Raw genomic sequence first — 72,089 nt, 5'->3', positions numbered from 1 at the left:
CCAAGGTCATCCCAAGGTCACGTGACCCCAAGGTCACGTGACCCCTCCCAAGGTCATCTCAAGGTCACGTGACCCCTCGAGGTCACGTGACCCCTTCCAAGGTCATCTCAAGGTCACGTGACCCCAAGATGACCCCACGTGACCCTTTGAAGGTCACGTGACCCCCAAGTCACGTGACCCCTCTGAGGTCACGTGACCCCCGAGGTCACGTGGTCGCCTCCCCAAGGTCACGTGACCCCTGAGGTCACGTGACCCCTAAGGTCACGTGACCCCTTCCAAGGTCATCTCAAGGTCACGTGACCCCACGTGACCCCCAGGTCACGTGACCCCTCTGAGGTCACGTGACCCCTCCAGGTCACGTGACCCCCAAGGTCACGTGGGGGTCACCTTTGGGGTCACGTGGCCTTGAGGTCACCCCCAGGTCACGCCTCCCCGAGGTCACGTGACCCCCTCCCCGAAGTCACGTGACACCCCCCCCCCCGGAGCATATTAAAGAATGAGGGGAGGAGGAGGAGAAGGGGGAGGGGTCTACCCTCCCCTCAGTACCCTTCACTCCTCCTCCTCAAGAGCTGCGCTCCAATTCGGCGTTACAGGGATTTGTAAACGGCTTTCACTTTTTAGAGGAATTTTTAAGAGTACTCTTGACGTCAATACCGTGCAATCAGTGACGGCGTGGACAAGTTTGTATAAAAATAAGATATCGGCAAGTTCTCTCCTACGAAGCAGGGTAGGTAGTGCCACGCTACGCTGAACAGGGACAGGGACATCAGTAGTGGTGGGCACAATGCGCGCTGAGCAACGATGTCTATAGATGGAAAGAAACTTGTTCTGAACCCGCTCTATTTTCGAGGAATTTGTGGCACAAATTCCATTCCATACAACAGAAGCGTATTCAAGCTGTGGTCGACACAATGCACTCTAGAGTATAAGAAATGTGCAGGGGTTAATAAACTCTTTAGTGATGCGGCACGGACTCCCGAGCGTGCGTAGAGCTGCGTTCACGATGTGATCCACATGACTGGAGAAGTGTAAGGTGCTGTCAAACACCACGCCAAGATCTTTGATTCTGTTCATACGCTCCAAAAGGTCTGTCTGAATAACATATGGGAATACAATGTTATGTGTCTTACGAGTGTACGACACGACTTTCGTTTTAGAGCTATTTATCTTCAGGTCATTCTCCTGGCACCATTCTTCAAAAGCATCAACATCTCTCTGTAGCAAAACACAGTCTTGGTCTTCTCGTACCTCCATGAACATCTTAATATCATCTGCGTACTGAAGAAATGAGGAGTGACGAATCACAGTCGAAACATCATTAACAAAAACTGAAAACAGAAGAGGTCCGAGAACGGAGCCCTGAGGCACACCCGTTGTCGCCTCATAAGTAGCAGAAAAATTATTATTCGAGCTAACAAAGCACTTCCGGTCACGCAAATAACTTTCGAGCAATGAAAGCAATGAGTTGTGAATATCTAGCTTTGACAGTTTATCCAGTAACATCTCATGATTAACAATGTCAAACGCTTTACTCAAGTCAAAGTAAATCACATCAAGCTGGCCTCTGTTAGCGACGGCGTGAGCAGCGGTTGACATAAAACAGGCGAGATTAGTTGTGGTCGAGCGACCCGCCATAAATCCATGTTGGTTAGGGATAAGATAACGCTTGAGATTGAATGACAATATTTTGTGTAGTGCCACTTCGAGGAGCTTCGACAATGTGCAAAGAAGAGATATATGTCTGTAGTTCGACACATTTGTTTTTGGACCGGACTTATGCACAGGTACAACAAGTGCCGTTTTCCACATGGCGGGAAAGACCTCATTCTTTATGCAGTTGTTAAAAATCTGTACTAGAACAGGAATAAATATGGCACTGTATGCCTTCAAGAGGACTGACGGAATACCATCATGGCCAGAAGACAATGATGGTTTCATTTTTTTTACACACTCATGCAGTAGCTCCTCGTCAAAGAGTGCAATACAGGATGCATTCCCAGAGACAGCTGGCGCGGCAGTAGTTGAAGGGGTCGGATGATGCTTAAAAACAGACTGGAAGTGGCGTGCAAAAATTTTACAAACATCTGTCGTCGAGTTTCCCTGTGAGTCCAGCAGGGTGATCTCTCCTCTACCTTTTGTCTGGGACCGAGAGCGAACATACTTCCAGAATTCTTTGGGATTTTTAGTTAGCTGCAACTCGACGGAATCAGTGTACGCCTGACGATCACGTTTAAAAAATTCCTTGCAGAGAGACCTAAAGCGCCCAAATTCTGATTTTAATTCGGGGGTATCGTTCTTTTTAAACTTTCGATGAGCGCGCAATTTCTTATTCATTAAAGTACGTAATTCGTGCGAGAACCAGAAGGGAAACTTTGAGCCTGATGTTTTACGCAACGGGATGAATTGATCCATTCCTTCTCGGACGATTCGAGTGAAATCGCGAGCCTGTTGATCAACGTCAGAGCACAGGATAATTGAGGACCAGTCGTAATTGGAGAAATGATCGTACAAACTAACATAATCTCCAGCGCAAAAATTATGTCTATTCCCTTCAGGATGTCTCCGTGAACAACGTCTCATGCCCTGTCGAACAGGTATACTAATCTCCAAAGGGGGGTGATATCCGTCGGGGGGAACCAAGCCTGACGCACCCTCAGTTACATCTATGCAGTCAAGATCCGAGAAGCAAAGATCAAGCATGTTGCCCTGGGTGTTCGGGATACAGTTATATTGTCTTAAGTTCGTAAATGATGCGAAATTAAGCAAGAGATGAGATTTTTGAATAATATAGTAATGTTTTGAGGACGCAGAGGCTGTTTCCCAACATATGTTGGGGACATTAAAATCGCCAAGAACCATAAATTTAAATTTTTCAAGGGCGTTGGTTGTGCGCTCAATGCCTAGTAGACATTGGCTAAAATCATCAGGAGAGGTGTCAGGGGGCAGGTAATAAGAGCCCAGAAGGATACGCTCGCCATTAGCACATTGTAGCTCTACCCACACTGACTCAAATGATGTCTCGAGATCTGGACGCCTAACGCATTGTAACGACGTATCAATTGCTATCAGCACCCCACCCCCTGTCTTTTTCAATGTAGAGAATGCGCGATCGCGTCGAAATACTGTGAAATTTGGTGGGAAGAGATCAGATGAAGAAATATTCGAACAGAGCCAGGTCTCGGTTAGTACAATAATAGATGCATGAGTTAGGGTTACGTTAGAAAAAAATGCATTAACTTTTGTGCGGAGACCTCGGACATTTTGATAATAAATGTCTAGTTTAGGTATTTGTTTCGGCATTATTGGAGAAAGGTGTTGGAGATACCGCTTGATAGGTACGGCTGTCAGTCAGCTGGCCTGTGAACTCCTTGAAGAGGCTTCCCTCTGGCCAGAAGAGGGGATCAAAAAGTTTCTCCATTTCGTCTTCCGCAGCCGTCACGTGGAAGGACGAGTAGCCCTCATACCGTGTCTTGAGCCGGGTGCATACGAGCTCACGAACAGGGCCCCGCCCTTGGATGTGAGCCTGAAGGCATGCAGCATCACAAGATGAGCCGAGACGCGTCACGAACACAGCGCGTTGGTGACGTGGACGAGGGGGGTGGCAGTGCCACAGGTATACAGCTGGCTGTCGCACCTCCCCTCAACAACGGACGCCTTGCCGTGGGGAACTTGTGTCCCGCCCCACGGAACCCAGCCCCGTTAAAGTTGGATGGGTCCCGACGGCGTGGGTGCCCCGAAGGCTGGACAGGTTCAGCGAGGTCGGTGCGCGACCCGTTCAAGGTCGCAGAGAGACCGTCGACCGGCGCGCTCGAAGAGGCCCCCCCTGCGAGAAGAGGGGTGCCTCCTCCCCCTCGCGCCGGAGATAGCGGATGATGGGGGCTCGTCACCGCGGCGTAGGAAAATGGCAGCTGTCTTCCGCCGGCCGGCCCCATTTGGCTCCGAGTCTCGCGCACAGCTCTGAGTTCCGTCCGCAAAGACTGTATGGCACTCGCCTGCAGCTGGGAAGACTGCCTGTACTCGCGGCGAAGCTGCGCGTTCTCGTCCCGAATAGCAGCAACCTCGTCCGTGAGGAAGGAGATCCCCTTGAGGGAGTCGAGGAGGAGGGCCCGTAAGGATTCCATGTCTGCGTTGGGACCGCCGGGGGAGGAGGAAGCTGGCCCCTCCGGACGGTTGGAAGCGGTCGGGGAGGGCGGTGAGGAGTGGTGGCTGAGCGATGCTTCGTCGAGGCCGGCCTGGCTATCGCCATTAGGCCTAGCATCCCCGCTGATCTTTTCGCAACTCTTGCAGATAAAGGAGCTCACCCCAGATTGAAGAAAGGCGGTCTCATTCTCCGGCCAGCAGATGCACTTGGTGTGGGCACGTAACTGGCACCCAGAACAGCGTAGAAACCTCTGTCTTCCGTAGAAGCAGCGGGAGCAGATAATACATGCGTCCGAGCTGGGCGCCATCTTAGTAATAATAATAATAATAATAATCAATCAATCAATCAATGTGTATTAGAGTGTCCAGGAAAAACCTCGCGGTTTTGGTGCAGGCACACTTATAACTACAAATTAACAAAAACACAAGAAACAATTTTATACAAGACCCAACAAATGCAGAAAGGTAACAAAGATAGGAATTCTGCTGTTTGAAGGAAAGTTAAAGCGGGAAACGTTAATACGAAGCAGCGAGACATCTGCAACACACACATATTGGAAAAACAATAAATTTCACACAGTCGGATATTCAGCACTTTACACTGCTGCTCAAGCATGAACACGATAACAATATATTGATTGAAGGCCGAATAGCGCGAGTCAAATATATCAAGTACTTCCGAGTGACGATTACAACATTCAGCCAACCTGAGGATTGGGACTAGCTGATTAACCCTTTGGAGTCATGTGTCGGGTGACCCCCGACAAAAAAATATTCAGGTTCTGGTCAAATGTCGGGGCTCCCCCGACAGGCCCATTTCTCCTTTGAGGTCAGGTGTCGGGCGCGCCCCGACAATGTCAACTTGCGCCATCTGTCATCGGGAATGTAAACTAGACTTCTTCGACCTTCGAAAGGTGCTGCAAGTGACGCTACACATTTTTTTTTTTTTTTTCTTTGCGATCTGCGCGGGCGGGAATGCTGCGCGCCCTTTTACGAGTTCATCATGGCAACCTTTACTCCGTCTGCATTTTACGGAAAGGCTTGTGACTCAAGTGACAGTGAATGTGATTTTAGTGGAGAAGACACCTATGATGTAAAGGAGGCCTCTGAGATAGTCTCTGATGAGTCCTCAGAGAGTGATGGTGACAGTACCGAGAGTGATGAGGAGACATGCGCCGCCGCCACCGCGCATGCCTATTTTTTTTGTTGCTGGAAGTGGGAGTAGTCAACAGCTACCATTCACTTCTGCCTCGAAAAACTCAGCGAAGGCGAGCAAGCACCGCAGCACCTCATGTTTTGGAAGGCATTGATAAAGGACCTTGTTGGAAATGTCCGCAACCAGCCAAGGAAACGGGGGCGCTCTTCTGATGGAGACTGTGAAGAGAGACTGAGTGGAAAGAACCACTTTATTTATAAACTCGATGGAAGCAAAAACAAGGACTGCGCCATCTGCAAGAACAGAAAAACCAAGGGGCAACGGCGCGAAACAGTGTTCTACTGCAAAACCTGCACTTGTCAACCTGGCCTGCACCTGGCGCTTGCTTTGAAAAGTACCACACGCTGCGCAAGTACCGCTAGCATTTCAAGAACTGAAAGCACCCAGGAAAATGCAGAGTTATTTTCAATTGAACATATTACTATATTAAAATAAAAACGTTAAATTTCAAGTCACTTGTTGCTTGCATCACTTTTGCATAAACTAATTCTGACCTGAGGGGCCGACAAGGGGAAAACTCACATGACCCCAAAAGGTTAAGAGCTCGAGAGGTATAAAAAGATGATTGAAGACGTGTAGGTACGCGTGGAACTCTAAGACTTACTTGAGACAAGAGGTATGGTGAATCAATTAGGCCGTGCGTAACCTTAAAGAGAAACAATATATCAGCTTTCTCCCGACACCGGTGCTTGCTAAAAAATTTAAAGCTTTAGCGCATCTTCATAATTCTTACCAGATACATCCTCTTTAAGATAGCAATGCTTCATGATGGAAATAAATTTCTTTTGAACTCGCTCAATACCCACAGAATTGGTTTGGAAAATTCCATTCCACACAACTGAGGCGTACTCCAACTGTGATCTTACTAATGAACAGTACAGTGTGAGAAATGCAGGCACCCAAAGTGCGGAGAGACGAGATGACCACCCTGGTTACATGGCCATCGAACCTCAAACTTGAGTCAAAGGTGACACCGATATCTTTCATTTCATCGACACGAGACAGAATTTCGCCCTGGATATTATATAAACAAGAGGTATTATGCGTCTTACGAGAAAAAGTCATGACCTTTGTTTTAGAACGGTTTAAACAAAGATCATTATATAAGCACCTATGGAAAAAGGAACATGCGTCCTCCTGAAGCTCAGTACAATCCTGTGGCGTCACTATTTCATTGTAGATTTTTATATCATCCGCGTATTGAAGAAACATAGAATTTGAAATAACACGGGAAATATTATTTACAAAAATTGAAAACAAAAAGGGGACCTAGGACCGATCCCTGAGGAACACCAGAGCATGTCTTGTACAACGAAAATGACGAATTGTTGACACGTACGTATGCGTTTCTGTTTGCACAAATAACTCTTCAGCCACTCAAATAATGAGCCACACACACCTTAGGTGGAAAGCTTGGACAATAGCGTCATATGATTAACAACATCAAAAGCCTTACTCAGGTCAAAGTAAATAACGTCTAGCTGACCCTGTTACAGACCACTCGAGCTGCGGTCGACATAAAAGTTGCAAGATTAGCGGTTGTTGATCTGCCAGAGATGGAGCCGTGTTGATCATGAATTATTACGTCGCGAAACTTAAAAGACAGCAATTTATGAACTAACATTTCAAAAAGCTTAGAAAATGAAGAAAGAATGGAAATAGGCCGGTAGTTAAGAACATCACCATTATTTCCCGACTTCAAGACCGGAACCACAACGGCGGTTTTCCACATTATGGGGAATATTCCAGACTTTAAAGGGTTATTAAATATTGTGGTTAGTATGGGTGTGAAGAGTTCACGAAATGATTTTACAATTGCTGTGGGTATTCCGTCATGACCTGAAGATAATGTGCCTTTCATTTTCTTAATACAAAGCTCGACACATTCTTCGTCTAAATGAATGCTATTCACCGTTTCGCTGAACTCAAACGGATCGAGCGACGCGGTGCATGTGGAGTCCGTACTATCCTTGTAAACTAAGCTAAAATAATCAGCAAACAACTCGGCCACGCCTCTCCTATCTCGCCCGATGTCCAAAGGAGTGTCGGACCTAATATTCTTTCCACATCGCGATCTAGCGTATCTCCAGACTTTCTTCGGATTTTTAGCCAAATCCGATTCTATTTGAGCATCGTAGGTTTTGCGATCGCGCTTTAAAATCTTCTTACACTGTTTTCAACAATTCTTGAATTCTGCTTCCCACTCAGGAAGACCGCTTTTTTTAAACTTTTTATGAAATAAGTTTTTCTTTTTCAGTAGCAGCCTTAATTCACGAGAAAACAAGCTAGGAAACGAAGATCTATTCTGAGCTCTCAGCGGGATGTAGGTATCCATAGCCTCCTGTACAATCCTCGTGAACAGAAAAACTTGCTCTTTGACATCAGCGGATTCAAAACATATGACCAGTCAACAGCCGAGAGGTGGTGGTACATCCCGACGTAGCCCCTACCAAGAAGTTATACGACGCTTGCGGCGGTTGGATAATTAAAAATAGAGATAACTACATCAAGCGCGGGGTGGTACATATCCTCAGGAACCATTGACATTTCACTCCGAGTCACACGTACACTGTCTGTACTTGAAAAACATAAATCTGAAGCATTACCTGGCTTATGAAGAACATTGTTGAGCTGCTTCAGATCCAAAAAAAGAAGAGAAGTCTAAAAGATGGTTGTATTTTCGCTTACAATAAAAGTTGTCAGTCAAAACGCTTAGATCAGTTCAGTTGATGCCTGGGGCGTTAAAGTCCCCCAAAATAATAAGATTCCACCCTTGTAACTCGTTGAGTTGTTCTAAGCCAACGAGACAACGCTGAAAATCATCAGGCGGCGTTTGTGGGGGGGGGGGGGGGGGGGGGATAGAACAGGCCAATAAGAATACGTTCTTTCTTAGCATACTCAATTTTGACGAACAAGCTCTCAGGAAAGTTTTCTAAATCTTGACGTCTCCTTCAGCTCTAACACCTGTCGACCGCGATCAACACACCGCCTCCCGCTCCAGCTCCTTGAGACAAGTCAACGTCGCGCCGGTACACAACAAAACCAGGCGGAAAGTAATCAGACGACCCGATGTTAGGATATAACCAAGTTTCCGTTAGACAAAAGATTGAGTAATTAAACACTGTAACGTTAGGAAAAAAAGTAATCGGCTTTTGTGCGTAAGCTGCGGACGTTTTGATAGAATAAATCTCCGTCAGGCATCACTTGTCACTGGTCGTGGAAGGCCCCTCTGAAGCGTGGAGCATGTCATTCCGAAGCGTGCCTCTGAAAGGTTTAAAAAGGCAGGATTTTGGCCACACAGCTGGATCAGAAAGTTTCTCAAAATCCTCCGCAGCCACGGCCGCATGAAAGGAGGCGTATGTGTCGGAACGGGTTTTTAGACGACGGCACTCCACTTTGTCGATTCCGACGGAGGTGAGGTGCGAAGAGACGTCCCCGCAGATGGTATCCGGCGCCAGCTTCGTGACGAACAGCACTCTCAGACCCGTTGACGGCGAAGCAACGCAGAGCTTCGTGGTCTCGGATGCCCCGGTTAATGCAGCGGTGCGAGCCTTCGGGCGCGGCAGCATCGGTTCCAGACGTGCCGCTCGCCCGTGACGTGCACAATCTTGGGAGGCAGTCAGGTTGATGCGGTGATCCCGCACAGAACCGAGAAATGCCGGAGGCCCATCTGACGATGATCCCGGCGATCCCCATTGGGGAAGATTTCCGGCTGGCGGCACTTCAGACAGGCCGGGTGGGAGAAGAACCCGCTCAGGCGGTGGGGTCAGCAGATGCGCAGACGGTTCGTCACCCCCGTTCCTCAGTCTCAGGGCAGGCACGTTGTAGGGGGCCGCGGCAGCGCCCCCGGCTGCTTTCCTCCAGCCCGCGATTTCGGCGCGGCACGCCCTCACCTCGTCCCGCAGGGAGCAGACGAGCGTCGCCTGTCGCTCGGACACCCTCGTTGTCTCAGCCCTGAGGCGCTTGTTTCCTTCCCCAAGGGAGCCCACTTGGTCCGTGAGAAAGGATATCCTCTTTAAGGCGTCGAGGAGGAGACCGTGCAGTAGCCGTCCCGGCGGCCCAAGGTAATCTTCCTGGGAAGCTGCATTCCGGGTGCGTGCGGCGAAGGACAGAAAGGGCGAGGGGTACTGTTCTTCCCGCGGTCGTTGCCCTCTTCCAGCTCACCGTTGTCAGCGCCGGTCTCCTCGCTAGGCCTAGCGTCCCTGTATGTAGGCCTAGCAGCTTCGGAGCCATTGCAGTGGTCGCAGATGAAGACGCACTCCCCACTCGTCAGCCGTGTCAGTTTTTCCGTCGCGAGATTGAGGCACCTCTAGTGGACACGGTTATTGCACGCTAAGCAGCGGAGTCGCGGCTGTCTGCCGTAGAAGACGCGGGAGCAGATGCAGCATGCGTCCTCACTCGGCGCCATCTTGAGCAACAATAATAATAATAATAATAATATTAATACATTTATTTTTCCAACTAAAACAATGTTGAAAAGGTGACAACTGAAAGAAAACTGTAGAAATAACTAGACGAGCACCCGAGCCACCTATATTACATAATACATGAAAGTCTCCTTCCCAAGCATATGGTTTCTACCCGAAAATCCTTGCTTGATCGGCCTCCGAAACGGGTGCACACCGAACCATTACTCATTAAAAAATAAACTTCCATAACTTCCAAGTTCCCAAGTTCCTTGTTTGATTCTCGATATGCAATAAGCCGCTTTGTAAGATGTCCCCTTTCCTCCTCTCGAAAGTTCTCGAGTGAGTAATTAGAGAAATCTACTGTGCTAAAAAGATTTCATCCGGTGAGCTCCTAGTAGAGATACACACTAACCAACAAAATTATTTACTTTTAAAGCTCAACTGCGTCACTGTTCACGGTGTTACTGTTTCACATTTTTTAACACTTTACAGATTTCAAGGGAAGATCTCTGAAGACAACTTGCTCGAGAGTACACAAGCCGAAGTAGTTGAGGGCTTATCTACAGATGCAGTAATTGCTACCTCGCGAATTACCCTTCGCCGCAAGAGTGTTGAACGCCAACGCCAGACTCATCATTTTACATTTGTGTCGACCTTCATTCCTGAAGCTGTAAAGGCAGAATATCTTCAATGCCGCGTCCGCCCATATGTTCCGAACCCCCAGCGGTGCTTTAAGTGCCAGCGGTTCGGCCATGGGTCACAAGACTGTCGGGGAAGTGACACTTGCGCAAAGTGTCACTTCCCCGACAAAAAGGGGCATGTTGCTGATGTTTGCGAGAATGATCCTCAGTATGCTAACTCAACTCACTAAGCATCCAGCATACTCCCGATTTTTCCAGTTATGGAAACAAGAAAAAAGAAATCCTCCGATCGAAGGTTACTGAAAACATTTCGTGCGGTAGTGCAAAGAAGCGCTTCGACTTCGTTTCCAAAAGTTCTTACGCTCAGGTCGTACGGAGGGGTGCGGTAGACAGACGTCTACGATGATCTGCGCTGCCCGTTGAGGTTACCTGCGTCGTCGGGAGCGGTGCCAGTGGCACCGCTTTCAAATCGCAAGGTGGATTCTGTCTCCTCAGCATCCACCTCGAAGCAGGGGCTCACACCCCCTGCTCCACCTGGCTATTTTCGGCCCCTAAGGGCCGAGTTTGACCCCCTCGCGCATCCGCTCCCCAGAGGAGGCTTGGGATCCGCCGAAAACGTTGACCTGCAAGGGTCAGCTGCCGGCGGCAATAGACGAATCCATGGACAAAAGTGGGCTGAGGTTATAGGAGGATACTCCCCTCTCAGGATCGGAATCCTCCCTTTCAACCGCCAGTGGCTTCACCCGGAGGCAGAAAGATTGGCCTAAAAACATAACACCAAAGGGTAAAGACGGATTTTCAACCGTAGCAAGTGTCAATTCATGTCCACCCTTTTAGCGTTTTTCTCCTTTTTTTTCTTCTAATTAGAAAAGAGCTATAGCATCACGCAGTGGAATTTCCATGATATTTTCCCTAATATTGATCACATAATTGTTTTCTTGCTGAGCTTTGACCTGTCGCTATGTGCCTACAAGGGAATCATATGAAAGATACATAAACAAATATTCTACTCCGTCATCTGATTATAAAGAGCACGGTACATCCCCTAGCAACTCCTTTGGTGGAGTAGCTGAGGTTGCACAGAGTGATAATGCCTGTGCTTCAGTTCCTTTCACAACTTCACTAGAAGTAGTGGCAGTTCTTATGCTTCTTGACTGTATATACAAACTTCTTTTACTTTATCCTCCCCCAAATATTTCTTTTCCTTTACATTACCTGCAGGGAGTTGTGGCACAGCTTCCTTACACTTCTTTTTTTTAATATTGGGGGATTTTAGCGCCACCACCGAGTTTGGTCTACAGTTCGCCAAGACTCCATGGTTAAACTTGAGGAAGAAAACAAGAGGGACGGGCAAACAGAAACTTCCAAATGGCAACATTTATTGACACCAAGAGTTTGCTGATAAACAAGAACGGAAGGGCTGAAAAAAGAGTGGAAAGGACGAGCACGATGCCGTCAAGGGTACGTCTCTGTCGGCAACGTGGGGGGGGGGGGGGGGGGGAGAGAGCCCCGAAATAAGAAGTCTTATTCCTTTCCCCGAAAGGGCAATAGAGGGGGAACCGATGTTGTCCTTGGATCGACACATGGCGAAGGCTTCTACTATTTCCCGACCATACCTCGAGGTGTGACCCCAGATTCTTGTAGTAGAGGGAACGACGGCCGAGCAGGGACTACTTTCCGATACGTGTTTGGCGATCGGGTGGTGAATAACCTCTGAACCGTTGGAGACCGATGTTTAACCTCGTTCACGTGCTCTCTCAGGCGGTCATTTAAGCAGCGCCCCGTTTGGCCGATGTTTCGGGCATCACAGTACATAGGAATTGAGTAAACACACTCTTTGCGGCAAGGAACATAACAGGTTTATTGGTTATTTTGGCAAGGGGCGCCGGTCCGGGGCTGTTGACTTCTTTGGCAAATAGATGCCAATTTAAACTAACACTTGAAAACCACGTTGGTCTTGAACCCTGCGCTATTGATTTCAGTCGATGCAAGATGTTGTGAATGTAGGGGATGCACGCGAAGCGGGACTTTAGAGGACGCTTTTTGGATTGAGGCCATGTGGCAAGTCTTTTGATGGTAAGCTCGATCAAGTCATTTGGGTAACCTGCCTTGAGAAGGTGGCCTATTTGATTGGAAAGACAAGTTGCGGAAAGGTGATGACGCGACATCGATTTGGCAGCAGTAATAAGGTTTTGGACAATACCAGTTTTTACTTTTTTCGAGTGCGAGCTGCTGAACGGCAGAACAGGTTGCGCAGACCTCTGCTGATTGGACCAGAAGATCTTGACACTGGTGGGGAAAAATCTCATATCAAGGAACTGTAATATCTCAGATGAGGGGGTCTCTTTTGCGAACGTGAGCGCGAAGGAGTTCTTCTGGAAAACGCTTTCAATCACTGCGGTATCTGAATTAGTGAAATGAAGAATAAGCTAATCATCAACTTAGCGATAAACCCTGGCTTCCTGAAATTCATGCTCAAGGTTTGATTGTACCTTGGTGTCAACGCGAAACATAAAGATTTCGCTTAGGATGGGCGCAAGGCACAACCCTAGTCACACACCGGGTTTCTGAAGCAACGTTTTGCCCTCGTGTTTGACTAGGGTGGACTGAAACTACAGGCAGATCAATTTAAGAAATGCTGAGAGTGAGATGCCACAGTAATTTCGAAAATCTAAAACGCCTCTTAAGTGCACAACTTCAGACGCTAACCCCAGAAGGGTTTTCACATTGAGACTATAATACAAATCTACTACACCAAGAGAGAACACTCCAACAGTTCATATACCGGCATGCAAATAATCTAACGTTGTGATAAGGTCCTCAGAATTCCTTAGTCGGAAAGGTTGAGGAGGGTCCAAGATTTTGAGATGTTTTTGTAAGAACATCGCCAAGGGCTTCTGCCAGCACCCTGTTTCCGAAATAATGCTCCGGAAAGGCACTCCAGGCTTAAGTGTCTTGGCAGAAAAGAAAATGAATAGGTACTGCTTAGCAGAAGCAAGAATGACACTTTTTAGAGAAGGGAGAGGGAGGTAGGACGAGTCGCAGAGCGCCTTCACCTTAGATCTGTGGGAACCAGACGGCCTCGACTTGAGAAAAAAAAAGTTCTTTTTCGGCGCTTCGCCGGTCTTCTCCTGCATTTATTCTTTGTTGAGGATGACGAACCTGCCCCTCTTGTCCGCTTGAAGAACTCTCCGTTCAGTGGACTGAAGTTCCTTGATAGCTGGGGTGGCAGCATTCTTGTTTTTTTTTGTCCCACCATGAAAGCACACAGCTCTTGACCCTGCCGCTACAATCGCCTGACGAGTGTCCTCCGGTATCTTGGCGGCGATCACGTACACCGCAGCCAGCTGGTCGACCCTGGTGTCGGCGACCGCAGGAGCGTACTTCGGCCCGTGGGCCAGAAGGCTTTCTGTAGATGGGGATAAGTCACTGACTTGAAGTTTGCTTCTGTTGAATTTCGTCAAGCTGCAATTTTTCTTTCAAGATGTCTATGCTGCGCTTACGTCTACGCATTCTCATATACTTCGTCCACAAGAAAGCTCCACACGGAGCCATCAAGCAAGTCACGTTGTTCCAGTCAAGCAACTGGAGAGCCAATCACAGATTCATGCAGATCACCAGGGATGAAATCTCCAGCGAGATCCGCGTTATGCAAGACCTTCTGCCCGCCGTGATGTCCAAAATAATCGGACCAAACTATAATCGTCAGCCGTCCTTCCAATTTCTACATTAATCAGCCCGAACACTTCTGTCAGACTCATGGGACCATTTTCTTTGTCATCAGAAAAAAAATACATCGAGGTGGCACCCAAAGTCAAACCAAAACCTCCCCTTAACTTGTCCAGAGTGCAGCTATCTCCGTCAAAAAAAATGCCTTCTGGCCCACGGGCCGACGTATGCTCCTGCGGTCGCCAACACCACAGTCGACCAGCTGGCCACGGTGTACGAGATCCTCGCCGAGATACCGGAGGACATTTGTCAGGACTTCGTCAGGACTGTTGGCAGAAGCCCTTGGCGATGTTCTTACAAAATGATCTCGAAACCTTGGACCTTCCTAAACCTTTCAGACTAAAGAATCCCGAGGACGCCATCCCAACGTTAAATACTCTGCATGCCGCTACGGGAACTGTTGGAGTGTTCTCTCTTGATGTAGCAGACTTGTGTTATAGTCTCAATGTGAAACCGTTCTGGGGGTTTGTGTCTGAAGCTGTGCACTTAAGAGGCGTTATAGTTTTTCAAAATTCCGGTGTCATCTCACTCTCAGCATTTGCGTTTATTAGGCTGTATCTAAGTACACACTATTCGAACACGAGGGCAAAGTGTTCCTTCAGAAATTCGGTGTGTGACTAGGGTCGTGCCTTGCGTCCATCCTAAGCGAAATCTTTATGTTTCACATTGACACCAAGGTTCAATCAAACCTTGAGCAGGAATTTCCCGAAGCCAGGGTTTATCACTACGTAGATGATTATCTTATCCTTCGTTCCAATAATTCGGATACCGCAGCGATTGAAAGCCTTTTCCAGAAGAACTCCTCGGTCTCTCGTTCACAAAAGAGATCCCCTCATCTGAGGGATTACAGTTTCTTGATCTGAGATTGGTCAGCACCAGTGTCGTGATCTGCTGGTCCAATCAGCAGAGGTCTGCGCAGCCTGTTCTGCCGTTCAGGAGCTCGCACTCGAAAAAAGTAAAAACTGGTATTGTCCAAAACCTTATTACTGCTGCCAAATCGATGTCGCGTCATCACCTTTCCGCAACTAGTCTGTCCAATCAGATAGGCCGCCCTCTCAAGGCAGGTTACCCAAACGACTTGATCCAGCTTACCATCAAAAGACTTGTCACAGGTCCTCAATCCAAAAAGCCGCCTCCAAAGCCCCGCTTCGAGTGCATCCCCTACATTCACAACATTTTGCATCGACTGAAATCAATAGCCAAGGGTATCAACACCAACGTGGTTTTCTCGTGTAAGTTTAAATTGGCATTTATTTGCCAAGGAAGTCAACAGCCCCGGACCGGCGCCCCCTTGCCAAAAGAACCACGACACCTGTTATGTTCCTAGCCGCTAAGAGCGTGTTCACTCAGTTCCTATGTCCTGTGGTGGCCGATACATCGGCCAAACAAAGCGCTGCTTAAATGACCGCCTGAGAGAGCACGCGAACGAGGTTAAAAGAGCTGTCTCCAACGGTTCGAAGGTTATTCACCACCCGATCGCCAAACACGCATCGGACTGTACTTCCTGCTTGGCCGTCTTTCCCTCTACTATAAGAATCGGGGGTCACACCTTGAGGTATATTCGGGAGATACCAGAAGCCTTCGCCATGTGTAAGGACAACATCGGTTCCCCCTCCATTGCCCTTTCGGGGAAAAAGTTTAGATTTCCTTAGTTCAGAGCTTCCCCCCCCCCCCCCGCCGTTCACGACAGCAACGTACCCTTGACGACATATGCTCCTCCTTTCCACCCTTCTTTGATACCCTTCTTTTTCCTGTATATAAGCAAACTCGTGGTGCGAATAAATGTTGTTGCCAGTTGGAAGTTTGTGTTTGTCCGTCCCTTCTGGTTTTCTTCCTCAAGTTTAATTACCTCTACCAATACTCTCGTTCTGTCCTCACTCCTATGATTGTCTCATTGAAAACATTTAACGTCATCCGTCGTTTTACTTGTACTTGGGCAAGAGCCTACATTTTTACTGAACCTCATAATACTCTTACTTCCGTTTATTTGCCTCTTTTATCTCCAACTTTACTTCCCTGTTTTTCATGGAAGGTTTTAGACAAACTTTTTGGGAGCGAGCATTTTAGTGTTATATTAGAATTTGCTGTATCACCTTCTTCAATTCGAATACGCACCCTCAGTTGTAAATTATACAGTGCTGACTGGGCTATTTTTGCATTAATGCGTGACGCGGCTCTACTGATAGCTATGACTCCTGATAATGCCTCCCTGTACTTTTCTGGCCGTATCATAAATTCTGCACCTGACTTTATTTCACAAAAATCTGGAAATCTTCCCAAAAGGTGCAAGCTTTGGTGGACCTAAGACTACTATTACGCTTAGATCTCAGAACGGAGCCTGGGTCGCGTTTTGTCTTTACCCAACGATCTGTAGAAACAGAGTTAAATAATGAAAGACGTTTACAATCACCTGTAAAGCCGAATTGGAGCGGAGCTCTTGAGGTGAAGGAAGCGAAGGTACTGAGAGGAGGATATGCCCCTGATCCTCGACCGTACCCTTCCCTACTCCTGTCATGCTCCCCTCCCATTTAGTGCAATTTTGTTTGCTAAATTTACCGCTAAATTTAGCGGAAAAATTCCCCGCTGAATTTAGCGGGAATATTTTTCCTCGAAATATAACGAGGCGATTTTCCTGCTAATTAGAGTAGGAAAAAATTTCCGTTAAATTTATCTACCAAAAAATATTTTCGCTAAATTTAGCGGGGAATTTTTCCCGCTAAATTAGCAGGGAAACTTTTTCTCTCTAGTTAGCGAGGAATTTTTCCGCAAAACTTAGATGGCAATTTTCTCCGCTACATCTTAAGGGGAATAGTTTCCGACAGATTTAGCGCAGAATGTTTTCCCGCTAAAATTATGGGGAAATTGTTCTGCTAAATTTAGCAAGAACTTTTTTTTCAGCTATATTTATTGAGGAAATATTTTTAGTAAAATATGTGGGAAAACATTTCGACAAATTTAACGGGAAAATTCACCCATAATGCAAAGCGTGGTGAGGTCGCTCATGCCGTCACTGCGCTTCACGTCTGACGCCATTATGAGAAACGTCTCATTATGCAACGCGGGGCTACACTGACGGCGCTCAACCCGGAATCGGGCTCTTAAGAGCTGCGCTATAAGAGTGTAAAGTAAAGGCTGGTTGGCAAAGGAATCAAACAAAGAAGAGGGATGGGATACCTTTTAGTAGGATTGTTTAGGTAGGTCTAGATCCTTCCAAAATAGACGCAGAAACTTTGCATTAAACAAACTTAGTAACAAACACATCGCGGTATCCTTGTGCCGTGCTTCGGTTGCAGTCGATAACATGCCATCTCCCGTTTGGGGTGGAGACGGCGGCCGATCCAAAATTCACGAGAGAACCACTCACGCAACGCGCACATACAGTAAAAAGTCATTCATGACTTGCAAACAACTTAGACATTTAATACGGGTGTAATATTTGAGTTAGTAGTCACAGTTCATTCATTTTCCTGAACGGACTAAATTGAGTGACTCTTGAAATCAAATGAATGGCGTTGGAATAATATTGTCGACGACTTGGAGTAGATTCATTGATACTTGGATTTCATTGGTGTGCAGCTAGAATAAATTCAGGAACACTCGGATTATAAAAGCTGGCACATGGCTTTATATGAATGGAAAAACCTGTAGATCACGGTGTCACACTCGCCTGTGATTCGACCATACGAACGTCTCGGCCACACGCTCCTTGGACACTAGGTTGCGTCTTCTTTCACTGCCCTCTCTTCGGCGGTTTCGTATGACAGCAACGAAGAAACTCAACACAAATGTACTCACAAGCGTTGATTGTTTCTCGCACTGGCCAGAGTTTTTTTTTCCGAGGAAAAACATGACAACATGAGCGACAGCCAGAACTCTTCTTTTTATCTGGATAAGCCGTGTCGGCGTTTCTTCTGTCATGACGACAGATCGAGAAGAGCAGTTTGAGTATGCGGTATTTCTACAGGGGACGTCTCCCCTCGGGTGCTTCAGAACTAGTAGTTTTGGCTACAATACTGCAGAAAACGGGTTAGTGTAAAGTTTCCACCCTCGACTCAAGTCCGCAATTTGAGCGCTAATATCGCCTGACGCCTGGGTGGATAACCTGCCTATCATGCTTCTTGCATTACGGTCAGCCTTGAAATATGATTTTGGATGCACAGCGGCAGAACTTGTCGACAGCTCCCACTTCGTTATCTGACAGAAAGCATCGAGCCCATAATCCGGGGGAAAAGTGTACCCCGCATCATTTTTCAATAAATTAAACGAAATTGTCAACACTTAGCCCGGTCCAGTCACGCCAACAGGCGGCACAGAACATTTTTTAGCACCTCGCTTTTGCTGGCGCTTCTCAGAATTTTATTAAAAAGACGCCCTTCGGAAGCCCCTGCCGAGCTTATACGACTGGTGATTACTTGTCGTTGATTTATCAACTTTATTATACACTGCTCTGCTCCAAGGGAAGCTTGAGACTGTTGCAATCAACAGAATCAAAGCAGCCGCTTTCTCCTCCTTCGACTCGGCAACGTAAAAACTTTCAGTGAAAGCTTCACGCGCCATCAAGACATTTCATCTGTGCAAGACACTATAGACATTTTCCGAATTTGGTATGCGAAACGAAAAAATAAGAAATCATTTAAACCTGGAATACGCTTAAGTGTATAGTTGAGGCAAAGCAAGAATTTGTTACACTTACACATTTTTCGTTAAGAACTTACAGCGGCGTGGCGAGATCAAAACTGTTGTTTATGCATACCAGAAGTGTCCCGATACGAAATGGCTACTCCCTTGTGGAAAAAAAAAAGTCGTGTAACAACTTATTCATGGAAGCGGCGAGGCGGCAAGGGAGCGCCTGCAGCGTCCCCGCTACAGCACGCTCTACATCAAGAAGTGTGGTGCGCTCTGCGTCGCAAAGAAGGATCCCAGAGCAGCGCGAAACAACATATTGGGCTGTGGGGTAAAAGGCAGGCAGAACCGGCCGGCTCCGTTTACAAAAGTGTAATTGCTAAAAATATTACATAACGATGTGATTTGCAATTCAACTTGCATTTACAGTATGAAGGCCATTAAACAAGGTCGCTACGCAAAATGGGTTTATAAAAGATATTCTTATAAAAAAGTAAAGACTCAAAATTCTTCTCTAAATCTATAATTGAGGAAGATCAAAATTAGGTGGAGTCATTGAAACGTTGGCGGGACGGAAATTGTCAGACAAAATAAATGGCGCTTATTGATTCGTAATGCATTCAACGGCGTCAATTAGAGTACCTATGGCGGGTTCCATATTGGTGATGCGCATTCTACATTTGTGAGAATAAGTAATTCATATAAAAAAAGCAGGTTGAGAGACGAACAGCTTTTGAAAAATTGCAATGTGACAAACTGAAGAGCAGGTCAGCGTTGCTTTTAGGACATTACGCTGGTGACTACGGCATGTCATAATAAATTATCAGACGCATGAACTCCGCGATATTCGTACAAGGTGACATGCTCTAGTAGAATACCTTAAATGATATTCCGTTAAAGCTCGTCGCAATCAAAAATAAAACTGTTTTGATTTATTTATAACAGAATCCTTATTATAGTAGTGGTAACTAAACGTTCGCCGAAGTTTGGCGCGGAAAACAATGCTGCCCCCATGGCTTTACTGTTTATGGTGTGAATTTTTGTTCGCATATTCAAGTCTTAGTGAGGTACTTCGAAGCTGCGAGCTTCACTAAACTGACATTTTCTTGGGTCTAAAAATTAACAGTGGTTAGAATCACCGGTCATTTTTTTTTTATTATTATCTAATGACAGAACTGCAACTACAATTTTCGCTTGTGTTTTTTAACAAATAAGTTTGATCGCAAGCAAAGAAGAGGAAAGCACTAGGCCATACGGGTTTGCCATGCGTCTTCTTGATGGCATTTTTACGGCGCTATATTTCTATGGTGAGGAGATTGTTGAAAAGTAACTTTTCGAAAATAAGATGTCACAAATTTATTTTTAGTTTGGAGAGTTTCGTTAATAAGAATGTTTGAATCTGATTGAGTTCGCGCGGCCAAAGGCTTTGGAAAGAAACGCTATCAGTGCGATTATTGGTTGCCGCGATCTACGGGTGCCTCATTGAGAAGGGGTTAAGAATTCCGATATAATTCCTTAGTGCCAGAGTTCCAGATGTCCTGGATAGAATGTCAGCACTCAGCGCGCTCGTCGAACTCAACGTCGCTGGCCGGTCGCCTATCATACTCTCACAGAACTATGGGCGAATTGTTTTGAGACCAGTAACTCCTTCCAGGACTATGATCATAAATTACCTCTATATTAATTTCAATTGACCTCTACAGTTTACACAGGCTCTAATTTTGTTTCAGTGCGCCAAGCCAGAAGATTGCGATAACCCTTTTTGCAATTCGTGTTGGACGGACTACACTTGTCAGTGAAGGCACAAGAATGGGTAAACGTTCCGCACATTGTAATGCCCAAATAAACATTTGATGCCTCATTGTTGGACGTGTTTTCCTCAAAACATACCTTATTCGATTACCTATTGTTGCATTTCGTAAATTAAAGAGAAAAATCCTCTTTAATTGCCTCAGAAAAAAAAAAGTGAGATGTGACTGGAAATGATGCTGTAAACTACGTATCCACCGAAAAAAAAATGGTTGGTATACTCGAAGCATGGTGTGCAGCTACTTCAATACAAAAATATCTGCTGGTTGTGTGCATCCGCTAAATAATTTGAATTTTCACTGAACGCAACAAAGCTGGAGAATAATTTCGCTGGATATGTAACTGGACATGACTTGACTGGAATCATATCTGAGTTTACCCTAAACCAGAACGAATATTAGCACTAGTCGCCTTTATCATATGGGGCGGTGCCGGTCTGCCGGCAAGATCCTACTGCTTGGGCGCTGGAACCGCTCTACTGGACGACAGGGGGCGAGTACGTGGGACTGACTGAAACGCCCGGCACCGGGCGTCCCAGTGAGTTTCCTGGATGCTGCAAGCACAGAACCCCAGCGGAGTATCAGTAATACGGTAAGACACCACCAAGACCCAAGGCTAGCGGCCTCAAGCCGTACAGTCCCCAGTCTTGATTTGTCCCAGCAAGTGCGCGGGCTGCTGCCAGAAAAATATCCGAGGCATTGTACCAGCAGTACCGTAGATACCAGCAAGACCCCAAGAAAGCGGGCTAAAACCGTACAGTTTCCGGTGTTGTTGTACAGACTAAAGTTTTTTTTGTGCATTTCACACCTGAATATAAATTATGTAGTCTATAACAAAGGTTATTTTAACAAATATTTTGTGCAAACAATTATTTTTCACTGTGCATGAAAGTACATTTCTGGCATAGTTCTACATATTTGTGGTAAAGCACCTTCCACATCACTCTGCCACTCATATATAAATAGTAAATGGTACCTACAAAACTGTTACCGTAAGTATTTAATGTCAGGGGCTGTGAAGCTAAAGTTCGGCTGGTGATCATGGGCTCGTCGCCAGAGGAGCACGCTGGGTGAAAAAAAGGCTGCATGGCCTAGGAAGTTTTTTTCACACTTCTCATGCAGCCTGTGGTGCAAGTTGACCATGCACCCGGGAAGGCGAGTCCTTCATTACAGCCCCTAAAAAGAATCGACACCGCAGTAGAATGAAAGGGTAAATCATTACCAGCTTTACTGAATAATCCAGAAATTCCGAGCTGGGGAGGGGGCCTAAGACAAACAGCGCATGTAAAATGAGAAGTTTTGTAGCCAATGCACTAATAGTCTTTATTTTATTTTCACTCCGGAAACAATATCACAAACAAATATAGCTCGATTGCCCTAAAAGACACACCTGTAACAACACGCTGGATGACCAAGGGGCACAAATGGTCTCGTTAACTCATATTCAATGTCAGCTATTTGTATATAAAAAGGCTCACTTCAGAGAAAGGCTTGTGGAAATCATCAACTTTAATTCAGTCGGGCATGACGAGAGGTGGGCGAGCTTGGCGAAGCTGTCGGCCTGTAGTTTAACATTGTCGTTCGTCACAATATGTGCACAGTCCTTGATGTCCACATTCCACATTTTGAGGTAAATGTGGTAATTCATTAGTTATGTTGAGACAATGACACGTCATATCCTTGACAAAAACAGCTAATTGTTGTACACATACTAATGAGATTGGGTAGACACAGGTAAACATAAAACGTATTGCAGAGTATAACCCATGTTCCCACATAATGGCAACTTGACGACTAAAACTCATCTGCAGACTTGATCAAATAAAAATAGCGACTTACACACAAAATCTAATATATAGTAGCTACCTCCACCATCAAACCCACATTGAGTGTTTACCATCGGCGTGCCTCATAGCCCTTAAAAATGCCCACAAGCCTCACTTACTTTAAGCATACGACATCAAATGATAAGAAAGATTCTCTCGTGATCATCATTAAGATGTCTACAGGCGCTAACAGTTCAGACAAATCAATTGAAAGATACAAGATCAGTAGTGAGGCATTGTTTATAGTATGTAGATTCAGATCAATGTGTATGGTACATCTATTTTCTAAGTAACATAGTTCATCTGGTTATTTTTTTTTGCACATTCATCACATGCTGAGGCAGGGTTCTGAATACAGTCAAAAATATTAAGGACGAGTGCGTTCCTGATTTAGACTTGCATAAGCTACGCGACAACTGACTTCATTTTCTTAGAATATAGGAGTTAATCTGGGTATAAAGATGTCTAGCCCAGAAATGCTGCCAGGAGCTCATATCTAAAAAGCTTGTCCGGAATGGGTAAAAGTAGTTTGAATCATAATTTGCGTATTATCATAAGCAGCTGCTCATACTGAGGTTTGATATGAGCAATGTCGGCTATCCCTCTGCCAGAAATATCTATGCCTCAGCCGCCACCTACCAGAAAAACTATTAGCTGAGCGCTTTTTACAGCACGCTCCGATCAGCCACTGAGCGAAAACGTCACCAGGCATGCGCATAACGCTCAGCCGGAAGTGGCCATCGGGGTGCATTAATTGTCCGCTCCATTGCCATCTACGCTCCGAATGGTCGTTGCTGACTCAGCGTTACGTTGTGCCCATGCAAGTGCTTTTTCTGCAGAGAAGAGCGGGCGGTAAAAAGGGCCAGCTAAAGCAATTTAGTTTCTATATTGTAGATACAACTGCAATACGTGGAGTCTCTTCTTCCTCCCCTGAAGATTACACCAAAATTGCACAGCATAGTGCTTGAGAACCTTGCTTGCTTGTTCCATGCTCACCCTCTGGAGACTGCTAGGACTAAAGGGAAGCGAGGAAAAAAAGTGTGAGCACATAACATGCACGCCATAAAAAAAAAAACATCAATGGGATTACACGAAGCTCTATTAAAGTTGCCAATTGGGCGTGTTATCTAACGCACAACCACTGTGTGTGTACACAAGTCAGCTAGCTCTACACATACCGCAGTGTACACCACAACTAGGTTGAATCAGATAAGTGTCACACTTGCCCATCTTGAAGTACAGTCGTGATCTATATAAGGGCGAACTAGCGATCGTCGACTGCTCAGTACTGGGAGCATCACGCAACAGCTAACTTGCTTGCCTTTTCAAATGCCTTGCGAACCAAGCGTGATAGGTCGCCTGATACGGAGAGAACGTCACCACGGTCAACACTGAGCAGTTTATAATCCCTTCTTTGCCTTCACATGGTTCAAGTCTCTAGCTTGCCGAAGTAGATGGTGTGTGTGCAGAACAAACGGTTGTATTTCAATTTTAAGAAGATAAATGTCGGGACAGGCTTGGTAAGGTTTCAGATTGCAAATATTCGCATGGAAATATCACTTTCTAAAACATAAAAAATGCATTTCAAAATGCCACCCGGGACAAGCCGCTATTGGACAGCTGTCTATCTTGTCACGAAGGACAAATGATGTGGCTGCGAATAACTGAAGAAACTAAACATTTATTGGGGCGAACTTGTGTCCAAAACAAAATAAAGAAATGCTAGCGTCGCAGGCGTCGATGTCGGCGAAACAGCAGGATCGAGCTCGGGGGCGTGACTGAGTTCGGCTTGCCACGCCGAGCGCTTTTTGTAGCCGCGTGGGCTTCCGGAACATTCGGCCCCGAACGTTCGGCGCGTACGAAATTCGGGCCGCGATCAAGCAAGAGGATTCTCGAATTTAGCGGAGCACTAAATTTCAAGATTAAATAAAAGACGCGTCACTCCCAAGAATCGAACCCTGGCTCTCCTTGTGGGAGGCAAGCACGATAACCGTCAAACGCACGGCCACGCAGCCTACTTAGCCATCTGCGCGCTCGGCAATATAAGGCAGCTTACCATACGCAACCTTCACAGACCGCCATAAACCTGAACTCAGCGGGTGATGCAGGAACAATTCGCCCAAGTCGATGCTAGCTTCTTTTCGGCGAGGGTCACAGTGAGCATAAAGGTGAAAATGAGCGGTATATTACGCGAAACAAACAAACAAACAAAAGCAATCTTAGCATGCTAGAGGCATTGACAAATAAAAGTCAGAGGTTGGGTCAATGATGTTAATGCAATATACTTCGGACGCGTGCCATGACTGCTGGTAATATATTTGCTGCTTTCAATCTAGATAAACTTGTAAATTTACAAGCCAAAAATCCTAAAAGCTGAAATACATTTCGATGGAACTACAAATGCCGAAGTCTCCATCTGCAAATATAATGCTATCTAGTACACCAGAGATGTGTGGAATCGGATTACAGCGCCTTCCTTACAAATGTTGAAAAGGAACAAGTACAGAGACTGCCGTGCCGCTACAACAAATGCGATGGTATTGTGATCTCGTGGAGATCAGACTTCGGTAGAGGTGTGACTGGGTTTGGCGTGAAAAATATGACAATGCCATTATTAATTTTCTTTCAAGATTAAAATTACTCTGAAAGAGCGATCAGCTACAGGACGTATTCACGCAAGTCTTGCGAGTGGGGAATTGTACATACAGCGCCCTGGCTCTTCATGTGCGATATATGACCAAGTACCATGGAATCCTATACTGCAAACTTCACTGAAAACGAATGGCCGCAGTAGCGAACGGCGAGAGTGGCGCTGTTCGCCACTCTCGCCCTTCGTTAGTGTTTGTGTGTCCGTACTTACAAGCGCACTAATGGAAAGGCTTCAGTTATTATTGGGACCATTAATAAACAGGTACGAAATACAAATACAATATACACAAGAAAAATAAATTCAATTGGTGTCCCAGTTCTGTTGTAAACTGCATTCCGATTACGAATGAAATGCGCAATACCCCTACAGTATTTCATATGAAGCGAGTGGCATCGGAATTGCTAAAGGCCAGCCCATAATTACGCTCTGTGTAAAAACAATCCTAGCAGCAATTATTTGCTATTATGTTGTTCAATATATAGTGAACCTTACCATTTACAGCCTTGGCATTCTTCTATGAAGCCTGGACTTCAGCAGAGGTGTCTGTCATCCTTCGTCGTCTCAGGACACTCACAACAGAATAGCGAAAGTGAATGCCAACTTCTACTTGCCAAGGGCTGCAGTAAGTATAAAGATGAAAATACAGATAAGAACTTACGATAAAAAATACCATGAACCAGCTTGAGAAAAAGTGCACAATAAGACAAGGACAAAAGTACGAGAATACATAGGAGGCGGACTGGAGCAAACTCGGAACTCGATCTATTGGAAACAAAAGGAAAGAAGAAAGAGGATCACAGAAATCAGAAAGGCTGTGCTCGGTGAACGTGAGCTTCAGGAACCGGGGCGTGAGAAAAAGATGTCAGTAGATTGTTTTAGAGCCACTCTGGAATTAACAACTGCCTGTCCATGTAGTAGGGTGTTGAGTTCATTCTGATTGAATATCATGAAGAATAGCACACAGAAATGAAAGACGTTTACAACACCCCGTAACGCCGAATTAGAGTGTAGCTCTTGAAGGGGAGGAGGGAAGGATACTGAGGGGAGGGTATACCTTTTTTCCATCCTCCTCATCCTCCCTGCTACTTCTCCCCTCCTCGCCTCCTCCTCTCCTCTTTCCTCTCCCTCCTCCCCCCTCCCATCCTCCTCCTCTCTCCTTCCCTTCTCTCTCCCCTCCTCCTTCCTCCCCTTCTCTTCCTCTATTCTCTTCCTCCCTCCTTCTTCCTCCTCCTCCCCTTCTCCACCCTCATCCTCCTCCCTGTTCCTTCTTCGCCCCTTCCCTCCCCACCTCCTCCTCCCCCTCTTCCTCCCCTCAACCTGGTCCTCCTTACCGAGAGGGATACTCACTGTATCCCTCGCCGAACAGAAGCTAGCATCCACTTGGCCGATTCGTTCCTGCATCACCAGCTGAGCCGTGGGTCAAGTCCAAGGCGGTCTGCGAAGGTTACTTAAGGTAAGCTGCCTTATACAGACAGCTGTGTAATAGCACCTTGTCCTGGGTGAGAATTTGAAATGCATTTTTATATTATAAAAAGTGAAATTCGCATGCGCATACTTGCAATGTGAAACCTTACCAAGCCTGTTTTGAACTTTCACCCTCATGAGATTTAAATAGAGCCGCCTCTGCTGCACACACACTACCTACTTCGTCCAGCTAGATACTTGATCATGTGAAAGTAAACAGGTGATTATCAACTGCTCGGTGCTGTCCGTGGTGACGTTCTCTCCTTATCAGACGACTTACCAAGCTTGGTTCGCAAGGCATTTGAAAAGGCATGCAAGTCAACTGCAGTGTGATGCTCCCATACTGAGCAGTCGACGCCCTCTAGTTCACCCTTATATATATTACGACTGTACTTCAATCTCGACAAGTGCGACACTTTATTCATTCAGCCTAGCTGTGGTGCGCTGAACAGTCCAAAACACGCCCAATGAACCTTTTCCGAGAAGCGTTCTGCGCACGCGCGAGCGCCTGAGGCCAAGCGGTGGAAGTCGGCCCTAGAAATCGAGGAAATTCGGAAGGAGGCTGTCAATTAGCGAGTAGAACGCGTAATTGCAGCATATATATAATTATGTTACACAAAAAAAGAACGTGGATGGAAAGAAAAATACGACGTTTGGGTGGACGCCAGGGATTTAAAGTGGCGTTGGTCGCGCGACCACTCAACGACTCGGTAAGGAAAAAGTACCTAGAATGGCGGCTGTACCTCCAATCGCTGTAGTCGTCAGCTGTGCAACCTGTGCTTCACCAGGATCAGCAGTTCTTCACGCATTCGAAACCTCTTGTGCATTGCCGTTTTGCGTGAACTGCGCATCATGTTGTCAAACCACCCTACCTACGGTACTAACAAACAACGTTGCCGTTGACTGTCGTAATTTTCACCAGCTTCGCTTCGATTCGAGCGGCTCGGATTAGAGAGTGCTCCCTCCTGACGCGGGTTAAGACACCTCACAACTAACAGGCAGAGGTAGGTCGTTTTCACCGTCCCTCGGAAAAGCATCGGTAATAAAACATCACCGCTTTATCACAGTGTCACCGTCGCAGGACGAGAGCCACTCCGACAGCGTTGTCTCCGACCACGGCCGCTTGATTCACCGTCGGGCCCATCGAGGGGCCGCGCTTTGACATACAACTCCGGCTACGTGGCTCCTCGGGCGCTACGAACGTCATCGTATGAGTAGGGTAGGTAGTAAGTTCCATTTCGTAATCACTATTTATTTTTGACCTGTGCCAACTTGAGGATCGTGCTCGAAAGACACGTGTGCAGTCGTCGATACGGGCGTTGATTATGTAGTACTTGTTTCTTTTGGAACGACGGATAATAGGCGTCGGAGGACAGGGCAAGTGCACAGTTTGGTGAGCCAACTCACTGCGCGAATGCATGTTAGCCCAGTGAGAATCTTTGATCGTGATGGGTTTTATATGGGCACATTGAACAGCACTTTTTCATGAAATTGTTTAGATAAATTAATCTGGTGTTCGCCTTTCTGTGTTTTCTTTCTAGTGTGCGAGATATGTGACTCCTATGAACCCTAATCCAGAGAGTTACTAACGGGAACAAAATAAAAGGGAGCAACTGATCTGGCTTGTTGCTACGTTTATGGCCCCCACAATCCTTATAAGTTCTCAACCTTTCAAATTGGACGTAGACTTGGAGGTAAACCTTGCACCTTGAAGTTTGAACCTTTGTTTGGACAACAACCCAGGCGAAAATTTTCAACTGGGACCGCTTGGTCCCAGTTGCAACTGGTTTATGGAACAATTCCCAGTTGGAGTTGGTCCCAGCTGGAATTGGTCCCAGTTACAACTGGTCCCAGTTGGAGTTGGTCCAACGATACTGATTTTATTGTACATAGGTAGTCTGATGGTGCTGATCTTTTAGGGGCGAAACTCTGTAAGGTCTAGCCTTCTCCGGCGTCCGTGCCCACATCGATCGCCATCCCATCTGTCTTCTTAAAAAAAAGAAAAAAATGTTTGCGCAGTCGACAGGATTTGAACCATTGCGGGGAGACCCCAATGGATTTCTAGTCCATCGCCTTAACCACTCGGCCACGACTGCGGGACGTGTAGGGGGCTCTGAGATGTGGTAGTAACTCAACAGCTGGGGATGTCATGAATGAAATGTTGCATGTAGCCACTCAACGTCTATACAAGAGAGGGCGCTGCGGTGAGATGCATATATAATCGCGTTAAACTTTGCATGCATTGGCTCAACGTTTATAGACGAGAGGGCGCTGCGAACATTTATGAACGAACATTTATGAAATGCCTATGGCACTACGACCGTGAACTTCAAAGACTTGAAAGAAAGAGAACAGGAATTAGACGTAAATGCTCAAATTTAAAATAAAACTAAATGGCTTAAAAATATTTAAAGGCCAAATTAAACCGAGAGGACAATTACGAAAATTAACCCCTGAATAAAGGGGGAAAGCAAGAAGTAAAAAGGAAATTGACCCCTGAATAAAGAGGAAAAGGAAGAAGAAACGAAAGGAAATTAGCCCCTGAATAAAGGGGAAAAGGAAGAGGAAAAGAGAGGAAATTAGCCCCTGATAAGGGGGAAAAGGAGGAAGAAAAGAAAGGAAAAGAAGACGAAAGTTAATAATTGATGAAAACTGCCCAGACAGCACACGACGTCGGGCCAACATTGGTATTTAATTGGCAAAAAATGGTCCAATATTGGGCCAATGTGGCCATCGTAGGTCCAATATTGGTGGTGCACTGGAATATACTGGCCAACGTTGGCCTGACTTGACCAACGGCTCACCAACGTTGGTAATCGATTGGCTTAGGCTGGCCAACATTGGCCTACCTCAGCCAATGGCTTACCAACGTTGGCAATCAATTGATTTAGACTGGCCAACATTGGCCAACCTCAGCCAACAGCTTAGCAACGTTGGCAATTGATTAGCTTAGGTTGGCCAACATTGGCCTGTCTTAGCCAATTCGTTACGAACATTGGTAATCAATTGGCTTAGGCTGGCCAACATTGGTCTATGTTAGCCAATGAGTTGCCATCATTGGTAATCGATTGGCTAAGACGGCCAATGTTGGCCAGCTTAAGCCAATCAATTACCGACATTGGTAATCGATTGATTAGGCTGGGCAACAACGGCCTGTCTTAGCCAGTGGCTTACCAATGTTATATATAATTGGCTTAGTTCTTTTAATATGGTGATCGCGCACGCTGAGAACAATCTCTAGCTATGCCTCCGGGGGGAACGATTCTTCTGTTTTCACACGCAGAGCAAGTTAGCAACTGAATTAGGACGCTGTATGCATTGCGAGCTGTAGCAAGTTTGAACGTCCACACACAAAAAAAACGTGTTCAGTGACAGGTTAAAAATAAACGCTGGGGAGGAGGTGGACTCCTCCTGATCTTTCGATCTACAAGTATGGAAAGAGATGGGAGGAGCTTCTACCACCTGTCACCGACTATAACTAACACGCGTCTTCCAAAAACTGATAGTTATGCTTAGTGAATTCCACACGAAATACAAAAATGCACGCTTCCTTCGATTTGTGTGTATGTTTATACGGCAAAAAGCATAGTGCCTCTTCTCTTATGCCCATTTAGCGACGCAGCCGGGAAACCTTTCCAAAGAGGGTAGGGGGGAGGCAGGGTTCAACCCCGAAATTTCCACCCGCCTCCCAAACCTAGGACACGGGTGTATTGTCAGCTGTATGTGATCTTGAAAATCTCAAGGCAACCCGCTTTGCTGAGCCGCAAAACGCGGCCTATAATTCAGACTGAACCGGGCAAAATTAAAAAATAAATAAAAAGCACTAATAATTTTAGCAAAAAAATAAAACCTTAAACAAATACCCAGCGACTGATTAAGCAATTACATGTCTTCACGAATAAAAATTGCGTTGAATTAACATCTCGAACACCCTATGTTTGAGGTAAGAGTGACATAAAGCTGATGCACATTTCAATCTGCAAAGAAAGGTTATCACGCAACATATAACAGAAGAAGCTGAGCATTATTTCTGCTTGCCCAAAAATTACTTTAAAGTGCGTACAAAATACGGCAACTGCAGTACTGACTACGGTAGTGACAACGCCCTCAGAAATATAAGCTGTAATAGAGCCAACGGGTTACCAAAGTTGGCAATCGATTGGTTTAAGCTGGCCACCAATTGCCTGTCTTAGCCAGTGGCCTACCAACGTTGGTAATTGATTGGCTTAGGGGGGGATCGGTGGCCGAGTGGGCTGAAGCGCACACCCAGCTCGACGCGCGTGGAGCGAAAGCTCGCGCTGCAGAACCCAGGGATCCTGGGTTCGAGCCCCACCCCTGCCCGTTTCGATCTGCATGGATGAGCATCGTACTGGCGTGCGGTCGTGTATCACTACTGCGTGGTGCACGTTAAATACCCCAGGCTAGCGGTTGTACTGCACTGGCTATATTGCTCATCTACAGCGTGTGACTCGTCGCAACTTTAATGGCTGACCAACTACACGCTGTATAAATATCCCCACAACCCCAATTATTATTATGATTGGCTTAGTCTGGTGTGATGAGCGATCCCGCGACCAGCCGAAGAGGACGAGAAAGAAGAAGACGAGGTGGGGGCATGCGAGGAGCGCGAGAGGGGATTCGGGCGGTTGACAAAGGACGGTGCAGACGCGACCAGGCCGGACCTCCGTCGGCGTGACCAGACGTCAAGAGGCCCGACCCACAACCCACTTCTCACGCAGTCCGGGCGCCAACCTTCCGGAGGTAGACAAGACTGCATGCGTGGCGCGGCTGAACACCCGCTGCCACTCCGTGCCACAGACGTTCTGGGCGTGACTCAAGCCTTCGGCCAACGCCCAACTGCCTCGTCGCTACTTCCTTCGGCCCAGACCTTGGCGGACACCTGGTCATAGGCTGCCACCGGCGTACGGGGCCTGATTCAAGCCTTCGGCCATCGGTCAACTGCCTCGTCACTACGTACGGACCTCGGCCCTGACGTCGTAGACCCCTGATCATCGGCTACCACGGGTGCTACGCCGCAAGGACTGAAAAGTCGTGAGCGAGGGACTCTTTAGGGGACACTCAAATCTTAACATTTGTTGAAGTGCTGCTTGGGAGTGTGCTTTACTAAGCCCAATGTGCGTTTGAAAGCGTTGATTTTTGACCTTTGGATCTTTTCGTAGATGCCCCAGTGCGAAGCTAACAATTGAAGAATCGACAGCTTAAAAATGGTGCTGAAGTGGCTGCCAGGGTCTTGCGACAGGGGAGGCTGCAGGAAGAGGCGTTCGGAAGCCGTAATGGCTCCCCGACCTCAGGACTCGCCCCAGGACCTTCCCCAGGACCAGGCATAGGCTCCCCGCTGAGCTTCCTCCCTAGCCCCTTTCAATAAAAGTTCCGAAAAAAGTATTAATTGATCTTGAGTTAGTCATTTGCTCGCCAGATAAAATAGTGCACAGACAAAGCATAGGAGGACCTTGCCATTTGTGCCCAGAATGTTTTTCTTGCAGGGGGCTGCTAATAAGAAAGAGGCCAGGGGTTCTTAAAACCCAATGTTGGAATAACCAGGACTTAAACACATTGCCATCATTGCATAGCCAGCATTAAAGATATGGCATTAACACTGGGACATGCCAATGAATCAGCTTGACTGCCGATAACGGCCTATTCAATGATTGAACTTGTATACCAATGATGGCATAGCCATTGAATTAGTGTGAAAGCCAAAATTGGCATAGCCAATGACATAGTGTGGATGCCAACGATGGCTGAAATATTGGTTTAACGATGGCCTAAAAAAGGTGCCAATGATGGCTGGATCATTGGTTGAACGATGGCCCAACGTTGGCGCCAATGACGGCTGGAAGGTTGGTTGAACGATGGCCCAACGTTGGTGCCAATGATGGCTGGAACATTGGTTGAACGATGGCCCAACGTTGGTGCCAATGGCTGGGCCAACATTGGAAGAAGTTGCGCTCGGCCAGAATACCAATGTTGGACCAACCTCCGGAGCCAGCGTTTACCATTGTTGGCCCAATGTAGGTCCAACATTGGTGTGCTGCCTGGGTGGCCTTTCGATAACTCTGGCGCGAGGAACTTCAGCTCTGTTGACAATAACACCAGAGAAGGCTCAGAAACATTGTTCGCGTCGTATTTGATCTTAAATGCCTCAACGGTTTCTCGTCCACACTTATATCTGTGTGGTCTTTTATCCATAAATATCCTATCGTTTTAATTTGGTCATAAAAGTTTTGGGCCATTTAGTTTTATTTTAAATTTGAGCATTTACGTTTAATTTTTCTCTTTCTTTCATTTCTGTGAGGTTCACAGTCGTAGTAGTGTCATGAGCATTTCATAAATATTCGTTGCTCATTGAAAGAACTGTGTGTCTGTGTTCGTCCTTCATGTGTTTTATTCGTTCTGTGCCTTCAGTACCGCTTTAATGGAAACTTTATTTTATTTTATTTTTCTACCGTTCGGGCACTCCCTGCCCTCCCTACACGCGCGTGCGCCCTTTCCTTTGCTTTTTGCAATCCTCTTTTTTTTTTAATTTTTGTTTTTGTTTGCTGGTTTGGCGGTTTGCCAGTCCCGCAATGCGAGCTGCCGCCGGCGCAATCCAACTTAGGGAGAAGCGACCGGCTGCTGTGCTTTGTACGCTATATCGAGTGACCCCGACATGAGAGGCCATGGAAGTTCGATACAGAAAAGCTACGCTCCTACACTTTTACTTTACATGTGATTTTCAAGGGGATGTTTGGACTGTTAGATACAAACCATAATTCGAAATGCCCGGGTGTGATATAACCGGGCTCGACGGTACAATGTTTTAGGTTACCTTTAAGGTGTATGAGAGTTCCTGTCTTTGAAGGGATACTGAGCTCTCCAAAATATTTTGAAGTGCCTCAATTGGACACAAATGACACGAAATGAAGTTTTTGCAAACTTCTTTAGCTCACTAATTATGCCGTAAGACACATCATGAATTATGAAAGAATTCAAAATTGACACTTATACTGGAAAATTAAATCCAAACTAGCGGTTAGTTTCAATTTCGTTCTAAACTTAAAATGGTCTCCTGGCGCACATGTTATTCCAAGCACCGTTTTCGTTTTCAACATAAAGAGGTGACCTGGCGCTCATAACTCTCTAGCTTCCTCGTATAAGCAGGAATAATTAGTGTCGCTCAGTGAAGCCAGCACACTAGACAGGCTTGGCAACTTGCATACCAGCACGGATCTCCCACCCTCACTATAACCGCCATTTTGTAAATCAGTGGCACCACCTATAGTGAACGGGAGTCGCGGATTCAGACGTGTGTTTTCATCAACTGCCGTTTGTACGCTTTGCAAACGAAGACGACCCCAGTCAGAATGCCTGGAGTCTAGCTGACCGTCCCGGGAATTCCTCGTGTGCCTACGGACAAGCACGGGGGGCCGACCGGTGCTCATCTCGAGAAATATGCTTCCTTTGCGAATGAATCTCGTATTATTTTTGTAGAAAGTTAAAACCACACGTGGAATGTTGGCCTTCTCTGTACCCTTTGTATTTTATCGACTAAGATGGGGCGCAGGGCGGGCAGTCAAAAGAGAGTGATGTTTATTTTAAACATATTTTAAAAGTCAATAAGGCAGGAAATGTATGAACCAATGCCTATTCTTTAGCTGCAGATGCTTATTCTTAAATTAAGTGCTTTTGTTTACATGCATCGAAGTATTTTTCAGTGTGTTGCGCAACTACTACAGCTCCTAACGGACTGCACCATCGCCGGAAAAATTTGCGCGAGATTGCTAGCACACCGAGTTCTGCGTGCCGTTGGACATACACAAATGTAATATCAGGCTTCTTGTTTTTCTAAATTTAAATAAAATTAGCACTTAGGCTAACATAAACATACCTCACCTAGGCTGCATTAGAATTTGATCCACCCCTTGGGCAAGTATGACAAACTTTCACAATACTGGGCTCGTGTAATTTACCGTACCTGTACTATCCTAAACAAATGTGGAAAAATGTGAGGCGGCATGCCGTGCTCGTAAATTGACCGATGTAGTGTAGACCAAACGTAAGCCGGTTCAAATGGTGTAGGTCAGTTGATTGAGCTTGCCATTTCAGTCACTATACTCAGTTCCGTACCTAAACCTAGTTCACGCACTTGCGACCACTTATGACAGTGTGCCTTAAAACCTTCTCTCACGAAAGTACACATTGTCACCATCCATCGGGTAACTTTGGAACTCTTGGCACTCCCGTATATTTCCTAGTTTTTTCTCGCTTCGTTCCTGGCTCGAAAAAGTTTAGACGTTGTCATAAATAGGGTTCTGTGTATTCGGTAAATACCGATAAACCTCGAAAGTTGACCCCCGGGCAGGTTTTATTCAAATCGGGGGAAACCGAAAAAAACTGAATTGGAGCTTCCCGGGAAAAACATTTTTAGTGCAATTTTATTGTGTTTACCTCGAACAAAACGCAGCCACACTGACTGTCTGCGAGCCTACTTCTTGGGAAACCAGACCCCTTGTCTCGTTTCCTGCTTTTATCAATACCGGGACATTGTCCGAGTAATCTGGCAGTGAGCTTGTTCTTTGGAGGTTGGGGAATCCTATGCCCATGTCCCATTTCTTCGACGTAAGGACCGATAAACGCCATATTTGTTTGTCTGACGCCGAAAAGCACTGAATCTGTTGGAAAACATAAACCTCGAAAAAACCCTGCCCAGTTTGTTTGAAGAAAAGTGAACCCTGAAAATGAGGAACCCTAGTTAAATAAACCATTTCTCGTCGATGATACACACATTTGATCTCGCCAATTGCATAAAATCTTTATTCTAGTGAAAAGCACTTTGGGTCATCTCATAAGTGGCACATTTTCTTGTAAAAGATTGCAAGAACTCCAAGCAAAGGCAAGTGTGTGATCGGGCATTTAGTTTGCGACGCCATGAAACGTGCCGATGCATGCGCCTTACCTCATTCAGAACCTTGTTTTCACGAGAACGTTTGCTAACAAACCACAAGAGAGAACCACACGCTTGTTCTAGCATCTTCGACAGCATTGTACACCAAGGATGAAATGCACACTTGGAGCATTTTAAGAATCGAAGTTCACGAGACTCGGAACGGTCGACCAGCGATTGAGTGCCGCACGGGCACATTTATTGGGATCCTTCCATTTCCCTACAAAGGTGCTGTACGAAATGGCATTGTGTTCGTTTTGTGTGTGTTTCCTGTACAAGGGAATCGTTGTATGCTATGCACACGTGGCGGCCAGCTTGGACGATCGTGCCTCTCCGAGAGACAGGATGCCTTGAGCCGTCAGGGTCTTGCCGTGGCAAGTCTTGAGGTGCCGCTTGTAAGTGTTCTTTTGCCAGAAAAATGAACTTCCCTAAAGTATAAAATCCAACCCCCCCCCCCCCCCCCAAAAAAAAATAAACAAATAAAAATGTATGGGTTTTTTGCGCTTCAAAAATAGACAATGCATTGCTGAACGCTCTGCTTCCACCCAAATGCAGTGCTAGCGGTCCAAACCAGATGCCAAAACTAATGGTTATCTTGTTCAAAAGTCACAAATGACTCTTTCAAATAATTTCAATGGGAAGCTGGAGCGATTCTTAGTAACTATTCATGGAGCGACTCGGCTCCATGAATGTATTGGACAGGGGGCCGCCATTCTCCGAATGAAAATGTAAGAATATCGCATACCTTTGAAAAGGACAATGCTTACCTCTGACATCTGGTTTGGATTGCTAGTGCTACATTTGGGTGAAGAATGAGCGTTTGGCAATGCCTAATTTATTTTTGCAGTAAAAAAAGATATATTTTGGGGAGGAATTTTATGGCACTTTTCTAGCAGCTATAGTTTGTGACAAGTTAAGAGTGGAGGAAACTCCTCCCATGCCCTTCCACTTTAGCAAAGCAAACGCCAGAGAGGAGGTAACCTTCTCTGCTAAAATGGAGAGGGGTGGGAGGATCTTCCCCCGAACTCTTAACCTGTTAAACTGCCACTGACAAAGGAATGACTTCGGATTAGGTCTCTACACAATTTGGTTGGTAGTAGAATGTGTCAGAAAGATGTTTGGGCCCTATGCATATAGGCACCCTTTAACAGATCTTAGTTCCACATGTAGACATATTTTTGCAAAAAACGGAGATATTGCATTTTCCATGAAACTTAGGCAGACCTTTTTTGTTGCTTGCACAAAATCGCCTTGAACGTTCACTCTCTTTGAAGGTTGAACTCGGGAAACTTTGAATGTCTGCCCCCAGTGGCGTACCAACTTGTTTCTATGTGGGGGGGGGGGGGGGGGGGAAACCAGACCCACCCACCCTCCCAAAGCCGGGGGTCGGTGCCTCTGGTATCCCTTGGGCGCCGCCTGCCAGTGTTTCGCCTGCTCAGTGGCAACTCTTTCCGGTGGGTAGGGGGGGGGGGAGGGGGGCAAAACTTGCCTTGTTACCCCACTCTGACAACGTCCCCCCGGTTGGTATGCCCATGTCTGACCCTGCTTACTGTAGAATACTGCGCATCCGCCCATTCCACGTGAAGGGCTTATTCCCAAATCTGTAAGATCTGAGAAAATATGCGCCCTACATTTATATGTAAAATTGATGACTGGACAAGCGCCCATCCCCCATTTTTTCGCGATTATGTCTAAATTTTGTGTGGGCACTTGCCCGGTATTTTACAGTAATGCATTATAAGGCGAGTCGTACAAAAGAGTAAAGTGGTAACTACCGTGTTACCTTAGTCTGTCAATAAAGCAATAGTGATAATTATGTATGACTTATTGACACACACTATTCAGTTTATGTGGACCACTAACTCGTGACTTCAGATAAGGCGGTTCCCGCAACCAGTGCAAACTCCCTCGAGGTGCACCAAAGTTGCACCCTTTGGGAACCTTTTAGAGAGTACATTTCCTCTATAATGAAACCTACATCCTCCAGGGAATATTCCCTTAAGAGGTGTCAAAGCTTTACCCTTTAAAGAGTAAATGCCCTGAATAGGTATCAAAGCCACCTTTTAAGGAGCTCTCTTTTAAAAGGTGTCAAAGCTGCACCCTGTGGGAAGTACCTTCAGGACGCTAAAACTGCATCCTTTCGTCGGTACATTTCCTCGATGGGTATCAAGGCCACACCTTTTAGGCAGTATTTCCAAGGGATGCCAAACTGCATCCTTATGGCAATATACTCCTTCAAGGTGTACCAAAGGGGAGTATTCCCTTAAGGGGTGCCAAGGCTGCACCCTTTAAAGTTGCACCTCTGGCTGCAGTCTGTGCATTGGTAGGGGGTCTTTCGCGTGTGGCGTCTCAGGTGCTCCTTGAAGTGGGACGGGTGCCGGAAGTGGCGGCCACAGTCCTCGCACGCAAAGCGACTCTTGTTGTTGTGGATCAGCATGTGGATGTTGAAGCTGTGCTGCCGGGTGAATGTCGCCTCGCAGATCTTGGAGTTGAACGGCTTGATGTCTGCACACGAAATGCATTTTAATGCAACGCCTCCCCATTCTTAAATTTTTGTCTGTCCGTTCGTCTGTCTTTGCACACCCGCTAGATTTAACAAAGATTGACACGTGACCTATATACCATGTCAGTCTCCCACTAAATTTAAAGAAAAAATTGATGTTCCATGGCCTGATGTCATCTGAACTATATGCCAATTGATGAAAATACAGGTTATTCACTTTTCGAAATGCCTGTTTAATATCTTATAAACAAATTGAAACGATTGCTCCTTAAGCACTGCATTTCATCCATTATAAAAGTGAAAACAAAGGTCACCACAACTTTTTTTTTTCGAAATATTGCTGGAAGATGGCTCCACAATTGTGAGAGGCAATTTGGTGCAAGCGGGCACAAAAGTAAAATCAAACCAGAAGGTGTACAAGATAACAGTTACCTCTCAACATAATCTCTCGCAATACTGGTACACTTTTCCCGCCACTTCACCGGTTCTCATAACTGACAGCGTAAAAATGTTCTGTGGCAGCCTTGCCTTTTGCCGAACCGCAGCTTCAAATACTGAGTGTCCTCGCGAGAATTCCTAGCATCGGGTTCCTTTCTGTTGCACCAAACGGTTGCAGCGAGATGGCTTCCATCGGTGTGTCAAAGCATGCCCCGAAAAAGGCTCTCATGCACAACAGGGGACCCCGCTCATGCACACCAGGGTGCAGATGTAGTGACTCTGGCAGCACCAAAACGGTGCTTCGCTCACCCGCGTGACTGCGGTGGTGGTACATGAGTGTTGCCTGGACGGTGAACACCTTCCTCTTGCAGATCTTGCACACCAGGGGGCCCCGCTCATCTTTGCGCTTGGCGCGGAGGGCACGGATGTGCTTCAGGGCAAGGCGCTGGTGCAGTAGTAATGAAAAACTCTACAAATCCATCCGCAAAAAAAAAATAAAAAAATAAACAACGCAGTTTACATTTTTAAACTGCACAACCAGCACATGATTCCGGGAGATATTCAAGCCCTCGCGAGCATTCTTCGAAACAACTGGGGAAAGGTAAAAAGTTTCGGACTGATAACGGACGGCCTTAATGGCATATGTGCCGAACAGAGACTCGAAAAGTAAGTGCAACGAGAGAGGTGGCACCAATAAGGCTGCTCATTTCACGCTTAGGGTTTCAAACCAGCCGGCCCTCTTAGGTAAGAGAACTGGCTGGCTGCATTTCCACCGCCTAGGGGAAAGGTACCCTCGCCATTACAAAATGGCGCAAGTTAAGAAAAAGCACAACTTCAAACATCCAATCTGGTTTTCAAGCGATTTACAACCCAGCCAGAATAGGTAACCATTTTATCGGCAATCCACCATAGATTACTACGAGCGAACGAACGACCAACTAGACAACGAGGACGTCAACCTCCCGGAGACCAGAGAGGAGCGCGGATTGGACACGAATGCTGCGTCCAGCCGTGACTCACATACCCACCGACCGAGTCCCAGCTGATTGTCGACGCAGCACTTGTTTCCAATCTACACTGTGCCGGGACAGATTGGATACACCGGCACACTGTAGATACACGGCCTCCGGTAGGCGACATAGAAAATATGTTATACGAAGGCTGGTTCACACTTGCGACTGCATATGACCATGTGCGTGGGCCTTAAAACCTCTTGTAATCAAAAAGGGAACACGCTGGTGTCATCAATCGAGTAGCCCCTTGGCGATTCTCTATATTTTCTAATGTTCCTTTGGCTCGAAAATATTTTTACGATGTTATAAACGATTATTTGTCACGGATTGTATGTACATTCGGTCTCGCAGATATTGCAAAACCTTCCCTCAAGGAAAATGCAGTTTCAGGGTCGCGTCATAGACGGCGCTAGCATCCCAAGCAGCACTTTGTGAATGGGCCATCGCTGGCAAGTGTACTATGGCCAACCAGATTTTCGATGGCCCAAGCTAGGCCAAAGTGCTCGGCAATAGCAGTGTTTTCGTCCTCGTCTGGTGACTTGCCATTCACTTTATGCCAGTCGCTGGCCATTCACTTTAGGTCAGTGACTGGCCGTTCACTTTAGGCCAGTGACTGGCCATTCACATTTGTCCAGTGGCTGGCCATTCACTTTAGGCCAGAGACCGGCCATTCACCTTTGGCTATGACTGGCCATTCATATTTGGCCAGTGACTGGCCATTCACTTTAGGCTAGTGACTTGCCATTCACCTTTGGCCAGTCACTTTCGGCCAGCCACTGGCCATTCACGTTTGGTCAGCCGCTAGCCATTGACTTCCGGCCAGTCACTGGCCGAAAGTGGCTGTAGTTATACACTTAATACATAATTTATCACAGACCGCCAGAAAATTTGGGTGTTGCTCAGAAGACTGTCAAGAGTTTCGGGAGGTCAAGTTTGAGAACTCAACCCCAGAAACTTTTACATAGTAATGACACGCGAAGCTGCTGCAAGGCTGCTCAATATTTATTGGACTTTTTGAGTACTAAGTCTTACGACGCTGGTTGCAACCAGCATTCCAGTCGTCGTGGGTTCAGGGATGGTATGTTGTCCCACCATTAAGATCCCCCGGTAGTGCAGCAGTAAAAAAAATAAAAAGAAGTAACTTTAGGTGAAGGGACAGTGCAAGAATAGAGAGTTTAAGTAGATCGTTCCGATACCTCCGATAGCCCCGATAACGGTACTATGGATGCGCAAGGGAAACGGTAGCGGAGTATCGGGTATTGTTATCGGAGTCATGGGAGCGATCTACTAAAACTCTCTACTGTTCGGTTACAATATTTTTCACTTTACACAAGCTTACTGGCACTAATGGGAAAGAGAAGCCTTGAGTAAACAGTAAAAGTTTTTACACACTTAAGGGTGCAAATCCGTTTGTCCCTGGGCTAACACCCTTATGGCCAGACTTGTACGTAATCCGTTACAAGTAACGAAATTACTCGTAATCCCTTACATTTATCAGTAATTTAGTAACGGAATATATACATATTTTCTAGAGTAATTTTAAAGTAATTCCTTTACATTTTTGACGTAACGGATTCCTTGTAATTCGTTACATTTTTTTTGTCAGAACCAACCCCCCCCCCCCCCCAAATCCTAAATGAAGTTTTTTTTTGTTTTTTTTTTCATTTTTGTAAAGTCGAGCGCAGTGACACTGTCACGCGAATCGACCAGCGCAAAGGGAGGCTTGGCACTCTTCAGTTCCGCAAAGCCTTTTTTTCAACACCAAGCCCCTGGATCTATCTTTTTTTTTAAACCTTAACATCAATGTCAAAAAATCCAAATAAACAATTCTACAAAAAAAAAGGGGGGGGGGGGAAGGCAAGTTATTTTTGCTTTTTTTTTTTTTTTAGTCTCTGTTTTTTCTTTGCGATCGAAGACGGGGAGACGAGGACACCAAGTGATTGTGCGGCTCTTCGAGAAGCTCGAGGCAGTAAGTGCACAAAAAAGAATTAACAATGTCCTTCTCGGTTATAGTGACTACGACCATTTTCATAATGTCACAACACGAGACAACGCTCCGTCTACCCTACCTTTTTGTGAGTCAGCTTTTTGCGAGCACTTAGAAAATGGTAATAGTCTTCCTTTCTTCTTCCTCCTGTTTTGCCCCAGCAGCAGGATCTTATCTCAAGCAGATATTTTTACAAATAAAATATAATGGTGGCTGGACGCAGACTTGATATTCTGGGCTTGAGGAGAGAGTGAAATTCGTGAGTGGGGCACTAGCGCGGCTTACTTAGTACTCTACCCTTTGCTGGCCGTGGCATCAGCGGACGTCTATCTCGAGAACACCGGAGTAAACTGCAGTCGGCTCGTGCTCCGTGCGTTTTTGAACGGCACCAAGAAAGGCACACAGGGCAAACGTGCGTTTACATTTCCTTGTTTTAACCGACGTTCTAATTAATTGTTGTTATGAGTGTCCTTCTTTTTCTTTTATTACTTATATTTATATACTGGAAACTTTTTTTTATTCACCAACGTCTCAACCGAGGCTCGACCTGTTCAGAACCAAAGAAAGAAGAACATCGAGGCAAACCTGATTTATTATTTAATTATCACCTTACTGTTGCAACTATGTTTTGCTATTGATGACTTCTACAGCTTCGCGATTTAGAAAATAAAGAATTTTAGTAGATCGGTCCGATGACTCCGATAACGATATCCGATACTTCGCCGCCGTCTTTGCGTATGCATCATATCGTTATCGGGTACCGTTATCGCGGGTATCGGAGGTATCGGAAGGATCTACTAAATCTCTCGAATAGCATGGCAACGGCTGCAGCGACGAAGCTTTGCTCTACATTCGAGGTAAATACTACTTCCCTTGCTTCGCTGAAAAAGCTCAATGCAAAGCATGAAGCATTCGTGAGGAACAATTGTGGGAAGTAAAAAGGAGGGAGGATTACGCACCTTTACGTCCGGAGATCGGTCCGGTGCTCAAAGGGGAAATCCGATGCCCGTCCCACCGCGCGGCCGACGGCTACTACCAGCGAGGGTGGTCGCCACGCCGGGTTCGGCCAACGCCATGCCAACAACGATGATCCCGGTATCCAACAGCGTTTATTGAGTACCAGGGGTCCCCAACAAGACACTGCGGTCAAGCGAGCCGCCGCGGACATAGTGTGCCCGCATCGCCCTCCAACCTGAGAGCCAAAGGGGTAATTGCGAGCGGAGTCATCGCCGGTCGGGCGAGCTCACGCCGCTACCCGTCGTCGCAGGAGTTCGGGGCCAGGGCTCTCGGCAGACGGACGTCCACAGGTTGTGCGGACGCCGACTGTCAGAGCCCGGGGAATCAGTAGCGTGGAGTCATCGCCGGTCGGACGATGCTCGCGCCGCGACTCGACCCGCTGCCCGGAGTCCAATCGAGGACTCCTCGACCACACGGCCGTCCACTCGGAGGGCAGGCCCGACTCTCCCTCGCGCGATGTCGCTGTTCCCCCGAAATCGGGGAGACGCCCGGTGGAGTGCGAGAGAGTAGGCCAGCAAGGTGGCGCACCCTCTCCAACACGATACGGGACGAGCCACCTCGAAGCCAGGCAACTCCGGCCGGCACGTCCGCGGCTTACGCCTTCTCGGGGGAGGGAAACCCGTGGCTCCCACAATCCCCCCCTCCTTAAAACATTTGACACCCCTTTCAGAGAAAGGGGCGCCGGCTCTCAAACCCCCAAAAAACAAGACCTGCGTGCTGACAGCACGGGTGCCAGTCGCGCTTACAAATAAAAAACGGGGGCCTTGGTAGCCCCCGAAACTGCTGCCGTAAATGTTCCACATACCGGAGTTCACGACGCTCTGCTGGGGCGATGCACTCCGGTGCCGTAGAATAAAGCCGTGCAAAGTTCCTCGATGCCGACCGATCAGTTCTTCCGCCACACGGAGCACCACTCACTGGGAACGCTGATGCTCGGCGGTGCTGCTCAGTGGTGCCGCTCGGCCTACGCTGCACGTCCTCGACTCGTCGTGGGCCAACCTCCGTCGAAACGAACACGGTGACACGCGTACAAGTCCGCCCATTGTCACTCTCAAGGTGAATGCGGGAGACCAGCGGCAAGGGGAACGCTGGCCACCGAAGCCGAAGGTGCACCCCGGGGCCGGCAGCAAGTGACGTCCGTGGCCAGGCCCGCATCAGGAAGCCTGGTTCAGCTGAGTGCCTCGGTGGGGTCAGGCTGTCCGACGACAGAAGGACGACAGTGGCCATCTTGCCCCGGCCGGAAGTCAGCCTCCCCGTCTGCTGTTCCCGGCCGCCGCGGGTGCGCAAAGTCCCGGCAGCGTTAGCGATGACGCACATCCGGCAGGTCCCGCCCAGCCGCTCGGCGTGTCCCCCGCCGTCGGACGTAGTGGGGGATGGCAGGGAAGAGGGGGGGCACGAGCATCTTCCTGAATGACGGAAAGAAGAGCCCACGCAGCACCCCGCAAACATCTCTTCGCCCTCTCCAGACCCGCAGTATGGCAAGGTCGAAGGGAGAGATCATTGTTCTCGGTCGACACACTGACACCGAGGGGAGGCAATGGTCCCCAAAAACAGGTTTTGGCCGGGTCCTCATTGTATCTGGACTCGGCTGCCTGCGTACATTAACTGGCCTACCGCAGGGTGGGAGGCTCAAGTTGGAAGGCAGGCCACGCGGTGCTACTAACAGAATTAGAGGGCACCCTGCGTACGCAAACTGAAGTCGCCGGAAACTGAGCCGGCGACTCTCCGCTGCCAGCGGTGGCTGCACCAGGAGCCGGGCCGGGGACTGCGAAAACAACTAACTCCGTAGAGTCTTCGAGCTGTACGCATCCCTAGCGAAGCGCACAGAACGGGGTAGCTAAAACGCCGCCCTGTCTATTGTACGTTGTGCCATTATAACGCAAAGCCGTTACTCACGGAAATCAGCAGAAGCTCAAAGGTGTCAGCAAAAACGATCTATCCCGAAAAAACCCTCGCGCCAACCACAATACAAGTGGCGTACAGCGCGCGCGTCCACAGTGTGAGAACTGCTTCTGGACGCCGGCGGATGCGTGGCCTACGGCTCCCGGAGCCCGTCGGTAGCATTACGAGCTACTTGACGACGTTAATGGCAGACGCACCGCCCGACTCTCCCGGAGAGTCCGACAACTCAGTGTCAAAGAAACGCGCGTATTTACAAACCCAGATTGTCCCGCTGACCCGTGAGAAGCTCTTTGCTGCTAACAACATTCGTCGCTAGGCCCACGGGGGTCAATGTAACGTGATTTCCGTGGCACGGAGGCTCTGAGGACGCCGCCAGAGGTGACGACCCTCTAACTAGGTGGGGGTTGGCAGCGGAGTTGGCAACTGTCAGGCAGTGGGGGGACTGTTGCCAGCGACGCCCATCACCAGAGGGGACAGGTACGATAAAGCGTCTCCTGCGGCAAGACACGAAAAAAGAATGATCAAATCGTGACTCACTCAGGTTTCCGGGATGGCTCTTGGACGTGGTTCCCAAATCCGGGCACCGATGGGATTCGCAACATGGCGGCTCACAAAGGGAGCCGGCCTCCCCAAGGGAGGCTCCGCCATCTTGGCATGGCGCGGCGGAGCAGTGCCACGACAACAATAGGTGCCATGGCCCCACGTTGGGCGCCATTTTGTGGGAAGTAAAGGCAGGGCAGACGACGTACCTTTTACGTCCGGAGATCGGTCCGGTGGTCAAAGGGGAAATCCGATGCCCGTCCCACCGCGCGGCCGACGGCTACTACCAGCGAAGGTGGTCTCCGCGCCGGGTTCGGCCAACGCCATGCCAACAACGGTGATCCCGGTATCAGTAGCGTTTATTGAGTACCAGGGGTCCCCAACAAGACACTGCGGTCAAGCGAGCCGCGGCCACAGTGTGCCCGCATCGCCTGCCGACCTGAGAGCCAAAGGGGTAATTGCGAGCGGAGTCATCGCCGGTCGGGCGAGCTCACGCCGCTACCCGTCGTCGCAGGAGTTCGGGGCCAGGGCTCTCGGCAGACGGACGTCCACAGGTTGTGGGGACGCCGACTGTCAGAGCCCGGGGAATCACTAGCGTGGAGTCATCGCCGGTCGGACGATGCTCGCGCCGCGACTCGACCCGTTGTCCGGAGCCCAATCCAGGACTCCTCGACCACACGGCCGTCCACTCGGAGGCAGGCCCGACCCTCTCCCGCGATGTCGCTGTTCCCCCGAAATCGGGGAGACGCGCGGAGGAGTGCGAGAGAGTAGGCCAGCAAGGTGGCGCACTCTCTCCAACACGATACGGACGAGCCAGCTCGAAGCCAGACAACTCCGGCCGGCACGTCCGCGGCTTACGCCTTCTCGGGGGAGGGAAACCAGTGGCTCCCACACAATATGGCACTCCCATCCAGTGCCTCAGCTCAAATGGAGTTCAGCGTATCAGACGACATATTGAGTAAGAAATAACGCAAATTTCTGACCTGACTTTCGAGAGCCAGCTGTTGCTCAAAATACTCAAGGTCATTAAATGAAGCGGGTGGCAACAATAAAAACTTGAATAACCCTCTTCCCTTTGTTTCTTACTTGAGGACAATACTGTTAAAAGTAACGCCACGAAAGTAACGGATTACTTTTTGGGTAACGGTCAGTTACTTTCATGGGAGGGTAATTGTAATTGTAATAAATTACAATTTAGCCACGGGTAATTGTAAATGTAATTCCTCACTATTTTTCAGTAACGTGTACAAGTCTGCTTATGGCCTTCAGGCAACCACCCATAATACGGGTGCTTGCTAACACACTTGTTAAAGGGTGCTTGGCATGAAATGAGCACCTCCTGGGGTGGCCCAGTGGATGCTGGGCCACCCCAGCCAATCTGGCGCCGGGAGGGTGTCATGCGACGTTTTGGTTATGTGGAGTACAAGGTCACATGACGCTTTCTCGACGCTGGATTGGCTGGTAGCGTCCGCCGCGCTCGGACGAAGGGTGAAATGAAGTATAGACCCCAGTGACCATTTCATTGAAATGTGTCCAATACACATATCAGAACTCGTAAATTGTACAAAAATCATATATGGTAATGCATATTCTTATATTACTATTATGTGATTTACAGCTTATCATGTTTACTGAACACATTTACACTTTTTTCACTTAGAGGGATTGCCACATCACCACATACGAGGCATGTGATAAACAAATAATGAGTCACACTAAACACAACTCACTTCATGAAGTAATACAAAAGAGCTCCTTGCAAGCCACATCATAACCCCGTGGGCAATTGGGAAGTGCTACGGCACCCCCCTTTCTCGAACTCTAAGTGAGCAAGCAGTGGTCCCAAGCATCGCACTGCACGGCTGAACCATTGTGAACATCATGGTCTGCCACAAACGAAGCATGTAAAGCTTTCCTGTTTGGAGATCAAGTGACATGTTTTGTTTGTCTCAGAGGATTGCAGGCAACCCACGCTTCGCTTACCACTTGTCTCCTACGCGCATCTGGCTCAACACACAAATCGCGCATTGTACTCGTCTCCCCTGTGAGGCAGACCAAGTTCTAGGCTGTATAAACATACACACAACCCAATTTTTTGTACCAAACGGTCCAAGAAGACGGAAAGGAAGGACTCCCCTCATTCTCGGACCCTCGTTCGTGCAACCGGAAACATACGGCCCGCGGGCCGCATGCGGCCCGCGGCCACTTTCTTTGCGGCCCGCGGCCCGCGGCCCAGCTGAGCGCAGGAACCGCTCGCCATGTCATTCAATGCACTACAGCCGTTGACTTGGCAGAAAGCATTTGAACCCTTTGACCTACTTTTCTCAGAGTCCTCTTTTCCGGGGGGAAACTCCGCGTCCTTGGGGGGAAACTACGGGGGGAAACTCCGCTCACAGACATACGTGCTCCCAAAACGGAGTTTTGGGAGCACGTATGTCTGCGATCAGACGTTCTCACTGATGACCCTCAACAAGGACCGTCTTCGATCTTCTATGACGGACATGACACTGCGAGATGTGCTGAAGACGGCAACCAGTGCGGTGACGCCATATATTGAAAACCTGTCTGCAGCAAAAAGGTGTAACGTGTCACACTAGGTGCGGCCCGCGCAGTTTCCAATAAACAATGTTTGGCCCGCGTCATTTTTGAGTTGTGCAACCCTGCCCTAGAAGATTAGCCCGTCGCTGAAAACTCGAACAAAAGTTGCTTTCCCCACCCCGTTCAGCCCTAAGCTGACAGTGTTGTGGAAGCTACGTGCTCCTTGGGCCAGCCCACGTGGGCCAGCCACACGCTCGTCACGCCACGGGTATTTCGAACGGCTCGGTTGTAACGCGCTGACGCTATTGACACCACCACAACGCTGCCAGCGCCACCAAGGGCAAAGCTGATAACCACGCCTGCCTTGCTACTCCACGAACGCGGGGAATCTTTTCTTTCTGGTTTTGTTTGCGCCGGATGTCCCATGACGCATCGCGCTCTTCGTTCGCTTCTCTTCGAGGGCTTGCTCGAGTGCACCGTTTGGAACGCAAAATATAGCCAGTCGTTCAAAATACAAACGTGCGATTATCATTTACGGTTATTATCCCTCATACTTGATTCACTTCCGAACGAAATTTGAATATTTCAATTTTTGTTTCCGTACCCCTTTAAAGAACACAACTGTGATGATGATTTAATGAATGATGATGATGAAATAATTTTGACTAAAGAGAGTGACCACAAGGGTATACTGAAAGAATCACTAACAATGATGAAACCTAGAAATATATTAGTGCCTTCCCTGTGTTTTGCCATTGAGTAGAAGAAGTTTCTTGGCCTATATTTTTGTTAGAAACAGGTGTGATGCGTCCGTCTTTTTAAATCTTGATGTTGTGCATATCTTTTTTATTTCCTAGGTTGAAAGCTCAAGGCATTCCTTGTTGTTTGTTCAATCACATTTACCCAAATGTTAGTAGGTTGTTTTTTTATGTTTACTGTCCTTGGGTATGCCAGGGGTTGTGAACAGTAAAACGCTGTAAAGCACAGGAAGGAATTCCCTTTGTAAAGTGGTGGCAAGCAGAAGAGAAATTGTAAAGACTGACATCATGTCTTCCCCTACGTTTTCTTTTCTGGGTCGCCTATTCATTTTTTGCCCATTAATACTCAGCTGTGTTTGATACTTCTCTGCGTTTGTGTCATCCTTCAGAGAACCCGTCTTTAATAAATTATGTGTTTAGCCTGTTTAGCTAGCTTGCACCCTCGCTTTTGTTTATTAATAAATGACTGTAGGATTCAACTGCAAGCACCGTGTTAATGCATACTAATAAATAGCAGCATACTTTTATTGACTAGTGCTGATGATTGGACTAGTTAGTAGCCAATTATTGAAAAGAAATCATGAAGAATATGGGAACAGAGGATATGAACACAACACAGCGCTGTGTTGATCTCCTCCCTCTTGTCCGAGCCATTCACATTCCATGTTTTTAATAACACATTTATTAATAATTTTCTGCTTGGTATCATCTGTATAGGGGTTCGCTGGAACGACCCACGTGCTATTGCATTCACTTTCGGGCAGCTCCCCCTTCCTCATGGTGCCATCGTTCAGGAGGTGCAAGGCGGGTGTCACTCTCACTCTTGTGGTTCAGTTCCCCACGTTCCCATAGGTTTCAAGCTGCTAGCCAAACTGAGTCAGGCCTTCCAGCCCTGCAGGAGATGTCAATTCCACTCTTTTAGACGTAGACACCCACATTTTGCGTGCACGTGAAAGAAGCTCCAACAGAGAGGAAACAAAATGATTGGCCTCTTTTAATGCATCCTTTTCTTTTGCTGAGAACATACCTAAACGTTACACGCTATTGTACATTCAGTGTTGCTGCTTAATTTAGGAAGAGCACCTTTTTTCATATAACTTTTTATATAAAGAAAAATCTCAATATAATGGGTCGGGCATAAATGGTTGCTATGAACTGCCCTATACATTTACACATTACCTGATATCACCAAGAGAGTAGAGTAGCGTAATGCTGCACTGCACCAATTACGACTTTGTAACCAATTAATAGTTGGCATTTATTTGTTTATTACTATTGGCTATTATTCTTTGACAGAAAGAATAACCGGGCGAGTTGGTGCGGTAGTAGTCTTTGAACTCCATCAAATATTCAGGTTTGACATTAGTTAATTTTTTCCGCCTTTTTTCATGTTTTTGCTTTTTCTAGCTGCTCTGATTTTTGTAAGGGCTTTCGCCACTACTAAAAAACGTGACATCTAAACTCCTTTTATTTTTTGCATCACACAATCGTAAACTTAAAAAGTGTGCCGGTTCGGTAAACGCGAAGAGACCTAATTTCCGAGGGTGAAACCTCTAAAAACAACGGTCAAGTAAAAGAAACAAACAACACAGGGCGTTGTTTGTCCTTTGTTTTTAGCGCTTTTACCCTCGGAAATATGATGAAGAGACCGCGCGTCTCTACGCACAGGCATTAGCATATGCAAAAAATCATGCTGAATGCTCGCTCTTGTAACGTTTTTCTCGCTCCCGCTTTATGAAACAAATCGGTGGCGAGCGGCTGTTAGGACAAGACGTCAGAACTAGCATGACCTGTGATTAACACTTTGGGACGGCGACTGAATGCTTGAACTGCCGTCAGACAGCACCTGAACGCTCCGAACAAGCGTCGTCGGTCGAGCGCCACACGACGGCGCCCAGAACATGCCCACGGTTCCGCCGCGCGGGAAACTTTCTCACACTGCGGAGCGAGCCACAGATAATAGGGAGTTTTCGTAGACCGCGTTGCCCCCTCCGCTAAGCGTTACGCAGCGAAGAAGTTGCTACTGCGCCTGCGCGCCGATAGCCTTGACTGTGGAGTTCCCGCTATCGTAGCGGGTTGCGGAGGGCCTTGCGGGACGGCGAAAACGATCTACGAAAACTCCCTATTGAAGAAGATACGCTCTTTTCAAATAACGAAATAACACAGGGCAGAAGCATAGATCTGGGGGATCGGTGGCCGAGTGGTCTAGCGCACACCAGCTCGGAGCACGTGGAGCGTAAGCTCGCGCTGCAGAACCCAGGGATCCTGGGTTCGAGCCCCACCCCTGCCCGTTTCGATCTGGATGAGCATCATACCGGCGTGCGGTCGTGTATTACTACTGCGTGATGCACGTTAAAGACCCCAGGCTAGCGGCTGTACCGCACTGGCTAAATTTCTCATCTACAGCTGGGAGACTCGTCGCCCCTGTGAGGCAGACCAAGTTCTAGGCTGTATAAACACACACACAACACAACCCAATTTTTTAGAATCAAGCATAGCTTAGCAAGCGCACGGTACACGACAAAGTTTGAAACAGCAGCCCACTTCGCAGAAACAAAAGAAAGTTGCTAACCGGCGTTTGCACGAGTCGTGCATGGGCGGTTCTGAACTTACGGGCGTTGGAAAGAGGCAGCGTCTCTCAGCTCTCAGTCACCGATTGTTATTCTTGAACACGGTATTCGTAAGGAAGATATTTAAAATATCCACTAAAATGGCTGAAACGTAAAAAAAAAGGAAATTTCCGAAGCTTCTGGAACTTCAACAATCATTCAACCGAGCCCAACGGAAGCTGATTGCGATAGCGATGGTCTTGCGCAGCCTTTAAGAGTCTCTTTTCCTTTTTATGTATTGTTAATTTTTTTAGAGCGATACTAAGCAAAATATTATTATATTAGTAACAATCAGAATGTCACTAAAAATAATGTAAACTATTGCAAAAAGTGAGTAAATCTTAGGTTTTATTCAAACTTCACGTTGTTTCTTTTTTGTGTAAACCGAAACCGAAACTAACTTAAGCAACGTTTCTTTCGTCGTAATTGTTTGCGTGTGTGTGTGTGCATGCCCGTGCGTGTGTTGGTGCATGCGCGTGTGGATACGTCCCCGTGCATGCGCGTGTGCGTTTCTGGTTGTGCGTGCGTGTGCCTCTGCACGCGGGCGTGGGATTACGCGTGTGCATGCGTGTGTACGTGCGTGTGCGCGTGTATGTGTGCGACTGTGAGCGCGCAAGCGTCTGTTTGTGCGTTCTATTGCACTGCGCCCGCAAGAAGAACAATTGGATGTCCCTGGACACTGTTAAAACACTATTATTGATTTTTATTATTATTATTATTGTTGTTGTTATTGAAACATAGCCCTGAGACTTTAGACGCAGGGCCCTAAACTTTTCTATAGCTGGCTGTAGCTGTATCTATAAATTTTTAAGGCCGACCATGCAAAGCTACAGGGGGTGATAGCCTCCCATTGAATTTCCCATAGACGACCATGGGCCATTTTTTATGGGATGTCTGGTTTATTATGGGATTTGCCTCTTTATGTGTGCGAGTTTTTGTGCATGTCACCATATTCTGGCTAACCCATAACAAATGGCTAACCCATAACAAATTAGTTCCCAATATAGCGAAAGCAAACTACATAATTTTTGCCCCGAAAAACAAACTAATTTTAAACACACCTCAGCTTTCGTTTGCAAGTATTAACCTAACTCGAGTGTACCATACTAAATTTTTAGGACTAACACTTGACCATCAGTTAACATGGCACCAACACGTAAAAGACACAACTAATAAGATATATCGAAATATACCAATTCTATATAAACTACGGCACATATTTTCCTTACGAACCCTCCAAATGCTTTATCATAGCTTCATTCATACTCACATTTCGTACGGGTTATCCATTTATGGATTGACATATAAAACAACACTAAAACCCATAGAAATCGCCCAGAATACGGCACTACGAGCAATGCTGTTTGTGAATAGGCGCGAAAGTTCTCAATTCGCATACCGCTTCCTCAACATTTTAACAGTTCATCAATGCCTCGATTATCGTGTAGCATTATTAACATTTAAGTTCATCACCAATCAGATAACATGCTCTTCAATTAGTTTTACTCATCAAAATGTCATGTATCCTCTGCGTTCACATTCACAAGCGTCACTGTCTGTACCATGCATACGAACTAATTATGGTGCGTTCACCTTCATTTACATTGCTACTAAAACGTGGAACTCTCTACCACCCTGCCTAACTGCCATATCATCATTCTATATCTTTAAACAAGCCATACGTGCACACATACTCTCTGCATGATTCATCAACCATTTCTTAGGTTGATGGGTTAGCCATAAGTGATTCGTAAGAAAATTAAATATAAACTCATATATAAAATTTTGTTTGCAAACATAAAAATTGTATGCAAAAGAGGCACTTTATTATCAGCTATTTGCATGAATTACAACTGACATTATAAGAAACTAGACTGCTAACAACTGTTGCTTTTCAAGCAGAAATCTTACCTGCACATTATGTACAGAGCCATGTATAAGCTTTTCAAAACCATTTCACATTTATTCAGCACCCTCCTCTACACCCTTCTCACATTCTTCACTAAATGTAGGGTGTAACACGAAACAGCAAATTTCGGTAAAATATGAGGTTGTATTCCTAGTTTTTAGGGTGTTAAATGGGTGTAGCCGAGGGTGTAAGTTGCTACAACACCCCTGTTACACCCTTAAAGGTGTAAGAACTTTTACTGTGTAGTACGGCCGAGCATCACTGGCGTGAATCACCACGATAGCGTCGATAGCGTCACGGCGTTGCCCACCACCCGCCAACAACCACGTTGTTAACAACAAAACCAGCGTCCTGCACATCTAGGTTGAGAAGTTCATTTTCTTATTTTTTTTACGTGTGGTTCAATTTTGAACGTTTCCATTGCGGTTTAACCGAAGCTGTTAGCTTTCCTTGGATCAGGAAATCAGTATCCTAGCACCTAATTAAAACATTACTGAGACTAGCTTAAGTTTAATCAATATATGAGAGACGTCTTGTTTAGGCTCTTCCAAAACACAAAGCCTCAAATATCCAATCTTATCCGATTCAAGCACAAGCTGATCGGGGTGCGTGGCTAGCGTGGCGGTTTACTAAGCTGAGTGCATTGATACACCTATAGGTTTTTAAGGTAGAGAAGGGGGCTTATGGTCGGTATACAGGTACACTGGCTGGGTAACGGAGGGTGCGTCTTCCAGGAAAGGGGAGCATGTGCGCCCGACGCACCCGACTACAACTTTTTTTTTTCTTCGAGTGCAGTTGGGAAGTATATATGTGGAGCGCTAACCGAAAAATCGCGGATGTGGTATTCGCGCTAAGAGTGCCGCGCAGCGACAGAGCGGTATTGTTAGCGCGAAGATGACGTCGGCGCTGCTTTCGTATTTTATTTTCATAGAACAACGACGGGCACAATATTTTCCCACTTCTAGTAATGTTCCAAATGAACATATCGCACAACAGTGCTAGTTAAGACAATAGCCTTTCAAGTCTAACGAGAAAAAAACTGAACGGTGATCGTTTGCTTGCGCTAACAGTGTTCGCGCGATGCACGCACTAATATCCTGCCAACCACTCGCTCATGATGCTTCTCTCGCTGCCCGTCGTTATGCCAAAGTATCGTCAACGCGTTGAAAGTTTAGATTATGGGTGTCCCTGCGGTGAAACTGAAAATCAGCACTTTTAGCCGAACACTTGTCGACCATGTTTATGTCCACTGCGGCCAGGCTGAGAATCAGCACTTCTGGCCAAACACTCGCCGGCCATGTTTATGTTTCCGGCGGCCAAGCTGAAAATCAGCACTGCTGGCCAAACACTTGCCGGCCGTGTTTATGTCTCCGGCGGCCAAGCTGAAAATCAGCACTGCTGGCCAAACACTTGCCGGGCGTGTTTATGTCCCCGGCGGCCAAGCTGAAAATCAGCACTTCTGGCCAAACACTTGCCGGCCGTGTTTATGTCCCCGGCGGCCAAGCTGAAAATCACCACTGCTGGCCAAACACTTGCCGGCCGTGTTTATGTCTCCGGCGGCCAAGCTGAAAATGAGCACTTTTGGCCAGGCGCTTGCCGGCAGTGTTTATGTCTCCGGCGGACAGGCTGAAAACAACTAGTTTGTGGCCGAACCCTTGCCGGCCTTGTTTATGCCTCCGGTGGCCAAGCCCTTAAAGTGGCCAAGCTGTCCAGACACTGGCCAACCGTCGGCCGATCGAAATTCACTTTCTGGTGCTGCTTGGGATGCTAGTGTGTTCTCTCGTCGTAAGTGATCGCGTGTGCTCGGTTCGAAGCAAACAAAAGCAAACTCAAGTGAGTGAACGGGCCTCAAGATGTCTCAGTAAGACGTGAACCCGAAAGGAAGGAAAGCTTATCTCTCAGCCCAACGTACCCGCTCCACATCTGTCTCGACCGACGGTCTCGCGGTGCGGCGCCCGTGTGGCCGCGACTTCGCCTTGGGATGCCACTCCTCTTCGTTCTTCTCGTCGTCGTCGTCCTCCTCCTCCTCTTCCCCCTCCCCTTCCTCTTCCTCTCCATCCTCTTCGTCGTCCTCGCTGGTGGACGCGCGGGCTCGCCGTCGCTGCCCCTGCCGTCTCCATCGTGGGTGGCGCACCGGATCCGCGACTTCGACCACCGACGATGTGTTTGGCAGCAACGGCATATATACGTAGGGAAAAGGGGGCGTGGCTATCACCGCCTGGCACGGCACGGGGCCCCTGCGTTCCGCTCGGTCCCCGCACCACTCCTCCAGGTCGCTGCCCTCGTCCTCCTCGCAGGGAGTCCGCACCGTGCCCCAGTACGCGTGGTCCATTCGCACCACTGCCGCGCCTGGATGCTCCTCCCACTGCTGCTCCGGCATTACGTCTCCGTTGCACGCCGAAGACGACTCCGAGCTGGAAGACGGCTTTGGCTTTGGCTTGCCCGGCTTTGCGGCCATCTTCCCGTCCGACTTGCTGAGGATCTTCACCTGGAGCTTGGTGTGGGGCTTGGGGAGCGGCTTGTCGTTCGGCTTTGCCGGCTTCGAGTGCAGTTTGGAGTGGGGCGTGGTGTGCAGCTTGGCCTGCAGGTTCACTTATGGCTAGGAGTGAGGCTTGAACTTGGGCTTGACCTGGCCAGGGGTGGCCGTGGGCTGCGGGTGCGGCGACTGGTGGGGTCGACGCCGGTCGCCCTTGGCGCTCGCCAGCTGGGAAGGTCCTTTCTTCACTTGGCTGCGCTTGCGACGGCGAGTGCCGGTGTTGGTCCCTGGAATGGCACGTGACTCGGACAATGAGGCCCCATAAGCTGTACACGAAAGGGTTCTGTTACTCTGCCGTGAACACGGTCGGAGAGTAATAACTTTTTCCACACCAGTCGGCTTTTCAATCATACGTACAAGGACTGTCCCATCGCGCTAATTTCTCATTCTGTGTAATAAATATGACAGAACTCCAATAGTCCCTACAGTTAATTAAATTCAGCGTGAAACCAGTTAACAATCTTAGCGTTAGGGCACAAATATAACGAAATGGGAAATATGCTGCAAAATGTCCATGGCACATTTGGCAGTTTTTTTTTTCCAGTTCTGTGTTTTCGACAATTTTTTAGTTTCTTCAGCAATAGGTATTCATTGGAAATACTGCATTCCCTTAACCATAAAAAAGTTCACCAATAGACGATAAGCGAAACTGCTTGGTTGTCTGGCAGCACTGCGCACACGGTCATCTTGGTAGCGTCAAGTACCTCGAGTTTCAGTTTCTCAGCATTTCCAGGGCATGGACGCTCTGCCGCTAACTGTGATTCGGAAACTTCACTGTTTTCTGGCTTCCGATCACCTAACTCAAAGTGTCTGAGGACACTTTTAGTTGAACTAAAAGTGCCTGAGGACACTCTTAGTTCTTTTTTCGATGCAAATACACATGAAGTCGTACCGTCTAGCGGTAGGCTGCTATATGCCAATATATGCGACTTGAGGTTAGATGTTTTGTTCATTTTTACTGTTACTGGGCGAAGAATTTTTTTAGTGGAAAGTTCTGTGTTCTTCTAAAGGAACCTGTGCCATGGGCAATATTTTAGGCACTCCAAGGGAGCTCACATTGGTTTTAGGTAGCATTGACCTCAAGCACAGTTGACGAATGTTGCCCTATTGACGAAGATTTGCTGTACCCTGGCAAAATAACTGCATTGACTTTCTCACAACTACCCCACAAGGTTCTTTGCACCAAACAAAATTTTTACCTCGGCTGCGGCAAAAAGAAAGAAAAGGTGATTGCGAAATGAAGTTGGCACCGCCCGTGTTGTTAATTCTACATCCGCAACAAAAGCTTCCGCCGCCGCCGGCATAGAAGTTTTAGCCACTGCGATGAACCTAAGTCGAGCGCCACGTTCAACAAAAAAAGACAGCAAAATCTTGTCTCTGTGAGTGTTGAGCAAACAGACGTGTTGTCTGTGTCTGTTGTGTTTTCTATTCTACATGAGCACGCCTCAAATATTCAAGAATAATATATCAACATATTCTTCTGTTTAGTTTTAGAGGTGTTTTACACAAACCTTGTTTATCGACACCAGATCAAGTGTATAGAAATCGCTGCAAAGCAATGAGATTATTTTCCTCCTTTCCAAAGTAATTAATTTTGTTTAAAGGAGCAGTCCCACAATTCCAGGGCTTTGCTTAAATTATTGCGGAAGTTGATGCCTGACACTTCTGAAGTGAAGTACAGAATACAGATTTTGCCTGGATACCCTAGTTTTTATTTCAAAAAAATGAAAAAGATCTAGGTTTTTGCCGCCTCTCAATTCGTACGTCGTCTTCCGGGTCGCGTGCACAGAGACGTTGGTGGGGTAAGCGCGGGGTTCCGGTAAAGTTCTCTCTTTAGAGCCATCCGTGAGCAGCGAGAACTCATCCGCTCGTGACCGCGTGACCACGTGGTGGCGGGTGCCGCGCGAACAATATGGTGAAAGAAGGAAAGTCTTATCCAGGTCCGGCCATACCCGTACGGCCCTGTCCCCCTCCCCCTTTCGCTTTTGGCAGCTGTTCGCGGTAGCAGAGAGAGCTGATGGTTTTGTAGACCTAGGATAGATGGCGCCACTAAAACTCCGTATAAAAGTTTTGTTGATGATACCAGGTTTTTGACGCATTTATATATATGTTGCAACGAAAAGATTTATAAAAAAGTTACCTTTAATCGAGCAGGTATTCTTACAACTTGCTATCTTTCTACAAGATCCCCCATTGACGTCACGCCGCCTGTTTCTTAAGGCCACCGCTCGCGGCTGCAGGTCGGGGAATATTCTAAGTTTTGCCTCGCCCTTACGCGGCGGAATCGCAATATTTTTATTCACAAAGTTAAAGTTCAGTTGCCATTAGGCATTAAATGTTTATACATTTTGAGGTACACGTTTTCCAAATATGGAACTGAAACATACTCTAATTATAATTTTCATGCCGACCTAGCTTCATAAAATACCCTCGGTTCCAACCAACATTGTACTAAGCAGATGTGAGCTGCTTTTATCTCTTTCGTATGGTCGTCAATTTATCTGCTGGCATATGCCTTGTCTTACGAGTGCTTCAGAAGGCACATTTCCTGAATTTGGCTTGTGTGCCATCTTGTGCAGGCATATTTAAAATCTGTGTAGTCTAAATAATTGTATAAATGTTATAAGAGCGTATTGCAACATTAGAATAAATTGTATTACTTGGCTGCTTGTTGCAGGCTAATCATAACAATAAAATAGAGCTTCCAAACATCTGTGATGTTTTCCTGCATCTTCATAGACACGCAATAGTTTTGTAAGTGCCAATTTTCCAGGCAGACTTCTTAGAGTGTAACACTATAGAACATGGCTTACCACGGCAAGCTTTGTCCAAACTAAGTCGGTGATAAAGGAAGTGGCATGCCAACACTCATTTAGTATGGAAGGGGCATGTATCGACCCTTTTGAGTACTAGGCAGAGACAGTAACTGCAGCTACGACCTCCATCTTTCTTTCAGAAAGTTGCCAGTTGCCGACGTAGAAGAAAGTCGCCATAAAATTACGATGAACTAGAAAGCGGACAATACGCTTCTTTCAATAACATATTAGTAAGTCCTGTCACTCACACCCTGGTGAAATCCAATAGGTCACGTAAGGATGCATTAAGATAGGTTGTTGTGCGAACTTTTTTGCAAATCTGACCAATCCGACCATGTTCAGAGTCGCAAGTGCTCATTCAGGAACCCTGATCCGCAATGAGCACTGCAGTTTAAATTGAACATTATTTTCCGCAGACAAAAGTACCATTCCACCCTAGGGTTTTTGGTTGGAGCTGATAGCATGATACACTTTCTTTTGGCGGAATCGTTGTGTAGTCTGGTAAAAGGAACGACGACCTCAGGAAAACAAGGCATGCTGAATATAATGAGTTAGCCAGGCAGCAGCTCCTCACTGACAAAGCCCCCATCAAGGCTGACGGTTTGGATATGTTTTATCCTTGCCAAAGTGGTGTGGTTTGTCCAAATACCAATGTCGCGCGACTTGCGCCGACACGTTGTGATCTGGTACTTATCCTGATAAGAATGTGCATAATGTGCATATCTGCATGAACCAGTACACTGAGAAACTTATTTTCATGCGGGTGATAAACCAGTCTTCTTAAAGGGATACTGTCCTGAAGGGCCGACGCATATTGTCCTGAAGGGCCGACGAGCACGAAGCACCTGCTGGTAGGAAGACCCTCTGCCAGTGAACTTCTTTTCATAACTTGTCGCACTATTTTCTTCTTATATGAAAGGAGGAAGTCTGGAAGCTGACCTCCGCCAAAAGGAGGAGGGCTCTCCTCCTCTTTTGGATGAAAAGGAGAAATTGCGGGGCGTTTTCCTCCTCTCTACCTGTTGGTCGGCCTAGTCCCTTCTTTGTTAAACCTTCTACACGACCCCGTCAGAGGATGTTGCAAAAAGGTTTAGAGCTTGCGCGAGGAATTAGAAACAATGAAAAGCGGCCACCAATGGGAAGCACGAGGAGAAGGTGATAGCACTGGACAGAAGTTTGCAACTAGACGGCACGGCTAAGTGGCGTTGATGGCCATTACCATCATGCCTCGCGCGCCCCCTCCAGATAAGCAGTGAGCGTGAATATTTCAACATGCAGTCAATTTTGATATCTCTGCATTTGCAAAATATTAAATAAATGGAGATGTTAGCCACCCGAAGGCATGACCGGCTACTCCATTACCATTGCAAAAATGTTCCAAAAGCGGGGCGAATTCATGATCGAAAAGGTTTACTCCGACTTAACATAACAAAATTAATAACAAAAGGTACAGACGTTTCGCCACCTATGCAGGTGGCATCTTCAGTATACACTGACACAAATGAGGTGAGGTCGGCCAGTCTACTTATCACACAGGTCCCCGTAAACGTCCGGCAGGGGGCCACGGTTGGCGTTGCACACCGATGAGTCACGGCGAATGAACCAGGACTCGACGAATTTTCTTTGCCCCCACCTTTGTTCTCGGGCCAGCGTCGTCGGATTGTCCAGGTCGAAACTGTGTCCTGTCGTCCAGCAGTGTTCGACAAGTTCCGACTTGGACCGCGAGGCATGGGTGGCCTTGGCAACGTCCCTTTTGTGTTCTTTCAATCTCGTTGCCCTCTTTCTGCCCGTTTCGCCGATGTAGGTCGCGTCACAATCCCCGTACTGCACTTTGTATGCGGCCCCCTCTGACCGTCTGCAGAGGTGCGGTCCTTCGGTTTCGGGAACACATTCGCTAAGGCAAAATGTGGTTTAAAAACAGTTTGTACGCCCAGCGGGCGCAAAGCTCTCCGAACAGCATCTGACACGCCCTGGACATAGGGAATAGATACAATAGACGTTGCCCGCACTCGTGACTCACTCCCCCTTCCCCTCTGCATTCGCCTCTGCGTATCGTTAATAAACGTCCTCGGATAATGGCGCCGCTGTACTCCACCAACGACATTTTCTACCTCTTGCAACCGTAGCTGCTTGTTAGAGCACACTGCATCACAACGTGATAAAAAGGTTCTTACAACGGACCGTTTGTGTTCGGTCGGGTGATGCGAGTCAAAGGACAAAACATTTCCTGTGTCACACTGCTTACGGTACACCGTCGTTTCCACACTGCCATTACTGGCCCGGCGTACCAACACATCCAAAAAAGGCAACACATTATCTGTCTCTGTTTCCTACTTGAACTGAATGGCGTGATGTACGCTGTTCAGCGCCACGTGGAAAGCATCTAGGTTAATTCTTTTCAAAATTACAAAAGTGTCATCTACGTACCTACAGTACATTTTCACCGGAAAGGGTACGTACTGAGTTTAGCACCCGTGTTTCGACGTGCTCCTTAATTAGGTTTGCTACGGTAACAGAAATAGGACTTCCCATAGGGCACCCTTCGATTTGATGGTAAACCGTGTTGGCGAAACTGAAGTACGTTTGATTCAGGCAAAACCGCAACAAAATTATAATATCCTCCACAAGTAAGGACGTACGACTCTCCAAATTACAATCTTCTTTCAAACGCGCCTCTACATAATCGATAGCCAGACCAATGGGGACATTCGTAAACAATGAGATAACATCAAAAGACACCATCACATCGTCATCATCAAGCTGCTGCGTACGGTCTTCGGTTACAAAATCGCGAGAGTTTCTAACCGACCTTGAGTTGTCCTTAGTTAACGGCTTCAGCACTTCAACCAAGAACTTCGACAGGTTGTAAGTTGGTGAACCTACAAAAGACACGATAGGACTGAGAGGGCAGCCCTCTTTATGCACCTTAGGTAGCCCGTAGATGGTTGGAGTGGCCCCGTCCGAAGAAAACAGTCGGCGGTACAACGTTTGATCCAAACGTCCTTTGTTACGTAGTACCCGTAAATGTTCAACGAGCTGGCGCTCTGACTATGCTGTCGGGTCACGGTTCAGCTTCATAAAGTGCGAGGGATCGTTCAAGATGCTGTACATTTTCTCCTCATAATCCTTTCGATCTAGCAACACAGTAGCCTTTCCCTTATCTGCCGAAAGGATAACGATAGATTTATCTGATTTGAGATCATTTAGCGCCGTGCGTTGCCCAGCGGTAAGGTTCGACCGAGTGCTTTTTGCATTCGCCAGGACACTTACAATTCGGCTACGAGCCAAGTTTACCCCAGTTCTATCCTGGATATGCCGCAACTTCTCCTCAACCTCCACGATGATATCACGTTTGGGCACTTTCCGTGGGGCAATTGCAAAATTCAGGCCCTTCGACAATGAGCTCATGTGGTTGTCCGATAGACGTTTCGAGGAAACGTTATGCAGTGCTTCTAAACTATCCTGTTCTGGCCGATGGCGAGGTAACAACCGGGACAACTTCTGGCGATGGACTTCGGTGCACTTGCCTCTTTCCAAATCTTCAGCTTGTTTGCGCGCCCTGATGATATCGCGGAAATCATTGGGACGAAGCCTAGAGCGGAGACAGGTTTGCGCTGCGTACACACGACGTCTTACTCGCTGTATTTCTTGCTTGTTATCCTGTATTCTGGCTTTTCGGCAGTTGCAGCTGAAGTTCCGCGCGAGCGTGCGGCCGTAGGAGTGCTTGAAGTGCTGAAGCTGTTAACTGAGGACAACTCTAGGTCGGTTAGAAACTCTCGCGATTTCGTAACCGAAGTCCGTACGCAGTAGCTTGATGATGACGATGTTATGGTGTCTTTTGATGTTATCTCATTGTTTACTGATGTCCCCATTGGCCTGCCTATCGATTATGTAGAGGTGCGATTGAAAGAAGATTGTAATTTGGAGAGTCGTACGTCCTTACTTGTGGAGGATATTATAATTTTGTTGCGGTTTTGTCTGAATCAAACGTACTTCAGTTTCGCCAACACAATTTACCATCGAATCGAAGGGTGCCCTATGGGAAGTCCTATTTCTGTTACCGTAGCAAACTTAATGATGGAGCACGTCGAAACACGGGTGCTAAACTAAGTACCCTTTCCGGGGAAAATGTACTGTAGGTACGTAGATGACACTTTTGTAATTTTGAAAAGAATTAACCTAGATGCTTTCCACGTGGCGCTGAACAGCCTACACCACGCCATTTAGTTCACGTACGAAACAGAGACAGATAATGCGTTGCCTTTTTTGGATGTGTTGGTACGCCGGCCCAGTAATGGCTGTGTGGAAACGACGGTGTACCGTAAGCAGTGTGACACCGGAAATGTTTTGTCCTTTGACTCGCATCACCCGACCGAACAGAAACGGTCCGTTGTAAGAACCTTTTTATCACATTGTGATGCAGTGTGCTCTAACAAGCAGCTACGGTTGCAAAAGGTAGAAATTGTGGTTGGTGCGTTAGAGCGGCGCCATTATCCGAGGACATTTATTAACGATACGCAGAGGCGAATGCAGAGGGGAAGGGGGAGTGAGTCACGAGTGCGGGCAACGTCTATTGTATCTATTCCCTATGTCCAGGGCGTGTCAGATGCTGTTCGGAGAGCTTTGCGCCCGCTGGGCGTACAAACTGTTTTTAAACCACATTAGACCTTAGCGAATGTGTTCCCGAAACCGAAGGACCGCACCTCTGCAGACGGTCAGAGGAGGGTCGTATACAAAGTGCAGTGCGGGGATTGTGACGCGACCTACATCGGCGAAACGGGCAGAAAGAGGGCAACGAGATTGAAAGAACACAAAAGGGACGTTGCCAAGGCCACCCATGCCGCGCGGCCCAGGACGGAACTTGTCGAACACTGCTGGACGACAGGACACAGTTTCGACCTCTACAATGCGACGACGCTGGCCCGAGAACAAAGGTGGGGGCAAAGAAAATTCGTCGAGTCCTGGTTCATTCGCCGTGACTCATCGGTATGCAACACCAACCGTGGCCCCCTGCCGGACGTTTACGGGGACGTGTGTGATAAGTAGACTGGTCGACCTCACCTCATTTGTGTCAGTGTATACTGAAGATGCCACCTGCATAGGTGGCGAAACATCTGTACCTTTTGTTATTAATTTGTTATGTTAAGTCGGAGTAAACCTTTTCAATCATCCATTACCATTGAAGATAATATTACAAATTAAACATTTCAAACACAGATACAGTGCATCTCAGCACCACACACCCCGCTTCCCCCATTCCCATTCTATTGTCTTGGTATCCCACAAGCTCAACATGCACAGCAATAGCACCGTCCTCTTTACAATTGGATAGTGGAACACTTCACTTGTTGCATTTCGCCTTCAACTCGAGATTCCCTTAAAGGCCGACCAACAAGCAGAGACAAAAGAAACTTTTTCTTGATTTCCTTTTTCCATCCAAAAAAGGATAGCCATCCTCCTTGCGGTGGAGGTTAGCTTCCAGACCTGCTCTTTTTGGGTGAGGAGGGCAAATCGCAAGAAGAAATGGGGGAAAGGACATTGGGAGAGGGTCTTTCTTCTTGCAGAAGATGCTTCGTGCGCGTCGGGGGCTTTGAGTTAGTATGGTCATAACGCAGTCTTATGTAGCCAGCCTGATGGTGACGGATGTTACGACATCTGCCCCATTTCCTACATAAACCTGCATGCTACTGCACTATTTCTTTGTCCTACTAGCTCTACAAACGTTGTTAATCATTGCTTGGCAAGAGGAGCTATTACTCCTTTCCTAGCTTCATGGGACGCACATTGCCACATGGTACCCGGGGAAGGCAGAATTTGGTGCTGCAATGGCCAGCCTGTGATGAAGCAATGTCAAAAGGCAATGAACCAGGAACATCCGCAGTCTTAGAAAAGTCTCTCCTTCCGACGGATTATAAATATACTTTCAGCAAGCAACTGAAAAGTGGTGTAGAATCGGCAAGCCTCTCATGGCTGCGACAGCAGGGAAAGAGGGGCGAGATAAACAATGGTCATTTAGAATCGGAAAATTTTTATTGAATCAAAGACATCACTGCTTGCTCTGAGCTTTTTACCATGTATCTAAAGTAGGTTAGTATATTTAATGAAGATTTCAATGCGGGCAAGAGCCTTATGAAGAGCTGTGAGAGTGAGAGCATCGGCTTCATGAAGGCCAGTGAGAGTTTCATATCTCATTCCTGTGTCCGTCTTTTTCCCTCGGAGCGACCCAGTCCTTGTTAGTGTAAGGCAGAATGTGGTAAGCATTTTTTTATCTGTATCTTGTACCTTAATAGGTATTGTTTAATCTGAAAGACCTGTAATTTAGAAATAATTACATTGTCAAAATTTGTATCGGCATACATATCTAAGTAAATAAATATATTTTTTTTTAAAAACGTCCTACTTTAGACAAAATGATATCCTTCAAAGTAAAGGGCGGTCCAGATATCGGGTCGAGACTTAAATAAACCACAAAAAAAATTGGATTTGTAAGCTACGACTCTGACTTCATACATAAGTTTGGCTATGGTTTTATTTGTAAAAATATCTAAACAGTGCTAGCCTCAGTGAAACGTTACAAAACAAGAAACTTCGTATGCATTCCAATGAAAGCAAAAAAGCATTGTTGTCGGCCATAGGGACCTTAGGTCGGCCCACAGAACTTTTTTTTTGTTATTTGTAACTTTTTATCGGGTGAATCCATCACCCAGTTGGTCTTTTGTGGTGAATTTGTGTCATAGTTAACAAAAAAAAAATTTGCGATTTATCTAAGTCTCGGCCCGATATCTCGAAGGCATTGCTCACATCGTATCTCGGTATTTTCTCTATTGTTCAAGGTACTCCTTTGCTACCGCATTTTCGATACTGTGCTTCCGGCTCTCGTGCAGAGACCACTTCAGGTATATCTTATCTTTAGCACGGGGAACACCTGAGGTTCAGAAGCAACCATGCCATTGGCGCAAGAAACTGGCCGCTCTTTATCTTTCTTTTTGTCGCAGGAAGTATTGCAAAAAATATCACAGCGACTATTTCTTCAGGGAATGTGATTAGGATCTTATGATTTCCAAAACAGCCGTGGTAGTGACTGTACAAGCAAAACGTACGGTGTGAACGTGCGACCGGAACTTAATCTCAGCCCACGTCAAACACGGGCATCTTTTCAACTGAAGCTGCCGTGCTCTCTCGCGGCGTTTACACTCCACGTGCGACTGCAGCTCACCAGACATTACTTTGCAACCTTTGCAACGTATCAGTCGCTTAGGAATACAACTAAAAGTACAGCCCGTGACGCAGCCACGTGTAAGGCGCCTTTTCTCTGAACGCAATGCTCCCGGCTAGTTCAAGGCACACTAATAGAAAATCGTTAAACTTCCACAAAACGTTCGGTCGGGATGGCCTGGACAGCCGGCTGCGAGGATTCCTCTTACCGCCACACACGCTCCCGATGAAAGGTGTGCCACAACGGGTGTTCTCTTCTTCAGCCATTGCTATCGGTCGGCGGAAAGTGATGAAAAGAAGCATACAACGCTGCTAAATCCACTGGCGCGAGTAACAGTGGACGCGAGGTTGTAGGTTTCTTTTCCTTTATTAATCCTTTGTTATTATTTTTTTAAATACACAATCGTTGCTTGGACCCATAGCCGTGGAGGCTAGTCGCGGGTCCAACATTAGAAATAACCTTTACAATGCGGCAGGCAAACAAAACAAATGTACGCACACATCAAAGTATTCACAAAACAACACACATACTAATTGAAAAAATATATAGGGCATGATATTGAACTTATTCATTGGCTTGCAATTTAATTAAATACTTCTTTAAGGATGGCAATATATTGTGTTTACATTTGATGTCGGTAGGGATATCATTCCATACCAGGGCACCGTTGAATTCAATAAGCCTTTCTCCATAAACATTTCGACAAGATGGCAAATTAAACAGAGTATTTGTTGCAGCTCTCGTATTCCGTAATGGTAATTTAAATATCTGTAATGGGAGTGGGTCGTTAGTTTTTATTATTTTAAAGACTGTTTCAGCTATTTTTAAGTTGTATAGGAGGTCTAGTGGCAGCACACCAACTGATCGAAATAGAGGACCACTTGGTTCGGTATATCTAGAATAAGTAATGAGTCTCATAGCCCTTTTCTGCAATCGACTGAGTGGCTCTAAACACGTGGTGTATGTTCCGCCCCAAGACTCTATACAGTAATTCAAGTGACTATGTACAAATGCAAAGTATAGAATGCGCAGTATAGACGAATTAAAAAACTCCCGAGCCTTTAGTAGTGTGTAGCATCCGTGTGCAAGTCTTGTGCTTATGTTTTTAATTTGATTCTTCCAATGCATATCGGTTTCAAACAAGACACCCAAATATTTGTAACAGGAAACATGCAGCAACTGCACGTTATCGAAGTATATAGCTAGTTCAGAATTTGTTTGCCTTCTCCTAGAATGAAACACAGTGTACTTAGTTTTTTTTATGTTAAGTGTGAGTTGGTTACTAGTGAACCACGTTAAGACCCTTGGTAATTCTTCATTTATTTTACCTTGTGGTTTACTTATTGTGTCCCCGACAAAAACTAATGCCGTATCGTCTGCATACATGAGTGCTTCAGACTGACATAAAACAGAAGGAAAATCATTGACGTAGAGAGAAAAAAGAATGGGCCCCAAAACAGAGCCTTGTGGTACCCCTGTAAGCACTGTTTGTGGTGTAGAGATAAAATTATTAATCGTTACACATTGTGTTCGTTTAGAAGGATAACTTTGAAATAACTCTAATATCTTTCCCCTAAAACCGTACTCACGAAGCTTGTTCAATAGTATTTTGTGATTAACTGTCTCGAAAGCCTTACTTATATCCAAATAAACAACCACAGCAATTTTATTTTCATAAAGAGCCTTGTTAAGAAGCTGAGTTAACACGAGTACAGCGGAAGAGGTAGATCTGTTCGGCCTAAATCCGTGCTGACTAGGGCAGAGAATACTGTACTTACTTATAAAATCCTGAATGTGTTTACAAATTATTTTTTCAAAAATTGTATTAATTACACTTAATACTGATATTGGTCAATAACAAGACGGCTCGGAAGTATCTCCCTCTTTAAAAATGGGCACAACCCTTGCTATTTCGAGCTCATCGGGATATATTGCGCTTTCCAGTGAATGATTAAACAAGCGTAGAAAATGAACGCCTAAAATGTCTATATTATCTTTTATTAATTTTACTGGAACGGTATCGAGCCCGGCCGATTTGTTTACTCGAAAACTTCTAATTGTAGACGTAATTGCAGTCATCTAATTTTCCTGTATGACAAAGGTATTAACAACCGAAGCCGTTAACCTCGTGGAAACTATCACATGTGGCAACTGTGCTGCTAGGAGAGGACCTATGTTCGTAAAGTAGTCATTAAAATTGTCTACCATTTCCTGGTTGGCTAGTTCGGGTTGCACACGTCGATCTGAGCGAAGGCCGAGTGCGTGATTAACTATATCCCAAATCTTTTGTGCATTCCCGTCGGCCTGTTCGATAAGAGAGGAGTAATATTGCCGTTTCCTTTTCCGCATAAGAGAAACAGATGCGTTTCTTAATCGCTTAAATTGTCCTAGATAATATTTGTTGCTTTTGTTTTGTTTCCATTTACGATAGCAGCTGTCTTTCTCTTTCAGTACGCCTAAAATTTGACTCGTCATCCAAGGGCAGACCGGCTCTCCATATCTGCTGTTTGTCCTACTTTCAGCGCTCTGAATTGCTGCGTTTTTAAGAGTATGAACAAAGTTTTGATATTCATTGTTGATGTCATGATTATACAAAGCATAAAAATTTGTTTGTTCTAATATACTTCGAAGTAGGACATAGTTTACCTTGGTGCGTATTTTAGGACAAAGATTCGCATTCACAGACGACTGGTTTCGCAAAACAACAAAAATAGGCAGATGGTCCGCTATTGGATCAGAGTAAACTCCGGCACACACACCGCTATCGATGTTACAAAGCGCGTGATCGATCAACGTACTCGAAGTACTGGTAATACGAGTGGGTTCACGTATAATATTGTGTAAGCTAAAGGATTCGAGAAGTAGAGTATAATCATTGTGCGTATCCCATGCCAAGTCAATATTAAAATCTCCAAGGATTACAATGCGGCCGGTATGCTTATGAGTTATTTGTACAAGAACCGATTCCAATTTGTCTAAGAAAGGTGTCATTGCGGTGCTTGAAGGACGGTACACTACTCCAATTATTAGACTACAAGGAAGTTTAATAAAAAGTGCTTCAATATGTTCATCACTGATAGAGGCAGTATGTACAACTTCAAAGACAATGTCCCCTTTCACAAAGAATGCAACGCCACCTCCCCTTGTACGTGCGACCCGTGGAAGGGAGGAAAATATATACCCGGGTATAAGAGCCGTTTCAGTATTTTGAAGCCATGTTTCACTTACAGCAATTATATCATATGCTTGTTGGTGCCGTGAAATACATGCAAGTAGTTGATTTAGATTTTTTCTTAGACTGCGTACATTGCTATGAAACAAAGAAAAAGAATCACGGTTTAGCATTAAATTGTCAACCTGTTGGAAAGTGTAAGGCATAATGATCCTAAGAACAAAGAACAAGGTGCTAGCATTAAGACGACTACACAACTCTCGCAAGGTCACCTTCACACGTCACCTGCAGCACAGGAGAGTTTTCACACTTCCGCATGAAAATCTTGCCTTGTCTCACCCAAACAAATTTCCAGTTCTTGTCTCGCCTCTCCTGGCGAGCCTTACTTAGCAAAGTCTTATTCTCAACACAAAGATGTTCATTTACGTACAGTGGGTCGTTTGCCTCGAAGCCTAGAAGACTTGTGTTGAGTTTCGTCTTCCTGGCCGCACACAAAAACTTGTCACGTACTGTGCGCGAGGAAAACTTTACCACCACATTCGGCTTCCCTTTGTCCTTTGACTGGACTCTATGCACTACATCTATATCTCGCTCAGAAATCTCGGCGCCTAGACAGGTCGCAATTTCTCCCACAACCTTCTGCATGTTTTCGTTCGGAAGAATAGGTAGCCCTTTAATTTCGAGATTCATGTTTCTAGAATATTGCTTCAGTTCTACGACTTCTCCTTTGACGTCACAGAGTTCTTTGCTTAGTTGCTGGTTTCCTCTTTGGTTCTGAGTGCATTGGACCTTTACTTCCGATAGTTCTCCACGGAAGCCCCCGACATCTTTTTTTAGTTGTTCGACATCCGCGTTCAAAAAGGTGAGCGATGATCGTATACCGACCTGCTCAGCGTAGATTTCATCATTCGAGCTCTTTACCTTCTCTACGTCACTTTTTATGTCGGTCAAAAATGCGTCAAGTCGAACTATCAGGTCATTCAGAACCTTAACAACTTCCTTGATGCTATTTGGCTGTTTCTCACCTATGGCTTTCACCACATCATTCAGACTTCCGGGATTTCTTTCCCCCATAACCAACGATCAGTACTACAGAAAAGCAAACTAGAATCACACAGCACAAGTTGATATGCGGCACGACACGTATGGCAGCAACAGCGACAGCACTTCGAAAATCGCACTTTTAGAATAAACATGGAAAAACAAATCACCAACCTGTAATGTGCAGGAATGCTGCCGTTAGTGCACGTCCGTCCGCTGTCGCCGCCGCTGCCAAAGTGTGCGAAACACCCAGAGGCACCGCCCACTCGGAAGAGATAAGACGCTTGAAGTAGACGAAAATGTCCGACAGATGTCATGCTTGACGAGATGATCGAGGACTTGGAAATGTTCACTGTTCACGTCTCTGCTGCGGCCGAGGTCTCCCTCAGATCCGTCCGCGATTTTCAGGAACCAGCCGCAGAAGCCCTCCTCGATGATGATCCGTGAATGTGCGGCGAACCGACTGTAATGTACAGGAATGCTGTCGTTAGTGCACGTCCGTCCGCTGTCGCCGCCGCTGCCAAAGTGTGCGAAACACCCAGAGGCACCGCCCACTCGGAAGAGATAAGACGCTTGAAGTAGACGAAAATGTCAGGCTTGACGAGATGATCGAGGACTTGGAAATGTTCACTGTTTACGTCTCTGCTGCGGCCGAGGTCTCCCTCAGATCCGTCCGCGATTTTCAGGAACCAGCCGCAGAAGCCCTCTTCGATGATGATCCGTGAATGTGCGGCGAACCGACTGTAATGTACAGGAATGCTGTCGTTAGTGCACGTCCGTCCGCTGTCGCCGCCGCTGCCAAAGTCCAGCGCTTGACTTGCACGCGCACGCGCAGCAGCATTGACTCCGTTCCACAGGAGGTATCCAAGTACGAAGCACAGTACAGATTAAAATCCGCACGCAAAAAGAACGTAGGCACCAAACAATATGGGAAAATAAAATCGAACTTGCGTGCCCGCTCAGCTGCTCAGCTGACCACCGTGGCCACGCAACCGTTGCGCTCAGCCAATGGCCAAGCGCCAAGTGGTCAAGCGATGTTTGAAGCTTTCGATTTGGAAGTTTGTATTTCTGAATTTGCAACTTTCAACAAACTCCTGTAGAGATAAGCAGTCGACGCCGCGAAAAAAGAACAAGAAAGAAAAGTGCAAGCATGAAGTTTGAGGACTTTGACATGAAAAATGGCCACAAGCGCATCATCATCATCATTATCATGGCGCGTAGCACACAACGTATCGCTGTCTGTTATGCGCGGCAGTTTTGAAGCGCATAGACAAGCATAGCAAAAACACGCCGCTCCTCTTCATTAGACGCAAAGGGATGGACAACCAACCTTCCGGAAGCTCCCGTGGTGTCGGAAGGAGACAGAGACAGATTCTTCAGGCAAACAGCTCCGATTTCAGGAAGACAAACGCACAGAGGGTGGAGCTTCAAGGAAGAGAAGTTTTTTTCTTTTTTTTTAATTTAGTTTACCTCAAAGCGCCCTTTCGGGCATTGTATGAGGGGGGAGTACAAGGTTTTCGACGAAAATATTGAAACGATACATATCGTACATATTTGCTTAATAAACAAGAAACAATGCAATACACCCACTCGAAAGGAATACACTCTTACACAAACAGGAAACAACGTGCCAACCAGGCTACAAAAAGAGAGAGAAAAGACCATCTTTGCACATGAAAAACAAGAAAGACACCATCCCGCGATTCATTCCATGGAAAAGTGAAACAAACGTTCACATGATGATTTGAATTCATTTTTATCTATGATATCTACAACGTGGTGGGGCAAAGAGTTCCATTCTGCAATGGCAAGCTGTAATTTCGAGCTGCGAAACTGGTTCGTGCGACAATTTGATAAACGAATTTTGTGAGGGTGATCATGTCTGGGAAAGATGCGGTGACGGGGAGGTAATAAGAGTTCCTTAAGGCTAACATTATAGTAATAAATATTGTGAATGAAGGCAAAACAGGAGACTTTGCGCCTGACTTTTAATAAAGGTAAATCAGCCCTTTGTTTCAGTGCCGAAACGCTCGTGAAAGGTGAATAGTCACTAAATATGAAGCGCGCGGCTTTGTTTTGAATTCTTTCAATTTGGTCAATCAGGTAGTCCTGGTGGGGGGACCATATGATGCTGGCGTATTCGAGCTGCGATCTGACAAAGGACTTAAAAGCTAGCAAACGAGTTTCGGAAGAAGCTAAAAACAACTTCCGCCTGATGAATCCTAAAGAACGATTTGCTTTCCCAACTAAGTAGTTAATATGGTCATGCCAATTAAGACTATCGGAAATAAAAACACCCAGATACTTATATTTATTTACCTTTTCCAGAGGGACACCGTTGATAGAGTAGCTGCAATTAATTGATGTTTCCTTTGTTGTCACAGTCATATATTTGGGTTTATCTATGTTAATTCGAATTTGCCACTTGTCGCACCACGAAGCAATAGAGCTCAGATCGGTTTGAAGTGTCGAGGTGTCGTTTATATGTACTATCTTTTTATACAATACACAATCGTCTGCGAAGAGTCGAATCAAGGAAGAGAAGTTTGTAACGAACGTCCAGTTCCTCCAAACAACGAAAGCAGCTGCTACATAACAAGCACCTGTCTGCCCTCTATGAAGGCAGGCCACTACAAGCAGCTTGTTT

At 46.6% G+C, this 72,089-nt stretch overlaps 2 protein-coding genes across 2 annotated transcripts; both read right to left on the bottom strand.

Moving 5' to 3' along the window:
- Positions 1-35,684: 35,684 nt before the first annotated feature.
- Positions 35,685-65,495, bottom strand: LOC120843345 (myoneurin-like). The gene is given in 5 exon segments (XM_040214680.1): positions 35,685-35,873; positions 37,736-37,955; positions 38,701-38,836; positions 54,577-55,427; positions 65,438-65,495. Coding segments are annotated over 5 exon segments (1,395 nt in total). The 3' UTR covers positions 35,685-35,743.
- A 3,155-nt stretch (positions 65,496-68,650) lies between these two features.
- LOC120843346 lies at positions 68,651-69,475 on the bottom strand. Its single transcript, XM_040214681.1, has one exon. The coding sequence runs from the start codon at positions 69,473-69,475 to the stop codon at positions 68,651-68,653; it is 825 nt and encodes a 274-aa protein (XP_040070615.1).
- Between the last annotated feature and the right edge of the window lie 2,614 nt (positions 69,476-72,089).

This window comes from Ixodes scapularis, unplaced genomic scaffold, assembly GCF_016920785.2.
Source record: "Ixodes scapularis isolate PalLabHiFi unplaced genomic scaffold, ASM1692078v2 PGA_scaffold4__175_contigs__length_147842914, whole genome shotgun sequence".
NCBI classification, from domain to species: Eukaryota; Metazoa; Arthropoda; class Arachnida; order Ixodida; family Ixodidae; genus Ixodes; species Ixodes scapularis.
Note: the sequence above shows the minus strand (reverse complement) of the source record. Positions and strands in the feature narration are given on the sequence as shown.

Coding starts and splice junctions, on each gene's coding strand:
- LOC120843346 (XM_040214681.1), bottom strand. CDS start 69,475: ATGGGGGAAAGAAATCCCGGAAGTCTGAATGATGTGGTGAAAGCCATA.